Here is a 71622-nt window from a genome sequence, read left to right on the forward strand (position 1 = left end):
TGGCTCTGGCCATGGCAGCAGCCAGCTCCCCTGGTGGGTGGAGTTGGCTCCAAGTCCCTAGAAGGGGGACCTGGTTGACACAAACAAATAGAGGAGAGAGGAGAAGGCTGAGTGGTTGTGCCCTCAGGAAGTACCTGAAGCTAAAACTGAGGGAGGGTCTTCTCCAGTTCCCATTGGGGCTCCCTGTATGGTAAGTACATGACTCCGAAGTCCATGGAATGGTCTCCATGGCCTTGGTCATCTTCCTGGGCCTGTGTGGGGGTGCAAACCCATCCAAGAGCTCATACTCCCTACCTCTGATGGGTAGTGGTGCCCACTAGACCAGCGTCAGGGGAGGGAGGGGAAGGACCCGAATCCACAACAACCCGAGGAGGTTACCATTTTACCTTGGGATGGCAGGGAACACCCCTGGAATACCAATCCAATGCTCTCCTTTACAGCTGGCTCAAAACTCACTGCCTCACTGTATCTGCCCCCCGCACCCCAGACCATACTGCCTTGCAGTGATATAGGTGGACATCGTTCAGCTCCACTGGGGAAGCACAGGTCTCTCAGGGGGAAAGTCTGGAGTAGAACTGCCCCAAGGGGTTTCCAAGGCTATAATCTCTAAGGAAGCAGACTGCCACATCTTTCTCCCTTGGAGCACCTGGTGGGTTCCAACCACTGACTTTTTTGGTTAGCAGCCGAGCTCTTAACCACTGTGGCACCAGGGCTCCTTTTGCACAAGGTAAAAACAAACAAACAAACACCCAAATCCGTTGAAGTCGAGTCGATTTCAACTCAAAGTGACCCTATAGGTAAGTGTTGTAAATGTTGAATTGATCACATGGGCTTTGGAGTCACCTTTCTTCCTGCCTAGGGCTTGACTGTTTACAGAGGCCCTTTACACTCCTCTTTTTTCCTCTCTCCCTTCCTGCCCCTTTCCTTCCTTTCTCATCTTTCTTCTCTCTGTGGCCACCTGTGGGGTTTCCGCCCTTGAGGCAGGGTGTGATTCTGCTCTGCTGCTGGGCGCAGTGAGGGATTTCACCCCTCAGGGGAGACCATACCCCTGCCCCCCCCCACATGCACAGAGTGACTCAGCCCATTGCTGGCCCTGGAGTCCACGGTGCCACAGCCAGAGTGGGATGTGGGTGCTCACCAAACAGAAACGTCCATGCAGCAGTGCCATCTCCCTCCAGGTCCCAAAAGCCCCGGGGTAGAGAGCTCAGGGTCCTCAAGTCCAGCACCTCCTGCTGCTCCTGGAAGCCAGGGAGGAGCTGAAGAAGGACCATCAGGAGTGCTAGTGTATCAGGACTTGTCCTCGCCACCCACATCCCAAAGGGGTTGCCACACAGGCCCTGTGAACTGGAGTCCTGGCCCCTGGGGGCGCGTTGCTCATCAGGGCCCCATCCTTCCTGGGGAGCGGTAGCTACAGCCCTGCTGGGGCCTGGTCCTGGGCAAGTTTGCACCATTTCACTCACAGGCTCCCCTAGCTCACTGGGTTTGAAGCAAGAATATTACTCTACACATGTACAGGGCCTTGCCATTCAGAGACCCTTCTTCATCATCCCATTGATAGCGCAGGATACAGTACGAGGTAGGCTTTCATAAACTGTAATTTCACCTCTTTCCTCGTTCGTTTTTTACTCACTCTGCTGGTTTCATAATTCAGTTAATTGCCCCCACCACAAAAAGAGGGTCTTAGCAGTACAAGTGTCTCTGAAAAAAAAAAAAAAAACCACACACACACATACTCATACATATTGGTTAACAGTTTGGTTTTGATAGCACTATGCTCAGCAATTACAGGGCAGGAATGGAGTCCCTGGTGAGCAAACTGAAGAGTTTCAGGCAAAATCCCCATCAACTTCGAGTGTATTATGGGAACAGAAACTCAATTTATCAAAGAGATTCATGCGGGGGGGAGGGGAGTGATTATTCACATTTTGAAGAGACACATACTTTAAAAGAGATGCATAAAATTATTGGGTTTGATTGAGTATACAACTGTTTGGTCCATTCTTCTGGGTTTTCAGATGCAGGTTTACAGAGAGAAGGTGACTAGTTCTATCCCGCAGCTAATTAGTGGCCAAGTCTAGGGCTTGGGCTCACTCTTTCTGAGCCCCGGTCTTTTCATTTGAGCCTCCCTGGAACAGGAGGGTTTGCTTATAAGCTACTTATTAAACATTAAATAGAATCAAAGGAAAAGGATAACTTGACGCTCAAGGATGTGAAGGCATAGTCCATTGACAACCCATTAAAAACTAAGATCAAATAACTCTGAAATCATTATATGCTGCAGAGCAGTGGATGGGAGACACAGGACTTGAATTCCATAAAGAGGGTTTACACAGAAAGATCTAGATACTCTATTCAGAAGGAGTGAACAGGAGATGTAGAGGAGGGAGGCCAGAGTCCTGATCTGATTCTTCCTGGCTGTGGGACCTCGCACAAATTATTTAACTTCCTTAGCCTTGACTGTTCATCTTGAAAGGGAGAATGATGCTAAAACACTTGTTACTTACTCCCAAAGAAACAACTGAGGTCATCCAATCAGTCCCCACATCTGCTCCATTTTATCCTAAATGTCTCTTGAAACCCTCCACTTCTGTCTATCCTCTCTGTTCTTTCCTTAGTTCATCCTTCTACCTGGTCTACCCCAGGCTTGTATCTTCTTCATTCCATTCTCCACACTGCAGCCAAAGAGATGCTTCTAAAAAGCAAATCTGATTACATGACTCATCTGCTTAAAATCTCTCAACAGCTCCATGTTACTCTCAGGGTGAAAACTGCCAACTCCTTATTCTGGTCTCTGGTCTACAGGACCCTTGGCGGGCTGGTACTTGCCTACCTCTCCAGTCTCATCTCATACTGCTCCTCCCCCTTACATTTTAGGCTCCAGCCATAATAAACTAGTAGCTGTTCCCCAACAGGTCAACCTCTCTTACCTCCAGCCTTTACAATGGCTTCTTCCTCTCCTAGAACACTCAGCCCTTTCCAACTCCCCTGCAGAATTCAGTGTCCCCATTACTCATTCCCTAGTCTGGACCATCCCTCCTCTGTATTCCCCCAGCACCATATGCTTCTGTCTTCATAGCACTCATCACCTTCATTGAAACAGCCTTTTTCCTAGTTGGTTTCTCCCACTCAGTTGTGCAGGACTGTGTCTTACTCATCATTATGTCTCCACTGGAGCCTACTGAGTGAATGATGAATGTTTAAATGCTTTGTAAACTGGAACTTGCTATACAAGTGTTAAGTATTATGTAATATTCCTGTGTTCACATTGGTTATTTAGTATTGTTGGCATACTCACCCATTTGATAATAACTAATATCACATGTCAATGACATCATTCTGGTTCCTTCTTAAGCCCAATACTAATAAAGACTACCACTTATTGAGCACTTACCATGGGCTAGGCTCTGTGGTAAGATTTTCCATGTATGATCTCATTTACTCATCATCATAGCAGTCTTATGAGCTAGATTCTATTATAAGCATCACCCCCATTTTTCAGGTGAAGAAATTAAGACAGGCTCAAAGAGGTTAAGTAGCTTGTCCAAGATCACATAGTCAGATTCTGAACCAGGATTTTTCTGAGTTGAAGATCCAAGCCCTGTTTCAGATTTCTTTTCCAGTCCTGCCAAAGTCTTCAAATTATTTCCTCCTGATGAATGTTTGCTGTCTCCCTCCAGATAACCCACCCTTTATTTTTTCTTTCTCCTAAGATCAGTCTGCTCTATGCCAGGGTCTCTAGAGCCTCCATATTGGTCAATGGCCCAGATGGATCAAGAGGGCAGGGCCCAGCCTCAGGCCTCTAGCTCATTTTCCTCCTGGGAAGTAAATGCTTCTACTCGGAGGGCAGCCAGCACATATTTTACTCAAAATAGTTGGCAGATGACTGTGGCTTCCTTCTGTTCCCAGGACTCACATTGGGACTAACTGCAGTTTGCATTTTCCATCACTGGTAGCTAATCCCAACAGTGACACTGGGCATCGTTAATAACAGGTAAAGAAACAGACATAAAGAGAGAGAGGGGAAGTGGCTTGGGCTGAGTCACACAGCAAAGTTAGAACTCTTAGCTCCTTGCCCTGGACTCTGTCCCACACACCTGGCAGCCCCAGAGACTTGCTCTTCTTTGTACTCTGGGCAGCAGACTCCCTGGCTAACCAAGCGGGTCTGACTTGTCTTGCAGAGAAATGCAGCAAAATATTCCTTAGGATGGTATCTTGTGATCTTTTTGTTTTTACTGGTTGGCTAGAACCCAGAGTCTCCACTACTTGCTGAATGACCTTGAACACATCATTCAAAGGCTCTGGACCCTCAGTTTTCCCTTCAGTAAAATGGAGACAAGACTTACTGACTGCCCCCCACCCCAGGGAAACTAAGGATAGGGTAGGGAGAAGGGCTGGGGTGTACTCCTCCAATCTGTTCTGCACCATCCTTTACATGGGTGAAGCCCAAACCTGGCTAGGCATCAGAATCATGTGAGTAGTCTTTCAAAATACAAATTCCTGGGCCTTGACCAGCCCAGCTTACTTGGAATTCTCCTCCCTTCCTCAGCCCACCCAGCTCCCAATGTGAATGGTACTTCCTTGAGTTGAGCAGCCTCGTGGTCTTTCACTTCTCTGTCTAGTTAAATCCTCTCCAACCTAGTTTAAAGTGCTCCTTCTCTATGAGATGGGAAGCACTGCTGTCTGTCCCCTTGAGCTCTCCCTTGGACTCACTCTTCCCCCAATCTTGGCACTGCTCATATATCGCCTGTTATTTTTTACTGAACTGTTTTAAATCTTTGCCTTTGGCTACTGGAGGATAAGGACTGTGTCATATACATATACTTCTATTATTGCCCCCCAAATGTCAGCTCCATTATCACACAGTATATGCTCAATAAATATTTGTTGACTTGATGAAATCTTGAGAGTAAGAAATCTGAAATAATTTATTTTCTTTTTGTGGGTGGTGTTCTGTGCCCTTTGGAAGTTTTTTGACCACATGCAAAGAATTCTAAACAGAGGCAGGAGCCCTGACTTCCAATCTTGGCTGTGCCATAAACTCTTACTGTGACCTACGGCAAGTCACTTGCTTTCTCTAGTCCTAAATTTTCTCATTTGTGAAACCAGGGTTGATCTATACACTTTCTTAGCTCTGTATTTTGGCTACATAGTTAGCAAGGGGAAGTTTTTCCCATGTCAATATCATTAATGGCCATGGTGTCTTTTTTTCTTATAATTATTGCATAATTGATAGGCCCTTCCCAGTTTATAAAATGGGAGACTCAACTAGAAAGCAAGTAAGTGTTTTGGCCAAGCTTTCACGCATAGTGTGGTGTGTGTGTTTGTGTATATATACAGGCTTGCTCGCCCCTTACCCTAGGTCCCTGGCTTTGACTGGACTTTTCCATCCCAGAGCTGTTTAACAGCCCTTTCCAAGAACGAGACTGTCTAACCATTAATTATCTGCATGCCCACTCCCTCTTCTGTGGGCAAAGATATGACATTTCAGCTGGGTTTCCTCTTGCCATTTTGCACACTCCCATCCAGGGCCTGGATGTCCACTGGCATGTTCAGATCTGTTCAGGCGCTGTCCTCTAAGGAGGAGATAGAGACAATATACCAGTCCTTGCTCTCGTGGAGCTTCTAGTCTGCCTGAGAAGCCAGTACAAGAATGTGTGGGAAAAAGATATAAGGGAGGACCTAGGATCTAAGTGCTGCTTAGTACCTACAACAGTGCCTGGTACTTAGAAGATGCTCAACAAATATGTGAAGATTGTTATGGTTTCCAATCTTTTTATTTTGAAGACGGGAAAGCATTTCTTCAATGAAATCTTACCTGGAAACTCAATACTTGAAACAGATCAAGGCACTACTGCCCTAGTTGAGGAGAACTGGGGTCAATCTCTGCCTGCTGTCTCCTCTGGGTCACTGAGAGGTTCTTCAAAGCACAGTTTGAAAACTATTGCTGTGGTCAGTTAGAAAATGGACAGTTCAACTCTTGCTCTCTCTTCCAGGTTAACCACAGCCACCTGAAGATTCTAGCAAAATAGAGATTTGAGGACCTGGTCCTCCCAAGGGAATATTTGCATCTGAGAAGATAGAAATATCACCCCTCCCCTCTTTCCGCTGGTGGTGTTAGGTGATGTGGAGTAGATGTCCACTCAGAGCTACCCCATGTGACAGAGCAGAATCGCCCCACAGGGTTTTCTAGGCTGCAAAAGTTGAACTGTCCCATAGGGTTTTCTAGGCTGTAATGTTTATGGGCACAGATTGCCAGGTCTTTTCTCCCATGGAGAGGCTGGTGAGTTCCAATGGCCAACCTTAACAGCCCAGCTCTTAACCTCTGTGCCATCAGAGCTCCATCCCCTCCTTCTAGCAAGCTCCAATTCATAAGAGCAGAGTGGAGAAAGTTTTGAGTAGGTCACTTCTGAGTTTATCCATAAATGTATATTAATGCAATGTTTACTTAACTTAAATAAAGAAGGAAAGTAAACCAATGTGCTCTTGTTTTCCAGCATTCAATAGAAACCCATTTGGTATCTACAGACTTTTTCTTTACAGACAGTTCTGATTTGAAAATACTGTACAAAGCTCCCCAAGGGGTCTGCTCGGTGAGTGGGTGGTACTGCCTTTTGCACTACTGCACCCTGCCTTACCCTTTGAAAGGAACAGCTATTAACATTACTGACCAAGTTCATGGTCAGTCTTGGGCACATGTAGCTGCCCAGAGGGGCAGTCTGGTGACAGCATCCCTACTCCAGGAGTGTAGGACTATGACAGCCTGTCTGACCTGTCCTTCTCCATGTCTCCCCAGTTCCCACAGGGCAAGGGAAAGAAATCAACCCAGGGGCACTCACTGTCAAGGTGGTCCAGGGGACCAAGGCATATCCCAGATCTGCATCTGGAAAAAGACAATTTGGGGTAACAGATATCTATTTTTCAGACTTGTCAAAGGCTCGCTTGAAGTATTCTATAGATATAATGCAATCCCGATTCAAATTCCAACAGCATTCTTTAATGAGATGGAAAAACTAATCACCAACTTTATATGAAAAAGAAAGAGACCCTGGATAAGTAAAACATTACTGAAGAAGAAGAACAAAGTAGGAGGCCTCACATTACCCGATCTCAGAACCTACTACATGGCCAAAATAGTCAGAATTGAGAACCCAAAAGTAAATCCATCCACCTGTGGACGGTAGATCTTCAACAAAGGACCAAAGTCCATTAAATGGGGGAAGAGACAGACTCTTTAACAAATGGTGCTGGCAGAACTGGATGTCTATCTGTGGAAAATGAAACAGAACCCATACCTCACACCATACACAAAAACTAACTCAAAATGGATCAAAAACCTAAAACTATAAAGATCACAGAAGAAAAAAAGAGACAATGCTGGGGGCATAAACAGAATATCTGACATTACTAAAAATGCACAAACAGCAGAAGATGAACTAGGTAACTGTGAGCTCCTAAAAATTAAACACTTATGCTCATCAAAAGACTTCTCCAAAAGAGTAAAAAGAGAACCTACAGACTGGGAAAATTGCCTTTGGGTACAACATATCTGACAAGGGTCTAATTTGTAAAATTTATAGAAAGCTTCACCTCAAAACCAAAAGGCAAACAATCCAATTAAAAAATGGACAAAGGATATGAACAGACATTTTACCAAAGAAGGCATTCAGGTGGCTAACAAACACACGAAGAAATGGTCACAATCATTAGCCAATAAGAAATGCAAATAAAAACTACAATCAGATACCATCTCACCATGACCATAATGGCACTAATAAAAAAATAGAAAATAACAAATGTTGGTGAGGTTGTAGGGAGACTGGAACTCTTATACACTGCTGGTGGGAAAGTAAAATGGTACAACCACTATGGAAAATGGTATGGAGCTTCCTTAAAAAGCTAGAAATAGAAATACCATATGATCCAGCAATGCCACTCCTAGATATATACCCTAAATAAATAAGAGCTGTGACACAAATAGATGTATGCACACCTATGTTCATTACAGCATTATTCACAATAGCAAAAAGAGGGAAATAACCTAAGTAAGTGCCCATCAGTGGATGAATGGATAAACAAACTGGTATATACACCCAGCGGAATACTATGCAATGATAGGAGAATAAGGATGAATCTGCAAAACATCTCACAATGTGGGTGAATTTGGAGGACATTATGCTGAGTGAAATAAGTCAATCACAAAAGGACAAATATTGTATGAGACTGCTACTATAAAAAAAAACAAGAAAAAGTTTATGCACAGAAAAAAAATTTCTTTGATGGTTACCAGATGGGAGGGAGAGGGAGGGAAAATTACTAACTAGATAGAAGACACGTGTTAATATTGATGAAGGGAAAGGCAATACACAATATGAGGGAAGTTAGCACAACATGACCAAGGCAAATGAAGACACTGAGAGGAATGCAAGAATAAAGGGTAATTACTCTAACAGACAATCCTGCAACAACAGCATTAACAAACAATATTTATGAAAGGAAACAGGAGGATAGTTATGCTAAAGAGGTGTGGGAGAGTGCAAGGGAGTAAACCCACCTGTAGATATAGGTTTGGTTGTGGATACTTCTACATACATAACTGTAGGTGTTGTATGTATATTGATATAGACAATAGAGCACACAAGGGGCACAGTCATGGAAACTTCTTAGACATAACCAAACACCTCGCAGGATGAAGTTCTTAGGCTCAAAGGTGAAGGACCATAGACTCAGGGGACATCTACATCAACTGGCACAACATGGTTCATAAAGACTACTTTGCATCCTACTTTGGTGAGCAGCATCCGGGTTCTTAAAAGTTTGTGCATGGCCATGTAAGATACAACTATTGGTCTCTTCCTATACGGAGCAAAGGAGAGTGAAGAAAACCAAAGACTCAAGGAGGCAACTAGTCCAAAGGACTAATAGACCACATGAACCACAGCCTATAAGACCCCCAGACCAGAGGAACTAGATGGTACCTGGCTACCACTACCATATGCTCTGACTGGGATCACAACAGAGGGTCCTGGGCAGAGCAGGAGAAAAATGTAGAAGAAAAAAAATCAAATTCACAAAAAAGACCAAACTTACTAGTCTGACAGACTGGAGGAACACCCGAGACTATATGGCCCTAAGACACCCTTCTGACCTGGAACTGAAGCCATTCCTGGGGATCACCTTTCAGCCAAGCAATAAAAAAAAAGCACATAATATAAATAATAACACCTGAGAACAATCAATTATATGAGATCAAAAGGGGGAACATTTGCCCAAAAGCAAAGATGTGAAGGCACGAAGGGGTAGAAAATCTGGATGAAAGGAAGCGGGGAACCCAGGGCAGAAATGAGGAGAGTGCTGGCACATTGTCAGGAATGTAATCAATGTCATGGAACACTTTATGCACAAACTATAGAATGGGAAACTAATTTGCTCTGTAAACTTTCACCTAAAGCACAATTAAAAAAAAACAAAGGCTTGCGACCAGCCATCTAAAATACTGTTGGTCTCTACTCATCTAGAACAAAAGAGAATGAAGGAAACCAAAGACTCAAAGAAGAAACTAGTCCACAGGACTAACAGCCCATGTGAACCCTAGCCTCATGGAGCCTGATGAGTGCCCAGCTACCACAAGCAACCATTCTCACCAGGGACACAATAGAAGGTCCCAGCTAGAAACGGAGAAAAATGTAGAACAAAGGCCAAATTCTAACAAAGGCCATACTTACTGGAGACAGAGACTAGAAGAACCCTCAAGACTATCTTTACCTTGGAACTGAAGTCATTCCAGTGGTCACCTTTCATCCACATAATAGATTGTCTTATAAAACAAACAGTATCACCCATGAGTACTGTGCTCCCTTAAATAATCAATTATAGGAGACCAATTAAAACGTAGATGAGAATGTAAGGGGGCAGGAAAACTAGATTAATGGAAACAGAACAAACGGAATGGAAATGAGAATGTTGACACATTGTAAAAAATGTAACCAAATGTCAGGGAACAATTTGTAGGAAAGTTGTTAAATGGGAACCTAACTTGCTGTGTAAACTTTCACCTGAAACACACACAAAAAAAAAGGTGGGTGGGGGAATAAGGCTCTTGAATTAAGAAGTTTTCATTATTATCTATCTTGTGGCCCTTTCATGTGAACCTCTTTACCTGGCCCACAACCGGTCCCTCCTCACAAGGGGCAAGCAGATAATTAATGCTGGGGACTCCATTTAACAGCAAGGGAGACTGAGGGTGAAAAGTCAGACAGCAAGTCAGAGGGAACCCTAGCTTCTTCCCTACTGCCTGCATGATCACCTCCTCTGCCTCTTGGTCAGTCCCCTGACTTAGCTATCTCTAAAATCTAATTCAAGCTTGACCCTGAGGAAGAGGACAGCCGTTTAGCCACCCCTGTCCTTCCACTATTGCTGCCAACTTCACCGTGGGGGCGTGAGTTATTTAGATTTCCAAGCCATGGTCTGCTCTTTTGTGCCTGTGGTTCCCGTCTGAAGTGTGGGCGTGGGAGGGAGATATGACAGCATGTGCGATTGGTCACCACCCTGGCCCTAGCCATTGTGAGCCAGGCACCGTGGCTAGTGCCCAGACCAATCCATACCCGCGTAGCCCCCACTATGACGCGCCCAAACCAGTACTCCGCATTTAGTAGCGGCTCAGCTGCTAAGCGGCGCCAGGATGCTTGCACTTTCTCTGGAGTAGCGCTCCAGGCGCTCTTCAGCGCGCTGTTCTCCAACGCCCCCAAAGTACCCTTGGACCCCAACAGTCTGGGTTCTTGTGGCCGCGCTCACCCAACACATGGCCCCTGGTCCGGGCGTGGCCCTCGCGGAGCGCCAGCGGCCCGCCTGATGGCGGGTTCGGACCTTGGGCAGACTTCCCCACCCTGTGGGTGAGATAGGGTGAGGAGGGGGCCACGTGGGGCGCCGCTCCCGGGCCTAGCCGCCAGCCCATCTTCTCCAAGTGTCCTTCACCGCCCAGCGAGCGCCGCCCCAACTTCTGCCGCCGCCCTACCGCCACTTGTAGCGACACCTGGCCCCGGAGGCCAAGCGCCCTCGAAAAACCGCACTATCCACCCTCGGAGCTCCCAGGGAAAGGTGGCCATGTACCCCGAGTGCGGGGAGCCCCCAGCTGGGCTCCCAGCGCTGGAGGGCCGGGGGAGCCTCTGGGGACCCCTTCCCACCCGCTTCCTTCCCGTCGCTGGCAGCAGCCGTCGCCCTGCTGGGCGAGCCCGCAGCGTCCCAGCCGACTCCGCGGACAGCGCGCCTGCGGCCCGGGCCTCTCCCAGGAGGGGCTGGGGACGTCTGTGATCGGCTGCCAGAGGGGACCTGTTTGCTGGCGGCTTTGGAGGTGGAGTAGGTTGGCGCCAGAAAAGCCCAAGAGAAGACGTTGGGTTATGTTTTCCTCCTCTCGGAAAAGGAACCGCGTTGCGAGGGGGAAATAAGGCAGAGCGTAAACACAAACAACCTCAAAAAGAAGCCAAGAAAAGCGAAGCCAAAAGAAGCAAGCGCAACACTGTTACAAAACTGTCTGGTTTTGTAACAATTTTCTCGCTGTCGGCCAATGAGCGGCGTTCCGGCGCGTCACATGGTGCCGTTTTATATAACACTTCGCTGAGACAAGACAGTTATTAGGCGGCGCGGGGCGGCCGGCATGGAGCTCCCGGAGGCGCGGCTGAGAGCGGCGCGCAGCGGCACGGCGGCCGAGGCGGCCGCAGCAGCCACTGGAGCAGCCCCGACTCCTTTCAGCTCCCGCTGTCTCCTCCGAGTCTCCGGGCCCTAGACGCCTCTTCCCCGCGCGTGCTCCTCTCCTAATGGATTCACTGGAGACTGGACAGATGCTGAGCTTGCCCGCCGAGCTCGGCAGCAACAACTTAGTGCTGATGGACCCGGCGGCATCAGCAGCCCGCGTAAACACGGGCCCCCACCCGGAAGTGGCTACAGGGGGCGCAGCACCGCACCCGACGCAGAAGCAGACTCCACGGGCCTCGACGCCAGAGTGCAAAGTCCTGCTCTCCCAAGCTGACGCCTTGGCGTCCAGGGGGCGCCTCCGGGAAGCCCTCGAAGTGTACAGACAGCTCTCGGAGCGGCGACAGCTGGCAGTTGAGCAGCTCGAGCAGCTGGTGCGCTGCCTGGCGAAGAACGTCTCCTTGGGCGAGGGGCTGGCGCCTGCGTCCCCGGACGGCGGCGGCGTGGCGGGCTGCGCGATGGCGGCTGAAGAGCCAGGGACGGCCGCAGCCACTGAGATGTGGGACGGCTTCGAGTGCCGGAAGTGCCATGGATTTCTATCAGACCCCGTGTCCTTGTCGTGCGGCCACACCTTTTGTAAACTGTGCCTGGAACGCGGGCGGGCGGCCGACCGGCGCTGCGCACTGTGCGGGGTCAAGCTCTCCGCGTGGATGGTGGCCACAGGGCGGGCACGAGGGACCCGGTGGGCTGGGCCGCAGTCGCCACCGCCGCTGCGGGTCAACGTGGTGCTCAGCGGCCTCCTGGGCAAGTTGTTCCCGGGCCCGGCACGGGCGTCGCAACTCCGGCACGAAGGCAACCGGCTGTACCGCGAGCGCCAGGTGGAGGCGGCGCTGATCAAGTACAACGAAGCGGTTCGACTAGGTGAGGCCGAGGCGCCGCCGGGCGAGGGCGGGGGAGGGGGCGGAACAGGACCCTTGCGCGCCCAGGGGCTGGGTCGCCAAGGGCCAGACCAGGAGGTGAAAGCTGGAGAGAGATGGGGAATGGACCAGGGCAGAGGGGCGCACGGCGGACTGTGTAGGGTGCGGGCAGGGGGCTCTCTGGAGTTTGCTCCCAGACTTTGTCTCTATCGCTTTATCTCTCGCCGTGTTCTTATCTCTCTCTGCTGTTTTTGTTGTTCTGTCTCTTCTTTTAAACCCTGGTGGCGTAGTGGTTAAGTGCTATGGCTGCTAACCATAGAGGTCGGCAGTTCGAATCCGCCAGGCGCTCGTTGGAAACTCTGTGAGGGCAGTTCTACTTTGCCCTATAGGGTCGCTATGAGTCGGAATCGACTCGACAGCAGTGGGTTTGGTTTTTTTTTTGGGGGGGGGGCTCTTAGCTTTTGTGTCTCTCTGTTTTTGTCAGTCGTTGGCACCCTGTTCCCAGTCTCTTCGTCGCTGTTTCGCTCTGTTCTGGTCTTGCTGATTGTCGCCGTCTCTCTTTCTCTCTGTCGCACCTTCTCCGTCTCGGTCTCCACGCCCGCGCCCCCTCTGATACTTGCCCGCTTCCCTCCCGGCCGGGAGAGGAACTTCTTATGGTGCCCACCCTCACGCCCGGGCCTCCAGGCGCCCGTCACCTGGCGACGTCCCCTAGGCGCCCTAGCCGGACGCGGCCAGTGCGACCGGGAGTTGTCCCTTCCGGGGCCGTGGCGGCCGTGGGATGGGTCCGGCGTGGAATTAGGTCAGGAGAGCACTGGTTGCATAAGGGCTGCAAGCTGGCCGGGCGGCCCCTCCTCTGCGCGGGCAGGCGGGCGGGATTGTGTAACGCTGAGGTAACCGAAGTGGGCCATGCTCGCTTCGGAAACCATCCCGCGAGGGGATGGGGGGGCAGAGTGCTCGCGCCCCGGTGCCCTGTGACTCATTGTCACCGCTTCCTATCACACGATCCTTGGCTGAGATAGATGCCTCCCCCCCGCGTCGCCCACAGCCCGTGCCTTCGCCTCGCACCCTTGCCCTGCGAGTCCAGCGGGCGATGGGGACCAGGCAGTCGCTCGGGGATCCCCAGGGACTGCGGGCTCGCTCCGGATAAGGCATACTTCTGCTCCACTTGACCGTGCCGCCTGGGAGAGGAGTGGGTGGCTGGTGGCTTCCAGGTCAGCGCAGGCGGCCCCACGCCCCGCTGGGCTCCGGTCGCCCAGGCCGCGGTTAGGGTGCGGCCCTCCTCCCCCCGCTGGTCCGGGAAGTGGCCGCTAAGCCGCCCACTGGGATCGCCCAGCTTGGCCTCCTGCCAGGAGCTCCGCCGGCTGCGGTGTCTGGCGAAGCGTGCCGTCGGAGAGGAGGCAGCAGGGCTCGGCAGATGGGGGGCTCTAGGATCCGACCACCCCTTCCAAAGGTGTGGAGGAGGGGGCGGGCTGGAGTCTCCACGTGTTGAATCTCCACTCGAGCTTGCAACAGGTAATGGGGGAGGAAGTGAGGGCTGACTGAGCAAGACTGGTGGCTGGAGGAGAGGGTGGACTCTCCCCCTCCCACCATCTGTGCCCAGGCAGGGCAGTCTGTGAGCTGCCACCAGCCTGGGGGTGTGCCACAGGAGAAAAGGGACAGAAAATACTGACAGGTCTTTGCTAATGTCTTGTTATTGTTGGGTGCCTTCCTGTCAATTCCAACTCACAGCAATTCCCTGTGACAGAGTAGAACTGCCCCATAGGGTTTTCTTAGGCTGTAATCTCTATGGGAGCAAATCGCCAGATCTTTATCCTGCGGAGCCACTGGGTGGGTTCGAAGCACCAACCTGTGGGTTAGCAGCTGAGTGCTTAACCCTTTGCACCACTGGGGCCCTTTTGCTAATGTCTTAAGAGTAACTGACCCCCAAACAAGCCCCTGGCACCCCCCCCAAAACCAACAACAACAAAATCCATAAAAACTCTGCTGCAGCAGCAGAAGCTGGAGCCCAGCCCTTGAAGAGCAGGGCAGTATAAATGAGACAGGTGGAGGCCGCTTAAGCCCAGATAGCCAAGCGAGGTTCCATGCCTTTCAGCCATCCCTCAGGGCCAGGAAGGCCTTTTCCTCCTTCCTCTTCTTCTTCTTCTTCTGCTGCTGCTGCCACCACCACTTTTCCCTGGGGATTCTTTCTTGCATCTTTGTTAATCCATTCGGAAGAGTCAGGGTGGAAATGTCTGGACAAGCTTTACCCTTTTAAGAGGAAAGGGGCCTCCCTAGCAGATTATCTTTGTATGGGAAGGTGGCCAGTGTTTCCTCCTTGTTGTTCTAAGTACTGTACCTCTCTTTAGAAAAAGGAACCTGTTCCCCACCCCAGCTCCAAAGCTTCAAAATCTGGCCAGTGAGCAATGACTCTCACCAGCTAGCTGTGTGACCTTGAGCAGATGCCTTAGAATGGGTGGATTGAGTCAGATGATCTCTAAAGGCCTGTCTAGTCCTGGTATCCAGTGATTTGGAGTGTTCGTGAGAGCGGAAGTGAAGTGTCCTGCTTTGTTCTAGCCTGGCTCCCAGATTTCTGGTGCAGGTGCATTCATACTTGGCCATTGGTGATGAGAGGTAGGAACCTTGCAAATGCATTTCCATTTTCTTCAGGGAAACTTTGTATGTGCTGAGCTTTGTAGGCAGAGGTCCTGCTAACGTTACCAGTCATCACACCCAGAAGACTAATTTTGGCTTTGTCTTCCTGGTGGCCGGGATGGTGTCACATCTGGCCGTGTTCCTCTCCCTCCTCTCCAGCCTGTTTCCTTTTTGGTGATACTTCACTCAGAAGCCTGGCTGTCAGGTCCTAGCTATGCACAGTCATGAAGCAGGGTGCCAGAGTTTCCTCTGTGTCACGGTGTTCAATGCACCACTGGCACCCCAGGCCCTCTAAGCAACTCCTTGAGGGGGGGGAAATGACTTGTCTGAGGGAACACAACAGAGAACCCCTGAGAGGGCAGGAGAGCAGTGGGATGCAGACCCCAAATTCTCATATGACCAGACTTAATGGGCTGACTGAGACTGGAAGGACCCCGGTGGTCATGGCCCCCAGACCTTCTGTTGCCCCAGGACAGGAACCATTCCCAAAGCCAACTCTTCAGACATGGTTTGGACTGGACAATGGGTTGGAGAGGGATGCTGGTGAGGAGTGAGCTTCTTGGATCAGGTGGACACTTGAGACTGTGTTGGCATCTCCTGTCTGGAGGTGAGATGAGAGGGTGGAGGGGGTTAGAAGCTGGTGAAAATGACACAAAAAGAGGGAGCAGAGGGAGGGAGCAGGCTGTCTCATTAGGGGGGGAGTAATTGGGAGTGCGTAGCAAGGTGTATATGGGTTTTTGTGTGAGAGACTGGCTTGATTTGTAAAATTTCACTTAAAGCACAATAAAAATTATATAAAAAAATTACTTGTCTGCAGCTGGGGAAGTTCAGACCCAAAGTGGCAGGGCGTATGATAGGCAGGGCAATATTAGATCTGGAAATTGAACCTAACCCTTTGAATCCCCAGTAGAAAAAAGTCCTGGATACCTTGCCATTTGCTCAAGATCCATCCTCATACAAGACTTAACACGTGCTTTTGCTGGGGACCATTAACGAAGGATTTTTTTTTTTTTGGCAGCTCCGAATGACCACTTGCTTTATAGCAACCGGTCGCAAATTTATTTCACCTTGGAATCTCATGAGGATGCACTACATGATGCAGAAATAGCTTGTAAACTCCGCCCAACAGGTTTTAAGGTGAGTGCGGGAAAGGGTTGTGCTGTAGACAGGAGTTGGCAGGAAGGGCCTGCCTCTCTGGGCGTTGGGCGCACTAGAGGACACGCAGAGCAAGGGAAAAGGCTAGGCATCTCCCAGAATACAGAGTATCACTTTCTGCATCTCTGCCTGGTCTCAGAAGTAGCCCTCAGCCCCATGTCAGTATTTTGTTTGGAAGACTAGATTTGAGCCTGGCCTGTACTACTTGCAAGCTAAGTGACCATGGAGAAGTCGTTTCACTCTCTGAACCTTGAGTATCCTTGTTTTTAAAACGAGGCTATTGCTGTCTTCCCTGATCACCTCACAGGGATACAGTAAGGGTCATAGTGAGCGTGGCCAAGAGGACATTATTCTCCAAGCTATAAGGCTTGCTGGGTATTGATGTAGTGCTCTTTCTACACAATCCCAGGATGCCTTTCTTGGAAAACCAACTTATCCAAGTCCGGGTCCATTGTCCCTTATTTGAATTCCGTGGTGCCAGATGTGTTTCAGAATCCCAAATGTTTCAGATTTTAGAAAGACCATATATTTAGGTGGCACACCTAGTGAGCACTGGGAAGCACCCTATAATCAAATATGCTCATATTTCTGTAGCAGCCTATGTGCTTACATGCAAAGTCACACTAAGTTAAAGACTTTAAAACATGTATCAGTTTATGTCACATTTGCCATCTAATGAGTTTTGAGGTCAAGCTCATGAAAATACTGGATTATCAGAATTTTTGGATCTGCAACTTTAAATAGAGCCTTGTAGGCCTATATACTCTGCCATTAGTGCCAGGGTGAATCTCGAGAAGGTTTCTATGAGTGGTGATGGATTCGTGTGTTCTCTTTCCCAAGGAACACGTTCACCGTTCAATGAAAGTCACCAGTGTCTTAACTTGAAGGAGCTTCAGCGGGGGCATTTCGGGCCTTATAACAGTGCAAGTCAGGGAGCTGACCGGGGGTAGGAGCACTTCTCTTGCTACTTCTTCTGCTTCTACCCTATGCCTAGGGGCGAGGGCCTTATGAAAATGGGAAGCAGAGCTGAGGGCCAGTGGACCATTTTGGTGGAACGGGAAAAGTGTTGGGATAAGGGGGGCCGGTGGTCAGAGAATTCTATATTCTTTGAGGTTGGGAGAAGATTTGAGCACATACAGAATTCAGAACCACCTTATACACTGATTTACCTTTTTCCCACCATTTCTATGTGAAATGTTTCTATGGAAGGGGTTTACCTTGCAGCCCTATTTCAGCGATCCAGCCAGGGTTCAGTGGCACCCCATGTACTCTGTAGGTCACATAGCTCTCAATGGGGGTGAGCTGGTAGCCCTGGAGTTATATGAGTTGCTACCTGGTATGATTAGTGTGATCCCAGTGGCATCTCAAGTCTCCCAACACTTACCCCCTCCAGCTGTCCAGAAATGTCATTTAGGCCTTGTCTCTAGAAAGACCCTGGTAAACACTACTGGAGGAGCAGCCAGGGAAGCCATTAGCATTCATGTATCAACTAAGATTAGGCTCATAAAGAGGGCTTGGGGGCACAAGGAGAGGTTCCCAAGCAATTTGAAGTAGGGACCACTGCTCTAGATGGCAGCCCTGGGCCAGCCTCTGTAGCCAGGTCAGAGCAAGAGGGTGCTGGGGCCTGCAGAGGCATGTTACAAGGCTCAGCAGCAGCAACTTGGCCTACTTTATTCACTAAGGTAGATTTAAGGCCAGCCATAGCGGCAAGGGCAAGGGAGTGGGAGCAGGCCACTGAGGGGCAGTCTAGATAATTCAAGAGAAAAGCCCTTCAAGCCAAGTTTTAAGTGGCATGGCTCCCAAGGTATGAAGAGAGGGCAGCCCTTTCCCCTCCTCTTCTTCTGTCTTCCCAGGATGCTTCTCTACTGTCCCTAGAGTTTTTCTTCCAGGGTAGTTGGGCTTGGACCCTGAGGACCCCTAAAATGTCTTTATACTTTTTAAGATTGTTATGAGGGAGCAGAAGTGAGCTGAGCCCCCCAAGAGTGAAAGCATTTGCTCAACCCCTGGTTAGTTCTCTAGAGGGCAGTCTGCTTTGGGGGGAAGAGCATTCTGGAAGTCCTAAAACCACAGTTCTAGTTCCAGCTTTGCCACGACCTGCCTTTGAGGTCTTGAAGAGATCACATCCTTTCTCTTGGGCCTCTTCTGAAAAGTGATCAGTAAATATAGGTAGTCATTCAAGCCACAGCTATGGTCCAGGTCTCTGCTTAACAGACTAGTTGAGAGGAAGGTATATCTGGGCAGGTCCTGAAAGCTGGTTAATATGTGGTCAAATGGGGGTTCTTGCTGCATTTGGTGATACTTCCAATACAACAGGGCTGGGAGGAGTAGTATGGCACAGTGGCCAAGAATATGGGCTTTGGTATTGGCCAGTCCCAGGTTCAAATCCTGATTCTACAATTTACCAGCTGTGTTACTTTGCGCAAGTCGGTTTTTTGGGTTTCAGTTTTGTCTTCTTTAAAATGGGATTAAGGACAGTTGCCTACATCATAGGACTGTAGGTAAGATAGTCCTTTTAAAATATTTCACATAATAGTGAATGCTTACTCAGTATTTAGCTATTATTGTTAATAGTAGCAGCATTAATAAGATGAATAAGAATGGAGTTGAATGCTAACGTTTTCTTCTAGCCACACTTCCGAAAAGCACAAGCCTTAGCCACCCTAGGCAAGGTGGAGGAAGCACTAAAAGAGTTTCTATATTGTGTATCTCTCGATGGCAAGAACAAGAAAGCAAGATTTGAAGCCCAAAGGGTGAGTTGAAACAACATCAAGGTCCGGCTGCCTAATGGGTTCCCACATCTTTGTCTTCTCCAGCGGGGTAGTGAGGATACTGCCCTCCCTGCCATTTGGGGTTCTGAGTTGGTGGCTCCCTGGGTTAAGGGGACAAGCGGGAGACATGAGTGACAATTGGTTGCCCCAAAATACCCTCCTCCTGGCATGTACAATCAAATTGGGCAGTTCCTGTACTTTTGTAGGACCCTGTGAGGAATGTTCTGGATTCTGGCTGGTTTGACTCAGAGTCTGGGTCGTTAGTAGAATTAAAAATCAAACTAAACCAAACCAAACAACACGGGGAGTGAGGCTTACTGAGGAGATTCTAACTGTTGATGAGAGATCTGGGGTGTGGGGCTGCCTGTAATTGTATAACTTTTTTTTTTTTTTTTTTTGGCTGAGTCACAACTTCACCAGCCAAACAGGGAAGCCAGCTCATGGGAAGGGACAGGGGCAGATTATCGAATAGGCAAGGTAAGCACTGTGCTTACCTTGCTTACAGGATCATCTGCAGTGAACAACTTCACATTTTTTCACCACATCAAAGACTGTGCTTCTAGGTATGTCTGGCATCTGCCTCTCTCCCAACCTCACAGCACCTTCCTACAGAATCAAAGCCTGTTTTTAAATTTATAGTCCCTGACAGGGGCTGATGACTCAGTAAGCAAGGTAGGCACGGGCTTACTTGTGCTTACTTACTAATCCGTAGTGAACAGTTTCAAAGATGTGGTGAAACCCACGTTAAACTATTCATTACAAATTATCTGGTAAGCAAGGTAAGCACTTTGCTTACCTTGCTTATTGGATAATCTGCCCCTTGAAAGGGACCTTGGTCCCCATTTCTCCTGTCATACATGGAACTCCAGCCTTCAGCTCCTTTGCTAGAAATAAAACACACTGTCTCACAAATGCTAGTCGGAGACTATTACAATATAATCCAAACAGTCATTCCAACTGTTGGTCCCAGTGGAATGTGGTTGTTATAAAAAAAAAATTCCTTAAAATATTGACAGCATTAGTGAATACTAAAGCACCCTTAATTTGTGGGCTTTGTTGTTTATTGTTTTGCAATTTACTGTCATGGTGTCTGGCTAACTGGCTTGGAAGTTGGATGCTAACAGTCAGTAGTCTTGTTCTCCTTCTGCCCTCCTCTCCACCACCACCCCCCCGCCCCATTCACCACCACCCCTCAAGTGCTTTGTCCCAGTGTGGTCTGGCAGAGCAGTAGATGAAGAAACTGAGTGTAAGAGACAGGACTGGCTTCTGAAGGCTCCAGAAAGGAATCTTTGGCAAAGTCAGTGGGCTGGGGGAAGCCGGGCTCTGGATTTTCTGACTCTCACAGTGGATTTCTTTCTGGGAAGTTGCTTTGACCTGGTTTGGGTGTATGGACAAGGTGTTGTTGAGAGGAGCCCAGGTGGGGGAGAATTCAAGCTGTGGACCCTTGCCCAAATCTTAGGAATAGTTCATGGTGTGAATAACAAGAGCTAACATTTATTGAACATTTTCTGTATACCAGGTACTGTGCTAGGGGCTTTATGTGGAAGAACTAATTTAATCTCCACAATATCCCTGTGAGAGTAGGTAGGTACTGTTATTTATTCCCATGTTAACAGATGAGGAAGCTTGAGGCTTGGTGACTTCCCCAATCAACTGGTTATTGGTGGGAAAACATTCAAACTCAATTCTGTCTGCTTGCAAAGCTAGCCCTCTTAGCCCTTCCACCATCCTGCTATCCCAGGAGGACATATCAGGAGACTCAGCACTCATCGTTGGGGCTAGACTGAAAGTAGCAGTAGAACTATCCAGTTCTGAGATGGACAAAGGCAGTTTGCAGAACCTCGACTTTGGGAACAGAGTGTGTAAGGGTCAACAGAGTCAGGTCTCAGGCCCAGGGGTGAGTGTTTTCTTTAGTCCTGTTTGTCCATTTCCCCAGTTGGCCTGAGAGATTCTGGTACCATCAGTTGGGTTTACCTCTCTTCCCAGCGCACTTTTACAGGCCAGCTGGTATCATTTCCAGAACTGCTGAAGGAAGGGGGCAAGACAGTGTGCTCAGTTCTGGAGACCCAAAGAGGCATAAGGCCTCAAGGAACTTGTAATCTTGCATTTGTTTATACAAATGCCGTATAATACATGCGAGCATATGCCCATGATGCATGTTATGGGAGTTCTGAGGTTCGGATGAGAATTTGGAGAGTGGTTTCCATTGAGTGTGGTGATGTCATGGCAGCCATTTAAGAACACTGAAGGCCCTCAGCTATGCTTATTTACTGGATTGTTCTAGTTTCAGGGCTAAAGCTTTCACAGAGATGGCCTAGGTTCACTTGGCACTAATTAGCTGCCTTAGACATCCCCAGGCCTGGGTTTCTTTTTAATGTTTGTTTTTACCTTGGCTTCCCCCCGCCCCCCTCTCCCCGACCCGTTTGAACCATTTTTTAAGGCTGACACTGAGGTGGAATTGACTCATTCTTGTGGAATTATCACTGTCACTGAGGGCTCACCCTCTCTTGTTTCCCAAAGCCAGTGAGAAGGCCTAGAGAAAGATATTAGGTAGTAAAGGGAAATGCTGCTATTATTTCTGCCTTGTTTCCTTGGATTTCTCCCCTCTGCCTCCTTTTCCCTTCCACCACTCTTTCCCCTTTGATCCTTGTACCTTGGGATGCCATGTGACTGTTACTGAAAGACATGACACTCTCTGGAAGAAACCCAAGGAGACTACCTCATATGTGGGTTGGTCCTTTTGGGTCACTCAAAAGTACTTCAAAGGGCCATCTTTGGCCCCTGTAGAAGGAAGAGCCTCTGAAAAGCTGCAATTTCTGGCTTTGAGTACAGTGAGTACCTTTCCATCTTACTCCTTTGCCAACTTGTACCTGAGATGTGTGTTTCCCAGGGCTAGGGGAAACAGGGACCTTTCTAGGGACTTTGGGCCTGAATACTAGGCTTCCCCCTGGGCCCTGGGATGGATAAGAGTTTTAATTCAATTCCATCCAATGTGATAAGTATTTACTGGACATTTGTTATGTGCCCTCCAGAAGCCTGCCATCAGGTTGGAGAGAAAGACTTATATCTGTGATGCTGTTTGAAGATTACACAAGACTGGGTAGCATAAGATGCTATATTATGATTCACTAGAGAACATGAAAGGAGAGATCAGGGAGGCTGGAGTAGTAAGGGAAGGCTGCACCTGAGCTGAGCCTTGAGGGCTGAGCAGGGTTTGGCTACGTGGCAAGTGCTGGCATCTGTAGGAACATCATGAAGGAGCTACTGGGGGCCAGCAAGGGAACCAATTAAACTGGAGAGAGTTGGGTGTCCTGTTAAATTCCCTGACTGTGTACACTGAGCCAAGGGAGTGGGACATCCTTTAGTGAGCCTCCAGATACTATAGGGGGTGCTTGGTGGTAAATACTTGAGTATGTTTTAGAAGCCAAATGACCTGTCCTCCTGTGTTACATGATATATAGATACGTATTCATAATATCTGCTGGCATAGGGGAGATTTGAAGCAAGAATGTGAGGAGTTAAAGGTGCAGCCTGCACTACGAAACATATAACTCTGAGCCTCTTCTGGTTCTTCTCACTTTACCACTGGCTTATCCAATTGCAAAGGAAACCAGCAATAGCCTGGGCCCTGCCTGCCTGCCTGCCTGCCTGCCTGGCCCCTGGTACTTGAACTTACCTGACATTCTCTGGAAAGTGAAGACCAGAATTGGGGAGGAAAGGCTGGGAGGAAGGGTGGGTTCTGGTTTTCCTAACACTGTATTGCTCAGGTCTCACCTCTGAAGGGATTAATGATCCAGGGGTGATGGGGGGGCTCAGTGGTGGGGAAGCAAAATGGGTAGGTAGAGAAAAGAAACAGCGAGGAACCTAGGAGACATTTATAGACTTCTGTCCACTGGAGTGTTATGGACATGGCTCCAGGTTCTCCAACTGACGTTTCTCTCCTGATTTCTCCTCTCTGTCTCTTTCCTCCCAGATGGGTTTAAAAGTCTCACTGCAGATATTTCTAGCTCCAGAGTGGTGGTTCTTAGCTTTGGCTTGGTAAAAGAGCACCTGTGGTGCCTTTTGAAAATCCAGATTCCTGGGCCCCACCAGGGATGGGAGTGGGAACTGGGAACCTGGATTTTTCATAAGCTCCCCAGGTGAGTCTGATGCACGCTGAAGGATGAGGACCTCTGCCCTGGTGTGTCAGGGGGCTGTGGTCTAAGACTCCCTCCCTGGAGTTTTGCCCTGCAAGCTATATTCCCTGCCCTTTCCTTCCCCTCCCCGCTTTACCTGAGCACCTGTAGAAACTTAAGTAGTGAAGTCTTCTGTTTTATGTCACAGCTTTTCTTTAGTTTGTTTTCACCATCAGTCCCGGGGGATTCTCAGGAACATATTCTCGATATCCTGAAGCTGTTGGCATCTCACCCTAGATTAAAGGAACACGTAGAGTCAATGGCTACTGAAGGCACCAGCCATAATCTACCAAAGTTGTCACAGGTAAAACTCAACTCACCCAGCTCGCTTGTGGTGCTTCATTTGGCTGTTTTGTGGGCAAACATGGGGAGTGAGCTCTAGCTCTCCTACTCCAGTTCACGAAAAAGAAGAAATGAAATCACTAGTGGTTGGTGTTCTTTGCTAAGAAGGCTATTGCTTAATGAAAAAACTGACTTTCAGATATGGCCCCAGGGGTTGTTTATTTATTTATTTGTAAAAAATTCTCTGTCAGATTCAGCCAAGAAATAGATTTGCCAGAGCTAGAAAGGTATTGACCCATTTCCTCTGAAGCCATACAACTGGGGGGCGGGGGGGTGGGTTTTTCGGTTTAGGGGCAGAGCCTGGGAAGAGGGCCTGGCAGCCCCTCCTTGCCTGCTTTTGGTTTGTTTAAGCTGCTGGCCTGTTAGCATCAGCTGAGATCCTTGTGCAAAGATAACTCCATTTGATTGCCAAGTGGAGGGAATTTGATACTCCTTCACTGTGCCTTATACATGTGTAGATTTCCAATACGTATTTGTAGCAGAGAAGAGATTTGGGAATGGTGTTGAAGTTCCTGGGAGGAAGAAGGGTGTTTGTGCCTTTCTTTGAAATGAGGGAACAGAACCACAGAGAGATGGGCTCCTGGCCCTGGCTTTCCCAGCAGAGAGTAAGTGGGCCAAAACTGGGGCTCAGAAGTCCAGATTGGAAGGCAGAGTTTAGTGCTGAGTATCTGGGGGCACCCCTGGAGTAATTTCTGCTCCATTTCTTCCCTATGTTCTTCCCCTGTAATGAAGCCCTGGGCCCTCAGTGGCTTCTTGGATGCTCTGACAGGTGAAAGTCTTACATTTCCCCAGATTCCCTGACATGGAGAAGGAATAAAATGCAAGTGTGCCCAACTTAAAAAAAAAGGGGGGCAGCCCACTTAGAGTATCTCCTGGAATCAGAGAGCCCCTAGTGCATTTCAGTAATTGTTCGGGTTCATTATTATATGATTGGGAGCTCTAATACTGAACTGAAGTGCCTGGAGTGACTTCTAATTGTAGCTCAATCTGAAACGAAGAAAAATGGTACCCCTGGCATTCCAATAGGTGTCCCTGGGTGGTGCAAACAGTTAACCTTCTTGGCTGCTAACCAAAAGGTTAGAGGCTCGAGTCCACCCAGAGGCACCTTGAAAGAAAGGCCTGGTGATCTACTTCCAAAAAATCTGCCATCAAAAACCCTAATGGTGGGCACAGTTCTACTCTGACACATACAGGTTTGCCATGATTCAGAATCGACTTGATGGCAACTTTTTTTTTACATTCCAATGTGAGTTAGCTGGGGAACAGGGATTAGATTTCCCTCCACATTTTGCTTTGCAAAGCAGTATACTCCTGTATGAACAATTCCTTGGGCTCAGGGAAAGTTGTGGCTGTAGTTCTGCTATTGTTATTAGGTGCCGTCAAGTCTATTCCAACTCGTGTGTCAGAGCAGAGCTGTTTTATAGGGTTTTCTTGGCTGTAATGTTTACAGGAGCAGATCATGAGGTCTTTTTGCTACAGTGCCACTGTGTGGGTTCGAACAACCAGCCTTTTGGTTAGCAGCTGAGCGCTTAACCATTGCACCACCAGGGCTCCTAGTATTGCTATAATGCTGAACAAAACCTGAACTTCCCAGTGACTGAGAAAACCCACATCCCTTTTCTCCTCACCTCATTATTTTCTCCCAGCTCTGTGCTCCCCATTTTCATCTATCTAGCAGGTGTTTTTTTTTTTTTTGGTGAAAGCTGGGGGAGAAACAACAACATGAACATTTTGACCTGTGGACTGTGGGTTTAGGTTAGAGGAGGGGTTTCACTAGCTAAATCTACATAAACACATTGTCATTGGATTTCTTTCTAGATCTGTTTTCAAATCCCCACCCCCCCGCCTTTCCTGGGCAAAAATTCTTTAAAAGGCTTGAGACATTATTGATGGTTTTGCCAAAGGATTTTGTCCCTCTTTCTGTCTTTTCACTGAAAATCTAATGAATAGTTTTTCCCTAGTTCGTTTGACAAGTAGAACATATAGCTCTGGGGCATGAGATGACTTTGCAGGCCTGTGAACAAACCTGTGCCAAAGACTCAACAAAAGTCCCTTTGGGAGCTGGGGGTTGGAAATTACAGATGGCCTGGAATGGCAGTGAGGGTGGGAGGAAGTATTGAGTAACAGGATCTACCCTCATTGCCTGCCCTGGTTTCTCTGAAATGGTACTGGGGAATGATTTGGACAGGGGGGTGGCTGGTGCCATACCTTGCATTTCTCCCCTTCACCACTCCCTAAGGATTTCCTCCCCCTCTCCCACACCCACACCCACCCCTTTATATCCTTGACCAGGGAAGTTCCCCACCTCCACCCAAGCTGGGCGTGCCTTTGCTGCAGATGCTGCGTGGACAGGAAATGGGAAGTATGCCTTACGACTGCCCTGGTTTAGCGATGTGTCTACTAAATGATCAGGGGTGGGGATCGGAGCTACGCAGTTGTTTGTTCCCTGTGGGTAGGAATATCACAGAACAATATTGGTCCTAAGTAGATTCTGATGTTTGGCTCTTCCTTCCTCCAGGAAAATCCGGCACTCCCTCATTGTTTTAGTCAGGAGGAAGCAGCCGCTAGGCCAGCTCAAGTAAAGGTGAATGGTCCACAAGACCAAGAAGAAGGAGAGGAGGAGAAGAGGGACGCTGCTTCTGCAGAGGGTGACTCCACCAAGACTGGAAAGTGCCAGAAAAAGAAAAGGAAACATTGTCAAATTGAACCCCAAAGCCTGGACATGCCTAATAAAGCTTCCAAGCAAGGTACTGACTCTCCCCAGAGAGAAAGGAGTTTGAAGGAGATGCCTGGACTCATCAGTATGTGCAAACTACTTGATCTCCATCTGAGGGCTTCTCAGACTCTGAGTGTGGCCCAGCTCTGGCACTTATCAGCTGGCGACCTCAGATGGTTGCTGGAGGTTTCCATGTGATAATGCATAGTGCCTAGAACACTGTAAGTGTTCAGTAATAATCCTAATAGCTAGCCAAGGCAGACAGTCAAACACAGTATCAAGTAATGACAGCCTATGCCCTTGACAGTGTCACTTCCTTCCAGGCTAACCTACCCCATAACCTCCATCCAGAAATGTAGGGCCAGGGAAGTGCGCCCAGGCCTTACCCTGCTCACTCCCAGTTGTACTCCCATAGGTAAGCATCTGAGAAGCAGCAGGTCTTTCCAAGAGAGGCTGGCAGTGCCAAGATTCGGTCTCAGCTTTGAAGGCCTGGCTCACTTCATGGAATTGTGTTGCTGCTGCTTGGTTGAGTGGGTGCTTGTTGCATTGGAATGAAGTCCCAGGGGTTCTTGGACATTCTCTGACTTGCATCTCTCTAAGGGGGAATGCCCCAGGCTGCTAGAACCGTGTTAGTGCCTACTTCAGGGATCCCATTCTCAATGGCTCAGGTGACCACTAAATCAACTCTCTGGGAGGTGGCTAGAGTGACACAGAAAAAATAATTGGGCCCTCTTTGCCTCAGAAGTACAGTCTGCGAAACCGAGGTTGCTCCAGCTCTGACTCACTGCTTTCTAAATCACAGGTCCTCCCACTGATGAGGGGGCCAAACCTGCCCTCAATATTCCATTTGCATCTTTTGACGCATCTGACCTTGAATGCTCAGTGTGTATGAGGTACGTGCTGTGTGCCATCACTTACTGCCTGATATTTTCTCCCCTCTGATGTCTGAACCTTTCTGCTAGTGACCTGCCTGTGCGGTCAGTTAGCATGTGAAAGCATGGTTTGAATGAAACAAATCACAACGTTGATTGTCACATGGGCTAGCTTGTGTCCTCTGCTTATGGACTACATTCCTGACTCCTGACTTAAAAATACTTGGAGAGTGGGACGGGAACAGTCTACTCAGAGATTGCAAACTGATAACCCACAGGCCGAATATGTTCTTTGTTTGACCCTCGTGGGTTTTTCTAGTTAAATATACTCCCCAGTCGGCCATAGTCCCCATCACCTCCCACTGCCTTATACCAGCCCATGTCTCACATTTGTAGCACTTCCCTGGTTCCTGTAGGTATTTAAGCTTGTGATTGTGGAACTAATCTCAACTATTGGATTAAGAACTCAGAGCTCAAGGGCTAATACCAGTGCTATAGGCCTATTATTTGGAAGCCAAATAGAGGGTCTGACTAGCTTTTGTTCTGTGTCATGAACAATAGTTAGTAGTGGATGTGAGCTGCTTGGCCAACCATCTCTTGGCCAACCATCTCTCCTCCACCCAGTGCCACACTGTCTATGTTCTCAGATTTCTGGCAAGGCAAATTATCCCCCTCCCTCAAAAAGAAAGTGGCTGTGTTCATCCCCCCTCCCTCAAAAAGAAAGTAGCTGTGCTCATGGTCTGTGTAACCACGTAAAATACAAAAGTTTTACATTTTCACCTGTTACATTTCACATCTGTGACTTGGTAGCTAAAAGAAGGGGCTTCTGAGCTAGACAGCCTGAGTTTCAATCATGGCTGTGCCACTTACTGGCTGTTTGACCTGGAGAAAGTTATAGTCTCTACCACTGTTTTCTCATAAGGAAAACAGAACAATAGTACCTACCCTGATACATTCGTTATGATGATTGAGAAAATCTATTTTAAAACACAGAATAGTGCCTGTCATATAGTAAATTTTTACTTAGTAAATGTTAACTATTGTCCCCTCTGGACCAGAGGTTTTAAACTTCAGGTCCATGGGCCCTTGAGGAAGTTCTATGTGTGGATTCTAAAAGATCTATGAATTCCCTGAAGTTCTATGTAAAAGCGTGTGTATGTGTGTGTGTATGTGTGTTTCCAGGATAAGATCCGTAACTTTCAGTAGATCTCAAACAGTTCTGCTTTTCAAAAGAGCGTTAAAAGGAGGCTGAGATATTTGTACAAAGGTTGTGAGGAAGATATGGGAGAAAAGGTGCCAAGAAAGGTCTTTTGGTCCACCACGTAGTGGAATCCTGCCAACAGAGAATGCTCAGATGTTTTCTTGCCCTTTACAAGCACACATGCTTGCCCTATCAATCACATGTATTTCTATTCTGAAGGACTTCTCTTGTTGTGTGGACCACAATGAATATGGAAGCAGTTAGTTGGAATGTGTACTTTTTCTTTCTTAAAAAAATTATAGTTTTCAGATTTGCTCGTGAGTTTGGTCAGACCTGATAAGGAACAGTTCAACAGAAGGAATGTAGAAGCCCTCAAACAAGAAAGCCTTCCATTATACTGTCAGGAGTTTGTTTAGGTGGAGTTGGGTAGAGTGGGATGGGCTATGTAACCAGTTCCCTTTTTCCACCTGCCTCTGCTCCTTACCCCTCCTAAAGACCTCACAATGAAGTGGCAGGGGGTCGTGCCAGAGGGAATGTATGAGATAGAGAAGCTCTGCTTTTAAGCAGAGAAATGGGCTTCTGCCTTAAGCAGATGTGATATGAGCCATGGACTTTCAGCTGTCAGACTTTGGGTAGACGTGATTGAGCTTACTCAGAAAGAGCAGGTCTTTGTTGTTCTTATCCTTCTGAACACTCCTCCCAACATCCAGGGGACATGGACTCAAACATACAGACTCACCCTGTTTGTGTTTTTTTGAGGACTGAGACTCCTGAGCTTTAAGTTCTTTTTTTCCTGCCCTTCTTCTCCTTTCTCCTTTTTATCTGTTTGTCCCTGATCTCAGCAGGAAGCTTTGGAAAAGGATTGCAAATTTGGTCCAAGAAATAAACACTAACAGAATAAGACCCCCTTCTAGCTTGCTCACTCTCTGAGTTTAAAAGCCATCATTTCCCTTATCCTCTCCCCCTGTTCCAAGTGAGACTTCAGAACAAAAGCCCATCTTTGCCTAGAGCAGCTGTTGCTATAGATCTAGTCGGACTCTAGCTGCTTATGGTGAAAAGAAAGCTGCCAAGTCTAGACAGCATTTCTGATCTTGAGGCTCTTAAAACCATAACTTTTGGTCAGAAGCATGCAGTTCTTCGTCCAATAGGGTTTGTCTCTAAGTTAGAGATCAGATGTTGACAGTCTTTTTCACATCCTGCTTTGGCTTGCGTTATTGCAGATTTGAAAAAGTTCTTGTTTCTACCTCTCTTTAATGCTAATTTTTTTCTTTTCTATTATTGTTAGGATTATTATTAGATTCTATTATTACCCTCGTGTGACCTTGAAAGAGGGTGTCTAGGGTAGAAATATTCTCAGTCTGCCTGGTTATGAAACTAGAAATTTGTACTGCCTGTACAACTTTCTAGAATGACATCTAGTCCTATGGTGCTGATTGGTAGAAAGGCAAGTTAGAGTGTGAATTTATCTATTCTGATTCTGGAGAGACAATAAGGAGCAAGTTGTAAAGCCCACAGGGAAAAGGGTGGAAAGAGTGAATGGGACAAGAATTGGAGGTTGCATTAATGAGGAACTTTCCAATCTTCTAGTCTCCATTGCTGGATTAGGAGAGCTCTGAGCTCAGCTGAGGGAAACCAGTTGCCTTTGCATTGACCTTGACTCATGGCAACCCAATGTATGTCAGAGTAGAACTGTGCACCGTGGGGTTAATGGCTGTGACCTTTCAGAAGCAGATCACCAGGCCTTTCTTCCAAGTCACCTCTGGGTGGACTCAGAACTCCAACCTTTCAGTTAACAGTCAAGCATGTTAACCATTTGCACCACCCAGGGACTCACTGCTCAGGAAAGACATCCTCTAATTTCAACACGTCAGAACTCTGCCCCTCCATCTTTAATGACTGAAAATCCTCCTTTGAGATTCAGCTAGTACCCTAGCCATTGGGGGGCACCTCTGGTGCTGCCTTGGGTTGCAAGGATATTTTGAGATGCAAAATGGGAATGTTTGATGTTTGAACCAGTTACCTAATGGCCCAGTGACCTCTTTGTCAATTGAAAAGAGCAGCTTCATATTTAACCTAATTTCATGCACTCAAGTAGCTGGGTGTTAGGAGTTCATTCTTCTTTGTTCCTCCTTTCCTGTCTCCTTCCCTTCCTTCTCCTCCCTTCCTCCCTCCTTCCTTCTCTTTCTCTCTTTGCTCTCATTTGACAACAACAAAAGAATACAATTCAAGGATGTAACTGGTGGGAAACGATAGCTATTTCCAGATAAGCCAAACATTTTATCCGAGCTGACATCTAACTGAAAGCATTTATTATTACTATTGTTTACTCCGTCACTGTGGCAATGTAAAAAGCTTTCTTGTGAGAAAATCTGGCACTGCTGTGATTTAGAAATGTTTCCCTGAAGTGTTTTCCGAATCACTACCTAAAGTGGTAAATAAAAGGGAGAGGAATTAGAATATCTGTATCTATACCTATCTTTAGAGAGAGAGAGAGGGAGGGAGAAGAGTATGTGTATGAGTGTGTGCAGCTACCTGTAGATGGATGATATCTGTTTTAGATCTAGATATACACATAGTCAAAAGGAGCCCTGGTGGTGCAATGGTTAAGCGCCCAGCTGTTTACTGAAAGGTTGGTGGTTCGAACTCATCCAGCGGCTCTGTGGGAGAAAAGACCTAGCGATCTCCTCCCATAAAGATTACAGCCTAAGAAACCTTATGGGGCAGTTCTACTGTGTCACATGGGCACGCTAGGAGTTGAAAATCAACTCGACAGCACACAGCAACAACATACGCGTAGTCATGGCTGGGTCATATAGTGGAGAAAAAAGGTGGGCTTGGGAGTCAGATCCCAAGCCTTGCTGCTTACTAGCTAGCTGTGTGACCTTGGGCACGTTATTTAACTTGTTTGAGTCTTGATTTCTTTAATAGTAAGATGGAGCCAATCATAATTCCCACCTATTAATATATAAAATTAATTTATATGAAAAATAGTATTGCACACACACCCAAGATAGCAAGTGAAGTATATTCCATCTGTTGCCAGTCGATTTATCCAGTCAGCCTTTGCAGAGTAACAGAGTTGTTGTTGTCAGGAGCCTTCGAGTCAGTTCTGACTCACAGCGACCCTATGTGCAAGAGAAGGAAACATTACTTGGTCCTGCGCCATCCTCACAATATTTCCTATGCTCGAGCCCATTGTTGTAGCCACTGTGTCAATCCATCTCATCGAAGGTCTTCCTCTTTTTTTCTGACCCTCTACTTTACCAATTATGATGTCCTTCTCCAGGGACTGGACTTTCCTGATAACATGTCCAAAGTATGTGAGCTGAAGTCTTGCCATCCTCACTTCCAAGGAGCACTTCTTCCAAGACAGACTTATTCATTCTTCTGGAAGTCCATGGTATATTCAGTATTCTTCACCAACACCGTAATTCAAAGACATCAGTTCTTCTCCGGTCTTCCTTATTCATTGTCCAGCATACGAGGAGATTGAAAATACCATGGAGTAACAGAGTAGCCCTGAATATACAAGTGGATTGAGTTTTGAAAGATGCTATCTTTAAGCATCTGCGCCTTGAATTATTACTAAGCAATAATTATGCAGCATCTGTGGCAGCATTCTTGGTTGTTCACTCAGATTGGAGACATTTTAATCGTAGCTATTGCGAAGAGATTGCCGTGTCGCTATTCTGTATGTTTCATTCATCTGCTCACTTAATGTCAGTATTTATTGCAATGAATTAGCCAGTTTATAGCTTTGTGCTATTATGTGGATTACATTCTTAAATGAACAGTAGATCCAATTGTGAAATTCTCAGGAAAAGTAGTTTTGAATATTGGTTGCAGGTGCAGGTTCATCAGTCATCTTCATCATTAGCATCATCAAATAATATATAAAACGCAGATTCACAGGGCTCAAGCTACTGAGGATAAGCCCGTGTTGAAGTGAAATATTCTGGTTTGGCTGCTCCAGTAGTTAGATTACAGCAGTGGCTCCCAAATCAGGCTGCAAATTACACTTTTTAAAAACATTTTAAATTTGAAATAGACTGCACAGTGGAAAAGTGCATAAAATATGAGTGTATTCTTTTAACAAAATATTGTAAAGAGAATGCTCACGTCACCCCGCTCAGTTCAAGAAATAGAATACTGCTGGGACCCTAGAAGCTGCCTGTTTGCTCCTTCTCAGTCACAAGCTCCCCTCCTCAAAACCACTGTCTTGACTGTTAGCTCTTTGTTTTTCTTCATAGTTTCACCGCCCCTGTGTGCAGCTCTAAACCGTATAATGTAGCTTTGCCTGTTCTTCTTTTTTTTTTTTAACATTGTGTAAATTGAATCATCCGGTGTATATTCTTTTGGTCTCGATTCTTTCACTCAATATGAACATTTATCCATGTTATTGCATCTGGATGAAGTTTGTTCATGTTTATTGTTATATAGTATCCCACAGTATGGATCTATAGCTGTTTACCACTTCTGTTATAGACGGATATTTGGGTTGTTTCTGGTTTTGAGATATCATAAACAACATTAGGATGAATAATTTTTACGTATTGTGGCGCATGTAAGTCTTTTCCCATTTTTCCTATTGAGTTGTCTGTCTTACTGACTTGCAGGAGCTCTGTGTATAGTCTAGATACAAGTCCTTTGCTAGTCATGTGTGTTGCAGATACCGTCCCCCACTCTTTTTTTTAATAATTTTTTATTGTGCTTTAAGTGAAAGTTTACAAATCAAGTCAGTCCCTCACACAAAAACCCATATACACCTTGCTACACACTCCTAATTACTCTCCTCCTAATGAGACAGCCCGCTCTCTTCCTCCACTCTCTCTTTTCGTGTCCATTTCACCAGCTTCTAACTCCCTCCACCCTCTCATCTCCCCTCCAGACAGGAGATGCCAACATAGTCTCGAGTGTCCACCTGACCCAAGAAGCTCACTCCTCACCAGCATCCCTCTCCAACCCACTGTCCAGTCCAACCCATGTCTGAAGAGTTGGCTTCGGGAATGGTTCCTGTCCTGGGCCAACAGAAGGTCTGGGGGCCATGACCACCAGGGTCCTTCTAGTCTCAGTCAGACCATTAAGTCTGGTCTTATGAGAATTTGGGGTCTGCATCCCACTGCTCTCTTGCTCCCTCAGGGGTTCTCTGTTGTGTTCCCTGTCAGGGCAGTCATCGGTTGTGGCTGGGCACCATCTAGTTCTTCTGGTCTCAGGATGATGTAGTCTCTGGTTCATGTGGCCCTTTCTGTCTCTTGCCTTCCCCCACTCTTAATGGCATCTTTTGATGAACTGAGATGTTCTTAATTTTAATATAGTCAAAATTATCAAACTTTTTATTTATAGTTTTTTTGTGTATGTCTCGTTTAAGAAATCACTTTTTTTTACCTTGAAGTCATGATGATATTCCCCTATTTTATCTTTTAAAAGCTTTACTGTTTTGCCTTGCCCATCCATTTTTATAACCCAGATGGAATTGATTTTTGTGTATGGCATGAGGGAGGGCCCAATGTCACTTTTCCCTCTGTGGATATCCAGTTTTCCCAATAGCAACTATCGAAAAGACTGTACTTTTTCCCACTGCTTTGCAGTACCATATTTATCACAAATCAAGAATCCGGGTCTTGGTTTATTTCTAGGCTTTCTGTTCTATTCCATAGGTCTGTTCATGTGTCCTCGTGCTAGTCTTACACCTGTTTTAATCACTGCTCCTTCATCGTTAGTTCTGATGTCTGATAGAACAAGTCCTTCCAATTGCTGCTCTTCAGAAGTGTCTTGGCTGTTCTTGGCCCTTTGCTTTTCCATATGAAGTTTAGAATCAACGTGTCAAGTTCCACAAAAACAAACAAACAAATGAAATAGCCTGTGGGGGTTTTTATTGGGACATTTTAGGTCTTTTTTTTTTTTTACTTTTCTTCAATGAGGTGTTTGTAGTTGTTTTCAACAGAGGCCTTGGACAACTTTTGTTAGTTTTATTCCTGGGCTCTTCATTGTTAAAAGCAATTGTAAATGTAATCTTTTAAAATTTATTTTCTAAAGTGTGTTGCTGTAATATACAACTATAATTGTGTATGTATGTGTATATGCATATTTGTCTAGCAACTCCGCCAGTTCTATTAGTTGTTATTCTAAAAATCATTTTGTAGATTCTTTTATATTTTCTAAGTTCACCATCATATCATTTATGAATAATGCAAGATTTGGTTTCTTTCTAATTCTCATACTTTTAATTTTTCTTCTTGTCTTTGTGCACTGGTTAGGACCTCCATCACAGTTTTTTTGAAAATTATTTTTACTTTTTTTGAAATTTAACAATGAAAATTTATTAATTTTGTTGAATACATGAACTACTTTTAAAACAGGATAAAAATCAAAAAGTACAGAGAAGTGAATATATTAAAAGCCTGTCTCCTATGCCAGACCTTCACTGGTTCATTAAAAATATAAGATCTCTGCCCCTTGCCTTGACCTACTGAATCACAGACGTTAGCCAGTGGGACTCAGCTATGTGTATCGTTGGGAAAGCTCCACAAGTGATTGTGATAATCAGATTTGGAAACAATTCAGAAGGTTCACCTGTGCAGACATTAGTACAATTGCATAATACGGTGATTCTCAATCGTGGCTGCACATTAAAATCACAGGAAAAACCAAAACCCAAACCTGTTGCCGTTGAGTCTATTCCGATTCACAGCAACCCTATAGGACTGAGTAGAGCTGCCCCAGAGGGTTTCCAAGGAGTGGCTGGTAGATCCCAACTACAGACCTTTTGGTTAGCAGCCACGCTTAACCAGTGGGCCACCAGGGCTCCAGAATCACAGGAAGGGCCTTAGAAAAAAACCCCTGCTGCCTGGGCCTTACCCTAGAGCCGCCAGCCTGAATCTCTGCAGGTGAGGCCCCAAGCATCTGTATTGTTTAAAACCTCGCTAGGTAATGGGGGCGGAGTGGTGGTGATGGGTGGGGAGGGGCAGGAGGGAGGGTTTACAAAGAGGTGTGAGGAAATTTAGGGGACGATGGGTATGTTCACCATCTTAATTGTGATGTTTCCATAGATGTGTGCCTGTGTAAAAACTTACCAAATTGTTCACTTTAAGTATGTGCAGTTAGTGCACGTCAATTGTATGCCAGTAAAGCAGTTTAAAGAAAAGACTCCCCAGGTGATCCTGATGCACTGCAGTGATTGAGAATCACTGTTCTAATAGAAGAGGCACAGGACTGGAAGTGGAAGTCGGATAGACTGCCATCTGCCAACATTTGGCTGTGTCCACTTAGACAAGCAACTTCTCCCCCGCTGGACCTCGGTTTCATTCTGAGTTGGTGAATTCAGTTTCTTGTCAAGTGCTTCTCCGCTCTGACGTTTGGATTCTTCTGCTCAGCCTGGCGGTGCCGGCTGGGCTGCAGGTGCACCGCCAGGTCACACGAGGGAGCTGTGCAGCTGGCTGCCTCTTGCTTTCGACTGAACACACTTGTGAGGTCAAAGTGGGCTGGTCAGGCGTCTTTCCCTTCTTTCTGTACTCGTCCATTTGGTGAGTGCAAGCCCCACTTCTGAGCTATCATCTTCATCTGCCCCCACCCACTGATCCTGCTGCGGGTGAGCCTTTCTTTAACTGATGTCAGTCCACGAATCTCCGAACGTACAGAACAGCTTTATAAAAGGATCCCCAGATTGCTTTGAAAATATCCAGCTTCCCCAAAGCAGTTAAAATAGGTTCTCGTTGGAGTGTGTGTGTGTGTGTGTGTGTATTTCAGTAGCACATTAATGATATTACTCAACTGTCTCTAGGAAAATTATCCATCCATGTAAAAGGCAGTTATGTATTTGTTAGAGGTGTAATTTCAAGATCCTTTAGGCAGTAAATGTTGCTTAGGTGAAAAAAAGGAATCAAGGCTAGCAAATAAGTAAAATCATTTTTCCTTGGTAATATGTGAAGTGCTTAAATGAATAAGTGTGTGTGTGGTGGGGGAGAGGGCATCAGTGCATGTGCGTGTGTGTGTGTGTATCTGTCTGTTTACATATACTCAGGTGAACAGGTTGCCAAAATAATTTTAGAATGGGGTCTATTCAGACAAGCCGGACATGAGTCTCTCTTTTTCTGGGATCAGACGATGGGGCGGGGGGGGGGGCACTCTGGATGCCCCAGAAGAGACTGACTGGAACTAATGTTACAGAAATCATCCAGCTATACCCTAAACGGTAAAAAAAGGCATTATTTCAAATCCAGCTCTGAAATGGAAAGCAGATGCTTTCCTGAAGCCTAATAACAGCAGCAATAAAAAGAAGAAAGACCCCTCTGGATTTTCCAAACAATGCTATAAGAGCTTTAACATTGAGTAGCCTTCTCTCTCTCTCTCTCTCTCTTTTTTTTAAATCTTAATGCCGTTTTCTTCCCTTTGGATTCCTAAATTTCAGATTATTCTATGAGCCAGTTACAACACCTTGTGGGCATACCTTTTGCTTAAAATGCCTTGAAAGATGCCTAGATCACAACACAAAGTGTCCACTGTGCAAAGATGGTCTTTTACAGGTAAAAAAAAAATTTTTTTTATTTCTTTCTTCATTGAGTTAATTTATTTGAAGTTAGGTACTAAGAGAGTGTCCAGCAGGATCCCAGAAGCTACTACATTGTGCTAGGGAAAAATACCCTCCTCAGACCATCTGTTTTTCCTGTCTTACAGCCACCCTCTCCCTTCTCCACAAAGTTCTTCGGGAAAATGAGGCAACATCTACCTTTTTTATAAACTGCCAGTAGTGAAATTAATGTGTGTTGGAATCAAAAGTAATTAGCTAGTCAGATGATAAACATAAATCCTGATTCTAATCCCAGCATACCAGCACCTGATTCACTGTAATCTTGGGTGAATCTTTTGTCCTCTCTGGGCTTGGGCTAGATAAGCTCTGAAATCCCCTTATCATTGATGTTTACTCCATAGTTTAAAGAAATCAGCTTTCAGGACCCAAGAAAAACCTCACAGACTCTCAGTGTGATCCTGGTCTTACCCTTGGAGAGCCACTGCACCTACTTGCAGATACTTGGCGACTTCAAAAGCTCTGAAATGTTCAGGTCCTCTAAAATTCATCACACAGCCCCCCACCTTTGTTTTTCAAGTGGCCCTGAAAGAAAAAAAAAAAAAAAGATCCTGGGAATTCTACCTTGTTTTCCCTCCTTCAGGGGCTTGTGTGCCACATTTTACAACCAGTATTGTTCCTTGAAGCCCTGGTGGCACAGTGGTTAAGAGCTCTGGCTGCTAACCAAAAGGTTGGCAGTTTGAATCCACCAGCTGCTCCTTGGAAACACTATGGGGCAGTTCTATTCTGTCCTGTAAGGTTGCAATGAGTTGGAATCGACTCAATGGCAGTGGGTTTGGTTTTTTTTATTATTGTTTCTTGACCCCTTCATCCCTGAGGAGAGGCTGGGGACTCAAGACTCTTTCTAGGTAAATGAACATAGGTCCAGAGAAGTCACATATTGAGCTTGCCAATACCCCGACATTTAAACTCAGGGAATGAAATGAAAATAAACATCAAGAGTAGCTTCGAGGGTGTGTACTGGGATTGGGGAGAGGGTCATTGCCATGCCTTTCCCTAGGCAAAGGGGTGGGATTTGCTGGGCTGATTATAAGTGAGAAGCTCATGGTCTTTGTAACTACTTAAATCATATGTTTGCATAGTGGTAACGCTGCCAAATTAAGGGAAGCAGAAAGCAGAAAAATCGACCCGTATGCTCATTGTCTAGAGAAAACCACTGTTAACATTTCAGTACGCGTCTTTCCTAGGTTTTTTGTTTTAGCATCAGTTGAGAGGTCACCTCCTTCTCAGATTGGCCAGTTTCTGAGTCACTACTTTTCTTCAAAGATTGGGACCCTAGTCAAAGCAGTTAATTGTCCTATAGGCAGGGGATGGTAGTGACTGATACGGCATCTTGGAGGCAGATACTGTGGGGTCCTGAGCTCAGGGGCTAGAAGATAGGCTTATTTATCTCTGTGTATTCACACAGGATCACACACCATTTTACAGACAGATAAATATCTTATTCCAGTCACGTTCACTACAGAATTGACAGACACAGCCCACACTGGGAAAGGAAAAACATGATCTGAAGCAAGCAGTTTTGTACTCAGGAGCTCCCCCTGCTGGGTCTGTAGAGATCATTTTCATTAGCGAGCAAGCGGGTGCCTCTGCTGTTGAAACTCCCCTTGTCTGGTGGTTCACACCGTTAAATACCCACAACTTACAGATCCCTGTGTATAACACCATTTCAGTGATAACTAGATGGTATATTTAAAAAGCAAATAGACAAAACAAGCAAACAAAATCAGCAGTTTTTGGCTTTTTTTTAGAGGAGAACAAAATGTGTAGACTTAAAATATTCAGAAGCCAGACATCGGTGTGGGGTGAGGGTAGGGGCATAGCAGGAAAGGATCAGTGATCAAAATTGCTTTTTAGTTTCCTGAACCTTGTAATCACTGACTTTCAGCACATCCCAGAGACCATTTCTGTGAGCTGGTAAACACACAAATCAGAAAGAAGGAAAACCAAAAAAAAAAAAAAAAACCAAACCTATTGCCGTTGAGTCAATTCTGACTCACAGTAACCCTATAGGACAGAGTAGATCTGCCCCATAGGGTTCCCAAGGAGCACCTGGTAGATTTGAACTGCCAACCTTTTGGTTAGCAGCCATAGTTCTTAACCACTCACCACCAGGGTTTCCAGAAAGAAATAAGGAAAGGATATATATATATGTGTATGTATATATAATTTTTTTCTTTTTTGACAAGAACATTGATCTCAATTTCATTGTTTCAGGACAGCTATGAGACTTTTAAACCTTCAATGCGTTTTTTTTCCTTGTTAAAGTATTTTTTCTAATTCTAAAAATAATTCATAGCATGTGTTTTTTAAACTGAACTCTAACATTCAGAGAATTTATACATTATGATCTTATCAGCTGCTAATTTGTGGCTCCAAGTTACTCTAATATGTGGATCATTTGACTATTCTGATTACATCAGAAGCGCTTTGTGTCTTTCCAATGACCGCATGTATCTAATTGCTTGTTCTTTCCTGTACAGTGCTTGGCATCAAGAAAATACAGCAAAACTGTAATAATGGAAGAGCTAATAGCTAAATTCCTTCCTGAAGAACTCAATGAACGAAGGAGGCTCTATGAAGAAGAAATGGAAGAACTTTCTAAGTATATATAAATATATATATGCATGTTTCTATTCCATACCAGCTCATGAGAGCTGAATATATGCTTCTCTTCCACCCTCCTCATTCAGTAATATCATGTTAATAGAGTGAAATTGACCTTGGTGGGAGTATTTACACCATAGAAATTGGCAGATGCTACAAACCCGGGCTTATTTCTTTCAGAGAGCTAGTTGTTTCCCATTTACCGGCACACCACTGAAGAAGCATGAGCTGAACCATTGACCAGGGCACAGCTTGGCGCTAATGACAGTGTGTCACTGGCATCAGTAAATTCGAGTAGCTTTTTTTTTTAATCAGGAGAACCTAAGGATCAGAGGTGTCCAGAGACTGTCTTAAATACCTGAGGGGGTGCTACAGGTAGATTAAGACCTTTGGTATCAGCCAGGCCTAGGTTTAAGACCCAGTTTTGCCACAAAGTGAGTAGACTTCATGACCCTTGGCAGGTCACTTAACTTCTCTGAGCCTCAGTTTTCTCATGTGTAGCTTGGGGATAATAATAGTTCTTACCTCATGTCCTTGTTATGAAGATCAAACGAGGTAGTACATAGTAAGCCATGTACAGGTAGTGTGAGAGGTGAAGGATAGGGACGGAGACGTAAGTGGGGCTCCAGGATCTCTGCCTGGCTGGAAGAGGAGCTCACTTAGCGGAAAAGGCAGGAGGCAATCACTAATCTCTGCCTCTCATACTGCTTCCCTTCGTTCCCCCCATCCTCAGTGGAACAGAACTCCTCACAGGATTCTGGAGGCGAGGCTTCTGATGGCAGAAGCTGTTCTGGTTTTATGCTCAAGCTGTAGAGAACATTTCTAAACTCTTCCACCATTTTGGATGTACCTTTTACTCTGAATGACATGTTTTCCTGAAAATTTACAAATGAAGTCCTTTTTTCTCTTTGACTTACAGTAGAACCACTCAGGGCATCTTTATCTTTATTTCTGATTCATTAGCCTTGTGTCTATGCAAAAACTCTTCTCAATATTATTTAATGTCTTATTAACAAACACTAGAATATACTAGGGACTTTCTACTTAAAGGAATCCTAAGCTTAATCCTTTTGAGAGTTGACCAGATGGTCTCATATCTATCATTATTTTTAGGTTCAGATGTTCCTGAATTGGATTTGCTAGGCAAATAAGAGGACAGTGACACAGGAGACGCTGGCCTGGTTGGTGGCTCCCCAGTGGGTTGCATGTCTGAATCTCCTGGGGTGCTCGTTGAAATGCAGACTCCTGGGTACCAGCGCCAGAGCTACTGGATCAGCATCTCTGGAATTTCAGTAGCCCAGGCATCTGTATTTAAGTATCCCCAGTGACTCTGATGGCGCAGGAATGTTTGAGCATCACTGGGGCAGACTACTTTTGCCTCTTGTTCCTCCTCCCCCCAGCCTTCTATGCAGAGTCCGTGGGGGCTTTGAAAATTTGAGTTGCCCGTGGGTACCTTGCAGAGAATTTCCCATAATCCCTTTGGAGAGCTGGGTCTAGTTATACCATCACTACCCTTCCCCATACTGCCAGCAAAACACCTGACGAGATCATTTTGAGTGGAGAGCATGAAAGAAAGAAAAATTGTGAGGAATTAATATCATCCACAGTGATAAGATATTAGAGAACTACTTGAGCCAAATTAGAACGTGTAGGAATTGCATGCCAATTTTAATGTCTTAGCCGTTAGGCTAACCTCTGCACCAGGTAATGGGACTCAGCCCACAGTATCAGTTGCATTTCAGTATTTCTCTATTAGGCATCAAAACTTGATGTGTCATTGCTTCTTTCCTGGGGTACCACAGGTGATGTTTATCCAGCCTTTCTGTGTTCCACCTCATTGCTCTGAGACCCTGTGATTTACTTTTTTCTGACAGCTTAAATAAGAATGTGCCTATTTTCGTGTGTACTATGGCCTATCCCACCGTTCCTTGTCCCCTGCACATCTTTGAGCCTTGTTACCGTCTGATGATTCGTAGATGCATTGAGACAGGCACAAGACAGTTCGGCATGTGCCTTGGAGATCCTGTTAAAGGGTAAGTGAGGAGCTAAGCAAGTAAAAGGAAGTTGGGTGAAGAGGGTTTGTTTTTACCTTGGGATGTTCCCAGGAGACAGAGAAGCACTGCCCATGAAACTTAGCCAGCTCAAGACATGAGCATTTGTAAAGGTCAGGGTTCCTCCAGCCCCTAGGTTACCATCTGAGAGGCTGCCTATTTAAAAGAACCCCAGGATTAGTCTTTTTGTTAAACAGGTGGTATATATTATAAAACTTGTTTTATAAGAGTGTGAGCCTGTGAGCCAAACAGCCTGGCTTTGTATTCTGGCTTCAGCCTTGGAGTAAGTTTGACCTTGAGCAAGTTACTTAACTTTTCTGTGACTCAGTTTTCTTATCTGTAAAGTGGGTAGGATAATAGCACATACGTCGTTGGGTTTGTTGAGAGGATTAATGAGTTAACGCACATAAAACACTAAGCATAGTATCTGGCATGTAGTATGTGCTCAGTAAATGGTAGCTGTTTTTCATGCAGGCAGCACTGCCTGCTGTGTAACTGTAGTTTTAAACCCTGGGATGGGCAAATTGTCAGAAGTCCTTTGACGGTACATCATGGGTTTACAGAAATGGCTAGGGGCAAGGCTAAGGAAACAGAACTTATCGAGGATCTACTTTCTTAACTCCACTCTCAATAAACAGATTTGCAGAATATGGCTGCATCCTAGAGATTAGAAATGTTCAATTCTTTGCTGATGGCCGCTCAGTGGTTGACAGCATAGGCAAGAGGCGCTTCAAGGTGCTCCATCAGGGTCAGCGGGATGGTTACAACACGGCTGACATTGAATACATTGAAGACCAAAAGGTAAGGGTGGCCATCCGATCCAAATCCCAAAGCCAGGATATCCCTGTAACTTGGTATACAAAGATGGTGTAAGAATATCTTAGAACTGTTGGGGGCCTTGGGATGCCTTGCTAAATTACTGCGGCAACATTAAATGCTGCCGGGTTGGTGTTCAGTTGTAAACTGGTGGTGGGCACCGTTGTCCTGGTTCTCCCTGTTTATCTGTTGAGTTGCTTTCATGTGTAAGAAATGCTACCCTAGGCCAACCCTAGGGCTCGTTTAGCCCAGGATTTAGGTCCCTGCCAGAGGTACCAAGGGACAGATCTGGAGTGGGGTCTACATATGTGTATTTATTTATTTGACTTTTTATTTTGAGACAATTATAGATGCACAGATGCATGTGTTTTCAAATATGTCACCTGGCTAAGAGCCCTTCCCTATAATCCATCATCCCATGAGGTAGAAAGATTGCACGTCCAGTTAATCCTTGGTTTTCTGAGCTAATGAATGGAAGGAGACGTAGATGATCCCATGTTTGTTTATATTTGCATTCACTGCAGAGTACAAGATTTATAAATATTGAATCAATGGATAAATGTATTGGGCTTGAGAGATAGTTACACACTGAGGCACAGACATATTCCTGTCTCTTTTCCTAGTGAGTGGTGGGAAAACAGATGTAAAAAATGAAAAGGGCAGTGGTGTACATCAGCATAATATAGTTTAACAGCACCCTTCCCCTCAGGCCAGTTAGAATCTCTGGTTTTCTATAGGTCTTGCTGTTTTAGCTAACTTACCCAGCTGAACCTTTTCCCTCCCTCCACCCCCAGCAGTATTTACACATCTGGCCGAGGAGCCTTCCCCATACTATGTAAGACAAAGCTGGATGAGTGACCCTTCCCTAGGGAGACAGGATGGATGCTCAGAGTCAAGTGCCAAAAGTGGTTCTGGGAGTGATGGAGAAGATACACAATGCTTTACTTCAACTTTGATAATTCTAGGTTCAGGGAGAAGATTATGCTGAGCTGATGACATTACATAACTGTGTATATGAGCAAGCATCATTGTGGTTTCATTCACTCAAGTCATCTCTGAAGAATCGGATACTCCATCACTTTGGTCCAATGCCAGAGAAAGATACTGATCCCCAGGTATATAAAAATTTCTATTTACAATGGATTGCCCCACCAGGGTTTGTGGTTAGATGGCTGTGTGATTGCTGTCTGCAAGTGCAGAGAAGAAGATGGATCCAACTTGGTATTGTTTGACTGGGCGGTGGACATCATGGGTGAAATCAAAAGGATCCCAGTCAGAACTGGGATAAGTAAAGTAAAGCATTAGGAATTTGAATTCAAGTCAGGTTTTGAGAGAGAAGGCATGTGAGAGAACAGGCGCATAGGCACCACCAGTAGAAGACCCTTCAGTGAGAGTCCAGACTTACACCATGGTAAAGTGTTAGGATGACAAGATACATGCCGAGGCCAGGGCTTGAGAGAAGGTTATCCTGGGAGCTGGGACCAAAGCTTCCAGAAAGCTTCATAACTGTTTCCCCTATTGCTGCAGGAGCTCGGAGGTAGGGCAGCTACCTTACAAGATTCCAACTGTGAAACCACAGAAACTTTTCATGCCCGGACCCATTCACCTTAGCCCTACAGGTCTAGAATCTTTTTAGTGACCTCATTTGGGGTGACCAAGTCCAGAGAAAGCTGACTCAGTCTCTAAATTGCCCTTGGCTGAGTTACAAAGCAGTTCCTCAGGCTCTACTGGATCAGTCTATTTCCTGGGAGAATAGGTCCATTTTGGAGATCAGGCTACAGAAGAGGAGCTCTCCAGGAAAATGGAGATAGTTAAGTTTCACCAATCTTTGCTTGCTTGGTATAAACCACCAAATACTTTGAGGGAATTCCACTTTACGGAATACTTTCTTTCTAGGACACAGCTGGAGATAGCCTAAGTATTTCCCCACCATCACCTTTCCGCATATTCTAAGCTGGCTGTCCTATACGATTTACCTGTATAACTTCCTTAATTCATTATTTACCCTCATTCCCAACTCTTTCACAATAGAACAGTCTGAATGTGCATATTCTGTCTTCTCTGCCAGAAGACTGGTCCTGCTTGCCTCTCTAGCTGTGTGAACTTGGGTGAGTCCCTTCTGTTTCTCAGCTTTTCCCTCATCTCTGAAATGAGAGAGGTGGATGAGGAGGTCTCTCATGTCCCCTCTGCTTCTTTCATGCTGAGGCTCGAAAACACCCATTTGTTCCCTAATGATCTGAAGTGTCTTGCTTTCTCCAAAGCGAAAAAGCTGACTCCTTTTCCCCACACAAAGGCATCGTGAGTGTTGAAGGGAGAAAGGCCAGTTAGTGCCTCCCAGTGACCCAGCTCCTGGCTGTGGGCTGCTGTGACTCAGGCCTACAACATAGCTCTGAGAAAGCTCCTGATCAAGCTTAATGTCCCCCTTCACCTGGGAAGCATTCTCCCCGAGTCAGGCAAAAGATAGAGATTAACAATGGTTTCAGCATTTTTCGGAGAAAACACAGATGCCACAGTGTGAGTCATAAGGGCTCAGTGACACAAAAATCTGAAATCTTAGGTTTCATTTCATTTCTTATTAAAAACTGTCATTATGTTGCTTTGGCAGGAGCAGCAGCAGCAGCAAAAAAAAAAAAAAGTACCACCCAGTTTGCTCCAGTCAGTGCTGCAGCCCCAGTGGTCCCACTAATAAGAATGCTGTAAGCCTCAGGAGAAGGTTTATTAGAAATACCCTCAAATACTAACAGCAGCTTAAATATCTTTGTTAATGATCTTAGAAAAGAAAGTTCTAATATTCAGAGCTGATAATAGGAGGGAGAACATGGTACAGGCTACAGTGAGGAACAAAAAGAATCTAAGTGAAGCTAACGATTCAGAGAGGCAAAAAGGTCATGGATTTGGGGAGGATCTAATGAACCAATTTGAGACCAAAGAATCCCAGGTATTGATGGCTTGACCAGAATGTGGTTCTCTGTTATTCTAAAACCAACCTTCCAAAAATTATGGACAGAGAGACCTAAACAGTCTTAGAAACGGAAGAGATTGAGTAGTGGATATTCCAGCTCATAAAATTACACTGGCTAGGAGACATGGTGTATTGTTAGGATATTGATTTGTCTGCTTTAGTAAATACCAAAAATAACTGTAGCTTAAAGACACATAGAGGGCATAAGTCCTAGAGGGGTGGTGGTGGTGGCTGTGTGCCATCAAGTTGATTCTGACTCATAGTGACCCTATATGATGGTAGGACTTCCCCAGAGAATTTCCTAGGCTGGAAGCAGATTGCCAGGTCCTTCTCCCACAGAGCGGCTGATGGGTTCGAACTGCAGAGCTTTCAGTTGGCAGCCAAGTGCTTAACCACTGCGCCGCCAGTGTTCCTCCTAACCCACTGCTATTGAGTCAATTCCAACTCATAGCGACCCTACAGGACAGAGTAGAATTGCCCCATAGGGTTTCCAAGAAGTCGCTGGTGGATTTAAACTGCAGACCTTTTGGTTAGCAGCCAAATGCTTAACCACTGTGCCACCGAGGCAGCTCTCTCCCATGAGCTCATTCAGGGACCCAGGCTCCTTCATCACAAAGCTGTATCATCCCTAGAAGGTTGCTCTCATCTTGATTGAAGAAGGCTGATCATCACCATGTTCATGTTCTAGCTAGGAGAAAGAAAGGGAAAGGGGAAGGCAGACAGCACATGCTCCTTTCCTAGAGCATGACCCAGAAGTTACACATATCACTTCCTTATACATCTCATTAGTACTTTGTCTTATGGCCTCACCTAGCTGCAAGGGAGTCTGGGAAATGTAGTCTTTATTCTGGGTGGCTACATGCCCAGCTAAAATAAGGAGAAAGTAGATATGGGGGCAATTAGTCTCTGCCACACACAGAAGCAGTTCCACCTGGGATGTTTACCTAGAGGCTTTGGAAATCTGCAGACTGATGTCACTTTCACGAAAATAGGGTGAACTCATTGTGTTTCTGTGTTGCAGATTAATCCAAATGGTCCAGCTTGGTGCTGGTGGATATTAGCGGTTCTCCCATTGGAAAGCCGAGCGCAGCTCCCATTCCTAGCGATGAGATCCTTAAAGGATAGACTGAATGGTATTCGGCGAGTCCTGGCTTTTATATCCCGAACTCAAAACTAGTAAAAGTGGATTGTGGAAGAGGAGCACCCACCCTCCCCACTACCCCAGGGGAGTTGTCTTGTAAATGTATATAATTGCAATAACATCTTTCCAGAAGGGAATATCAAACAGAGGTATTACCCCGCTGTTGTTCACAGGGATAAATTGAGCAGAAAGACCAAAAGTATGTGATCTGTTTGACAGTTGATGACTCAAGATGTTTTTGACATGCCACACTACTACATGGACAGCTGAGGTGTTTAAGAGCCTGGGAAAATTTTTTTTCCGTAAAATTTTCTGAAAGTTTGAAGTGATTTAGCTTGAATTTTCTTTCTTTCATAGATGAATGACTGTGTGGTTGAAATGTGAAGAAAAGATACTAATAATGTTGCTGCATTATTTCACTGACTTGAGGTCTCATTCCAAATGGGTCAGGTTTTATACAGCATTGTATCAAATAATTTTCAGCCTTCGGTTTTAGTAATTTATTTTTTGCACTACTGTATCCTTTTTTCTATACATGTATGTTTGTAACTATTTAAGTGTCCATTACTGAAAAGTCAGTTGCTTTATTTATTGGTGTGGTTTACTGTGGACAAATGACTGGGGGGTGGGGGAGAAGTAACAATACTAGAAATGTGCAGTTCTTGTTTTAACCATTTTTTACTGCATTTGATCCCAGTTCTGGGACCATGTTTCTGTCTGTCCAATTGAATGTTTAAAGGAAGTTCAGAATTCTGCTGAGATTATCATCTATCCTCACAGATTCCTTTTCTTTTTTTTTTCCAGTTTGAGTTCAACAATATAAGCTACTTATAGGATTTTGGCGTATAGATTGTGGAATGGGCCAAAGTAAAGTAAGATACTTGATTTTTCTGTGTGTTATACAGAACGAGACTGAAGGAATTAGTTTTCTGGACTGAAGAGCTGAATCAAAGGAGTATCTTTTATTGTAATATATTTATAAGCATCTATTTCAGCGACCTAATTATAAGTGTATTTCCTTTTTCCTAATGCAGTTAAGAATGGAGTTTTAGGCAGGATAATACTTAACCCTTCAGAGGGCATGGCGTCCGGTTTGGTACATCACAGCCTTGCCCAAGTAGCCTCCATACCCTACCTCTTCTCAGGGTTCTGAGTATGAAGACCTGGGCTACCATGAGGGGAAACACTTTTTATGAAGGACTGTTTGGATTTAAAACTCTAAAGCCAGATAGGATAGAACCCTTTACAAATCTTTTTAAAGGAACCAGGCAGTTAATAACATTATTTTGTCTAAACGCTGCCTTTTCTCCTGGTTGCAAGGAGCCAAAGATTTCAGTATAGGGAAAAAATAGAGGGTAAGGAGGTAAGAGTAAGCACTTATTTAACTTTCTTATTGCAAGTTTGATTCCTTAAGTGTTAGGAGAACCGGAAAAATACTAGGAGTGTGGGAATGTTATCTTGACAGAGTGAAAAGACCAGGGCAGAGAAGAAGTGAATTGTGCCGTTTGTTATGTTGGTACAATTATCCTCCCCCTATGTGATGTTGGACATCTGCAATGATATTAGTCACTCACAGCCCATTTGCTGTGTTAAGGTGAGAGGTTAATGCCTCAAGTAATCAGTCTGATTTATACCATCACCACCTGGGGCCAGAAACAAAAGTAAGAGTGAGGTAATTCAGACGATATAAAAGAGATTACATAAGTAAAAACAAATGATCTTTTTCTGAACCCCAAGTTCTTCATCTATAAAATGGTAGTGAGAAATTCGGCATATGGAGTTGCTATGAACATTAAATGAGATACTATATGTAAATCGCTTAGGACAGTGCCTAGCACATAGGAAACACTCAACAAATAATAGCTGTTATTATTCATAGTTGCAGAATATGACCAGGCTCCTGCATTTCCATAAAACATTCCCTTTACATGCAGTATCCACTGCTAGCCCCTTTATACGTGGTTGGGCAAATGCAGACTACTGATTTGATGATTGATATAACTTGATGATTGACAGATAATTTTTTTTTGGTGGGGGAGGGTCATGACTGCTTGGGAAAGTGAACATGCCAGCAAACTTTTCCCATCTCAGTAAGTCTAAAAAATAATTTTATTTGGAGGTCTAGAATTTCTGATAGAGTGGAATCCTTAAGCTCTAGGTCAATTAAAATAGCCAGCTCATTACTCCCTCCTCTCCAAAATGTATAGGTTGACATTCATGGCCATGCCATGATGAACGGATTTTACAACCTATGACTTTTGTGCCTAGTTCATGGTATTTGCTCAATGCTGTCCAAAAGTAACAGATTCACCAAAAATGTATTGAGAACCTACTGCCTACTAGGTACTAAGCCAAGTGATTTCACACACATAACCAAAAAACCAAACCCAGTGCCGTCGAGTCGATTCCGACTCATAGCGACCCTATAGGACAGAGTAGAACTGGCCCATAGGGTTTCCAAGGAACACCTGGCGGATTCGAACTGCAGACCTTTTGGTTAGCAGCCGTAGCACTTAACCACTATGCCACCAGGGTTTCCTTCACACACGTGGGCTCCTTAAATCATTTATTTTTCACACCAACCCTGTGAGAGCAGTTTTTATTCCCATATTATAGATGAAAAAACTGAGGCTCCACAAAGTTCAATACTTCTTGGCCCAGGTAATATAGTCAATCAGTAAGAGGCTAGGCTTGATCTTGAACCCATTACTTTGCAGATTTTTAGTATTTCTAAATAGTTTGCATTACACAGAATTTTGTTAAACATGCCATGGTAATCAGATCACCAAGGAATCCTGGAAGGTCACAATGAGAAATTTCAAGTTCAGGAAAATTCGACGACTCAACACATCTCTACTAATCTAAGTAGAAAGGGAGGTTTGATTTCTTAATAAAATTCCACATCAGAGAATGCTTCACCTTGGTAAGTGAGTACCCAACTGCAGCCAATGTAGGTCTTGGCTAGCCGGAATTGCACTTTACTCTCTCAGTAGCCTAGATACATGTTTGGGTTGTTGTAGAGCAAGACTTTGTTTCGGTAGCAGTGTGAGGCAGTATGCAAGGCTAAGCCTTGGCTTTCTTTGGGATGTACTTGAATTGGACATGAACATTCTGAACACTTGTAAATGAGTTCTGCTGCACAGCTTGAAAAGACACAAAGCTAAATATAGACCAGAAGGACAAGACTCTCCCCTTGTTAGATTGTGCTGTTTATTTGGTTAGTTTTCCTGTTTATCATGACTGACCCAGTCTTTTCCTAGTAGGTTATTTTATGTATATAAAAACCCAGTGCCGTCGAATCGATTCTGATATGTATATATATATGTGTGTATATATAAACCAGGTACCGGGCAGATAGCATGCCTTTCTGCTTTGTACCATACTACTGCTGCTAGCTAATAACCAGCAAAATGTAGAAAATGAAAAACCTAATTTTCTGTAGGCAACTTGGAGAAAACAGTTTTCCTTTTCCAGAGGCCGACTGCTTCTAGCCCGGTGTTGCCTTAGCAGCAAGGGGCTAGTCAAGTCACCACACTTGCAGCACTTCCAGCTCTGCCTGTGGATCTGGCCTGAGCTCAGATAATCCCCTGTGACTGGCCACTGGAGTGGTGGAGCTCCAAGGCTAGTTCACAGCACCCAGAGGTCTCTTACTGTCAACAGATAGAGTGCTGTTGATGGACTGGAATCCATTGTGGAGTGCTACCCCACCTCACCTCCATTTTCAAGATGGGAGTTTTATTCAGGGGCTCATTCCTAGAGTTCCCAACATGTTGACTTCGCATCTGTTTCCGTTTACAAAGGCAGAATCATGGTAGAGGTGTGTAACGATGATGCAAATGGAAGGTAGCCCAAATAATGGCAAAGGGCAGGTTTTCAGCCCATTCTTTGGCCTGTGGAAGGAGGTTTTGATGTATGGTGGAGACAGTTCTGAAATGCAGCCAACTGTATAGGTTCCAATTTATGCCCCTTCCTGAGTTTAGCAAAAAGGAAGGAAAAAGAGCCATGTAACATATACACATTCAATTCATCATGTACACATTCAATTCATCTTACAATGATAGCTCCAACATATCACACTGTTCAACTGTTAAAATAGTCTGGGTTACACACATCCAGAGCTTAAATGAAGAAATATTTGCTTACAAATGAGTGTTTCCAAACACGCTCACTAAGTTAACTTTCAGAGAGAAGTGCCTGTAATCTCTGTTCCTGGTTGTCATTTTAAAGCTTTCGCTCCATGACTCTGTAGCCATTTAAAGATTTTTTGCAGCAAATGTGATTAACTGAAGTTTACAAAGCAACGCTGTAGCTTATGCATCATTTTACAAGTTGATTAGCAGTTATTGTCAGCGCAACAACAGTAAACAACAAAAAGAGAAAATAGGTCGATGTGGCATCATAGGCTTATCTTAGGTAAACTAGTTTCATCATTTTATGCAGGTTCTCAGTAATGCCAGGATTAAAATATCAAGTAAGCCATTTAAACAGCGGCAAATGTGTATGTGTTTGTTATTGTATTTGTTTGTTAAGCAGCCATTTTACTCTTGCACTGTAATGAATTGAAGGGGAATTAAGAAAATGCTCCCCCCATATTGCTCTTCAACTACCTCTATATGCTTGATTTCTTTTTAGAATTTCCCTTCATCAAAATCTGTACAAAAAAAGTTTCAGCTCATCTATGTTGTAATAACAACGTGATATAGACAGTCTCTGTGAAAAGTCATTTGTCCATTAAAAGAGTTTCCTGTTGTCTGATTTTGTATCTAACAAAACTGTGCTTATACCTTAGGGCAACCCAGATAGCTTCGATGTCATTTTTTTAAGAAGCTGAATAGAAAGAAAAGCTATTGGAATGTCTGCTTTGTTTTTGTGTCCTATTGGTTGTAACACATTTGATCAGACAATTCCTTGCAAGGAAATAGACCTGTGCTCGGACAGCAAGCTCTTCTGTATGCAAGCACTGAGGCAGGTGTGAACTGATTAATGTGACTGGTGTGTTTTGAAAAGCTGACCATGAACTGAGTGTTTAAAAAAAAACTGAGAAAAGCTTGTGAAAGAATTATGTTGAAGGATTTTTTTTCAAGTAAATAATGAGCCCCTAGTTTATTTGTAAATCCAAGCATTCATATATTGAGTTTGCTTAAAGCAAAGCACACTGCCTACTCTGTTTTCTTTGGCATTATAAAGTGTTCATGAAAGCAAATTACATGGTTTGTATTGGTTGTTTTTGGTTTCTGTTAAATGGTTTCTCAACAATATGCTAAAGCTAAGGCCTGAAGCATGAACCTTCTGATAGGAAAATTGGTAAAAGTTGATTGGGAAAATGAGTGATATGTTAACCAAGCTGACTTCAGCAAGAGAGCTTCAGAAATACCCCATCTTCCCTACACTACTGTTTTTCATCTCATGACATTGACGACTTTCTACAAGTTCTGTTTTACCACCGAGGGGGGAAAAAGACAGAAATGGGGCAATTAAAAAAAACGGTAGCAAATTCTACTTGGGCCTGACCTTGTTTTGCGTAACAGGATCTTTGGGGTAATTGAGAAAAATCAGAACTCCTGCCCAACTAGGCCCCAGAGGGAATTGTTGGCTTTGTTGGATTTGCCATTCTGTGCCCAGTCTGCCACTGTCCAGTTCTCACAAGATAGAGTATACTTCAGCCAAAGGCACAATCTTCCAAGAAGTCATTCTGTCCAGAATGCCTGTCTCACTTTCTCTGTGGAGAACTGGATTGGACTGTCTAGAAAGAAACAAGAGGGTCCTATTTGCAGTTGTTCCCCAGGCCTTGAGCAAAGCCAAAGCCAACACTTTCTGCTTGCTCTCCTCTGAGATCCATCCTGGCTCCTTTGATTTTTGCAGGGCCAAAGATGCCTCCCTAAAAGGTGCTCTCAGTCACAAAATGAGATTTGAGCAGAAGAAGGGAAGAAAAATGCCCTAAACCCACAGGCTTCCAGAAGTCTAAACTTTTCCCTTCCTCTCTTGTTTTATGATTTCTTCACTCCCAGAAGGGGCTGATTTGAGATGGGGAGGGTCTGGTGTCAATCCTCCCTGTATTGCGTTCTTTCAAATAATGCAAAAACTTCCCAGCCAGGCCTGTCTGTGATCAGCTCGATGTGGAGCTATGCCTCGTCAAAATAGACAAGTGCAGGCTCCAAGGAGCCATGCCTGTGTATCTGTGAGCCCATTTCTCCCACCCTTTTCAGTTTTCTGTTTCTAATCTCCCTATTTCAACCTATGTATGCCTTGACAGGCCATCCATGTTTAGTCTCCGCTTTTTTTTACACGTATTAGCAAATGCCATTGTTGTATTAGAAAGCCCTGGGCGGGGGTGGGACCCTTTCCTCCATTTATGGACGTGCAGACCACCCCCCCCCAAATTGCACCCCTTCCAGTAAGTCAATGTCAACAATTTCTGGATACACAAGTGCAGCAAAAGTAAGTCTCAGGATAGCCCACTTGCCCTAAACCCAGTTTTGCTATAAAAATCTCTCCAGTTTTAGAGGTACATTACGGGACTATTCAATACAGTCATGGGAACAGGGGAGATGACTTCACCTTTGGCCCATCAGGATGTCCATTGTAACTCCTAGCATGCAACTCTACATTCTCAGGACCACGTGTTCCTCCCACAAGTCCAAATGAGCTCTTTCAGAAGAGAAACAGTGGATAGGGTTGGAGGAGTCTTAGGTCTACAAGTGGAGTTAAGCTTTTCTTCTTAGGGTGGTCTACAGTGATGAGTTTCTCTTGTAGGGAAGGAAGGAGGGAGGGGGTTATGGAAATGGCTAATCATGACAACTGAAAACAAAACAAAACAAAACAAAAAAACCCATTGCCTTCGAGTCAATTCGGACTCATAGCAACCCTCTAGGACAGAGTAGAACTTCCCCATAGGGTTTCCAAGGCTGTAATCTTTTGGTTAGCAGCTGAGTGCTTAACCACTGCACCACCAGAGTTCCTTAAGGCAACCAAAGTGGTTTCCTTTTCATCTCTTTGTGGACAGAACATACATTCTCTTCCCATATTGACTGTGGACTTGATAACTCATCCTGAATGGGGATGTCACTTATGCCCAAACCAAGACTCCAGCCCTGGCTTTAGGAAATACGGGTCATATTCTAGATGACTAAACAATGGCACAGGGTGGTTATGTTATTTGTCTACGGCCATATTCCAGTGTGATTCCAGAGCCCACACTCTTACCCACTATTACAGGCTGCCCGACATGAGGTGCCACAAAACAACTGAGGTCCTAGATACCTTGGGGGAAACTTTCAATATTAACGCAGCAAAACCACAGCAACAGCAGCCACCATTTGCTGATTGTTAATTATGTGCTGGGCACTGTGCTAAGCATTATCCAGTCCTGAGGTAGGTGCTGTTATTACCCATCTTTACAGATAAGGATATTGTGGATCAGAAAAATAAAGTGACCTGTTCAAGGTCAGAAAGGTAGGAAGCAGGGAGACTGGGAATGGAATCCAGGATGTCTGATGAGTTAGACTCATGAAGTCTGCCATTCTCCTCACTTCTTGGGCCTTGATTCCTGTGTCCTAACATACTGTTTCTAATTCTAGTCTCCTAAGTACTTCCTCTTCTGTCTTTGGAGCCCTCCTCCATGAGGGACTGTCTTTTAATGACTACAAACTCAGGGGCCCCACAATTGCCAACACAGTTTGTCCAGCTCACTCTACCCTCTGCCTGCCACTACTTTGAATATTCTTGTGTCACTGGAAAAAAAAGAGTGTAGATTTGGAGACTAAAAAGATAAAGGAGAAAGTTAGAATGCTGAAACCCATAGTCCTAGAGTCATATCTAGAGCAGGATGAAACTTTAGGAGATCATTTATCCCAGCGTCCAGCTTTCAGCTAGGTAAGTGTTATGGTCCCCATTTTGCAGATAAGAGAACTGGTTGAGCAAGTGTTCAAAGTCATTCCATGAGTTAGTGACCAAAATGGGGCAACAGCCTAATATTTGATGCACATTCTACATTCTAAAGGGTCGCTGTGAGTCGGAATCAACTCGACGGCAGTAGTGGGTTGGGTCTACATTCTAGGGGAAACTCATGACTGCTCCCTCCTCAGTCCATGAATGTTCTGATGGGGGGCTTCTTGGAGATGGCGCTTTCATGGGGAAGAACAAAGAATTTTTTTAAAGCAGCTGTGGCCTGTTTGGAAAGGCCCCTTTGGGGGACCCGATTTTCCTCTTTAGGTTGATTCTCTGTTCTAGGAGCTTTTCTCTTACACAACCTGCTGCTTGGGAAAAACCTCCGCCCCCACACCATCTACAGAAGCTTGTGTTTGATGGATTTGAGGAGTGTTACTTTAGGCTGTGCAAGAGGAATCCTTGGGAATCATGCCTTCTAGCTCAGATACCCCTCACCCCCAATCATTCAGGCAATTCATGGAGAGATTTGGGACCAGTATCCCAGTAGGAATAAAGAATAGCACATGAATCAGGTTTTTGGGATCATGATCCAGCAGAGAGAGCTCTGCAACCTACGATGCTTCCCACTCCATCCGTCCGTCCGTCCATCCGCCCACCCGTCCATCCATCCATCCATCCACATCCATGTCATCAATCAAAAATTAATAAAGTATAGTGGTTGCGAGCATGGATTCTCTGTTTAGGATAGAATCTTGCTCCCACCACTTACTACCTATGTGACTATAATGATATCACAATGTCTCTATACCTCAGTTTCCACATCTGTAAAATGGGAGTAATAATAGTAATGACCTCATGGACCTGTTGTGTGATGGTTAAATGAGATGATGTTTATCAATCTTCGGCTCATAGCACTCAATAAGTTCTAGCTATAATTATTAATCGTATTTTAGATGCCAGGCTTCCCCTCATCATTTGGATTTGAGTAAATATGGCCCTTTGTGGCAGGCCATCAAAACATATTCAGCCTTGTTTTTCAAAGGGCAGATAGATCATCAAAAGCTTTCCTATAATTAAAAAAAAGACATTTATTATCTTGTTTACTAGGAAGACCAGAAGCAAGAGATTTCGCGGCTAGTTCAATGATCCCATCAAATGCCTGGTCTCTATCTTTCCTGAATGTTTTTTAAACTCCTTAATGAAACAGCTTCATAAGGAAAAGAAGGCAGTCAACTCAGTTCCACTTGGAACCAGATGTCTGAGAAGGAGGCTGTTTGTTGGCTACCATCTCTACAGGGCCATAAATTCACAGATGAAGGAATTTTTTAAGTGGGAAATGGGCCTTCTAGTGCTCATGCCTATCTCAAAATTCAGATGCGAGGATGTTCACCAGGCCTGTAGGAACTGCAGGAAATGAAGGCTCAGCTACAGTGATAATTCCTAGTCCAGGCATTAACAGCTCCAATTAATTCACTTATTAATGGAACATACATTTACAGGACACATTGGATACTAGACATCGGGCTACAGAAAGGAATACAACACTGCCTTTAAGAGGCTCAGCCTAGGGAAGAAAACACATTGCACAGCAAATGATGGTAGCTCAGAGGAAAGACACCTAATCTTGTTGTGGCGGGGGGGACGGATGTTCAGAAAAGATTTCCTGGATAAGGTGACGTAGGAACTGAATCCTGAAGGATGAGAAGTCTTTGAGCACAAAGAGTGGGGTGTGGTTGAAGAACATGCCAGGCGGTGAGAGCAACATGTGAGAAACTCTGATGGTCCGTAGAGAGAGCATTGACTAGTCACGTGGGACACTGTGAGCAGAGTACAGGACCCAAGGCATGGTAGTTCCTGACAGGGAAGCAGGGTCCAGTTTCTCACAATATTTTTTTTAATCCTGATTGAAACTGCCAGCTAGTCTCAGATGAGGCCTTAGAGCAGGTTTCTGGGTGATGGGGAGGGGGCTGGCGTACAAGAGCCCAGCTTGCTGGCCAAGTCAGAGTTCATTGGGTAGCCACCATGGGTGTCTTCAACACTGCCCAGTGGAGGACTGAAGTTTGATGTTGGATCCAGGAGGTCCCTTAATGTTTGGACCAGAGGAAGAGAAGTGGGAATTGATGGGATGGGCATTTCTCTTTCTTCCTTCCTTTCTTTTTTCTCAATTGTGGTGAAAATATACACAACAACATTCACCAATTCAACAATTTCTACATGTACAATTCATGGACGTTAATTATATTCTTCAAGTTGTACAACCATTCTCGCTATCCTTTTCTAAATCATTCCACCACCATTAACATAAATTCAATGCTTCCTAAGCAAAAACTCCCCCCTTCAGGATGGGCATTTTTTGAGCTGTGATTGGAGTGCTCAGAAACAGGGAGGCCAGATGTGGAAGGGAGAAAGGAAGGAGTTGACATGACTGGAGTAAAGGGTTATGATTTATAAGACCTGGAGGCTTTGGGAAAATAGACCCAGATAAATCTCTTCACCCTGATCAACCACACACGAACTAGTGTACTGGATCGTGGCGTGCTGGAGCTGGCTCATACTGGTTTGTGAAAGCCAATTGTTAAAATTTCAGGAAATTTGCAAGCCTGTTGTTAAATACAACCATTATTGAAAAAAGAAATTATATAAACTTATGATTAAATAATACATGTAAAACAAAGCTAATAAATATTCAGAACTTATCACTTTCTAACTATTGTACTACATTCTGCTGTTTTCTATACACTTGAAATGATTTGTGTCTATTGTATCTATATGGTGAAAATACTATAGAATGGCATACTGCTGAATATCTCTTTCCAACTCCCTGTTCAGTGACGTAAGGTTGGTAGCTTCAAATCAGCCATGATGGAAGTATTTACACCACACTAGAAATTAGCTCCCAATCTCCAGAGAACTGTTTGTTACACTTTACCAGCACATCTCTTGCCTTTTCCCTTTCTCTCTGTAAGCTCTACCTCCGATGTCAATTGCTGTTTCCAGGAAAAAGCAACCCTGAAAACGAATTCATGTGGACATTTAATGTGCTAGGAGCCCAGCTTTCTGGATCTGGCTTTTAGATAATTAATTTACATTTTAGCAGGGTTTTTCTGGAGATGTTATGATGGTGTGATTAAAAGATCTTTTTGGACCAGCCTTTTAAGAGGCTGTCGAAATGTATATAATAGGCAACAATGTCCTATGCTTTAGTTTAAGGTCATCCCTACACACCCAGCTCCTTCAAACCACAAGAATGAAACTATTCTCCCTTCTAGGATTTTGGTGGAATTAAGCAGTTAAATCCCTTATGTTCATCCCACTAAGGTCAGGACAAAATGGAGTTATAGAGCCCCAGCTTAGAGTCTCCACACTAAAGAGGTTTCCTTCACTGCCACTGTTGTTGTTAGCTGCTGCCAAGCTGGCCCCTGACTCTTGGCGACTCCATGCACAACAGAACAAGATGCTGCCTGGCCCTGCATCATCCCCATGATTGGCTGGGGATTGGATCGTTGTGATCCATGGGGTTTTACTGGCTGATCACTAGGTCTTTCTTCCTTTCTTCCGAGCCCATTTTATCCTAGAAGCTCTGTTGAAACCTGTTCAGCATCACAACACACAAACCTCCGCTGACAGATGGGTGTTGGCTGCACATGAGGTGCATTGGCAGGGAATCGAACCAGGGACTCCCACATGGAAGGTGAGAATTCTACCACTGAACTACCACTGCCTCATTGCACTACCACTACACAAGTGTTGGTGTTAGTTGTTAGCTGCCATGCAGCCGATTCTGACTCATGGTGACCCCATGTGTGCAGAGGAGAACTGCTCCATAGGATTTTCAAGTCTGTGACCTTTTGGAAGCAGATCGCCAGGCCTTTCTCCCAAGGTGCCTCTGGATGGGTTTGAACTGCCAACCTTTCGGTTAGTACTCCAGTGCTTAACTATTTGCACTACCCAGGGGTAAGTAATAATAATAATTAATACTATAATTATAGTTAGCAGCAGCTGATATATATTGAGTGGTTACTATGTGCCAAGCAAAGTGCTCTTTAACACAACAGTCCTCTAAGGCAAGTGCGATTTATTGTCCCCATTTGTAGAAGACAAAACTGAAGCTCAGAGATGTGATGGAACTTCCAAAGGGATAGAGCAATCAAGCAGTGGAGGGGGATAAGAACTTAGGGAGTCTTTTTCCAGAGTGCTCATTCCTCACCAAGGAGGAGATTTCCTCCCACTGAAGCTGGACTCATAGCTCTTCCCACGGCTAGACTCAGGTTCATCCTCTGCTCTCTCTGGCCAGCCTTTTTCCTCTCACTGTCTGTTGCAGACCAGCACACCTGGTGGCTTTGATGCATGGCTGAACTTGACTGTTAAGTGAGAACATCTTAGAAGCTGAGAAAGTTTCATACCATTTCCATTGTATGATCCTCCCACTATACTAAAACAAACAAAAACAAAATAACAAGGAAGTGTCAAGATAAGCTTACAAAATTTATGGTAACACGTTCACGCATTTGATATAGAGTGGTTTGATACAACCTAATTCTGCTATTCACAGAATAAATACTGGATGTACTACACTATATGCGACACTACTATCCACCTGTCAGTTTATCATACTGTGGTGGCTTGCATGTTGATATGATACTGGGAGCTATGCCACCAGTATTTCAAATATCAGTGGGGTCACCCATGGTGGACAGGTTTCAGTGGAGCTTACAGGCTAAGACAGACTAGGAAGACAGGCCTGGTGATCTACTTCCAAAAATTAGCCAATGAAAACCCTACGGATCACAATAGAATATTGCCCGATATAGTGCTGGAAGATGAATCCCCTAGGTTGGAAGACACTCAAAATACACAGTGGCTGCAACAACAAACTTGAGCATATTAACAATTGTGAGGATGGCACAGGATCGGGCAACATTTCATTCTGTAGTACATGGGGTTGCCATGAGTCAGCGCCAGCTTAATGACAACTAACAATAACAACATATGCAGTGTGGTCCTGAAAATGGTACACAAATTTAAAAAGTTGTATGATGAATGTTGTCTTTGTCCAATCCTGTCTATGAATCTCTTGGAATGTATGAAAGATAGCCTCATTGTGAGAGAACCTCAAACATCGAGGCCCATCATGAATGTAAGGCCTTGGTCAAATGGCTATTCCAGCTTTCCCTCTCCTTGTTTTGTCCTGACATGGTTTCCTACAGCAGAGGGCCCCCTCCAAGTACAGTTAGCTCTACTTGGTTTCACAGCACTGACTCTAGCAGTAACTATCAAAGGGGCATACAAGCTTGAAAGTCTTTTTTAGCAAAGACAGCCATGACCCTTTTAGTCTCTTCCTATGTCCTGGTTTTTTGGTAGTCTTGGCAGACGGCTTAATCTACTTTCGTTGTTCTTTGTTGTCACTACATTTCACTGGTTATCACAAATATTGTGTCGCACACAGACTAAAGAAAACTATGTATCTGCTCTCCACAAAAAGGCACAGATACACACACAGATACATACACATACTATTTTGCACACACTTTGCATACAGTTCACAGACCTCCTGAATCAACTGAAGCCCGTCCATGTACTTTCAGTATAAGAATTCTCAACACACTGAAGTCCACAGTCCTTAGTAGGAGGTTCTGAGCCATAACTGTTTGAGGCCACTAAGACTGTAGAGTGAAGCCTGTGATGACCGGAACTTGATGGAACTGCCTTGTTTCTTCCATGTCTCACAAGTTTTCCGTATTTGACAGTGTGCAGTCTTACCACTTTTCTATCACTCGTTTTAGCAGAAAATATTTGAGTTTTCCTTCTCTGACAGGCTTCCACCTAACACAGGTCCCAACTTTCATAGGTTTTACTGTATCAACACGAGAACCCCATAATATTTCAGTGATTTGGTGGTGGTTCAGCATATCCAGACAGTGTGGTAAATTCTGACTTGACCAAAATCCCCAACTTCCCAATCTGACAAGCCTGGGGACTGCCCTTCCCCGTACCTCTCTGACGTAGCCTTCTGGGCAGGCCGGCTCTTTTGCTATAGCCTAGAATCGACCCATGAAAACACTCAGCAAATTTCTGAGGCCATTCTGTGTAAACAGAAAATGTACATAAATTATTCTGTCTTTGAGAAAGTGCTAAAAGCCACATGTATGGACATATATACTTGGGGGCTTTTGGCTCAGTGGTAGAATTCTCTCCTTCCACGTGGGAGACCCGGGTTTGATTTCCGGTCGAGGCACTCTTGCCCAGCCACCACCCATCTGTCAGTGGTGGCTTGCGGTGTTGCTATGATGCTGAACAGGTTTCAGCGGAGCTTCCAGACTAAGACAAATTAGGAAGAAAGGCCTGGGTGATCTACTTCCAAAAATCAGCCAGTGAAAACCCTGTGGATCACAACAGTTCGATCTACAACCGATCATGGGGATGGTGCAGGAACAGGCAGCCATTTAGTTCCGTTGTGCATGGGGTTGCTGTGAGTCTGGGATGGGGGTCAACTCGACGGCAGCTAACAACGACAGACCCCCTGACATACATTCATGGAACATCCTGCTCTATTTGCTCTCTGGCTTCTGACCTGGGCCCTTCCATCTTGGGAATAGCGTTTTCCTGACTATAGAGTGTAGAGGAAAGCCAATTGGATTTTCACTTCTTGTCTTTTTTTTCTCGTTTTAGTCCAGTCTGGTAACCTGTGTCCTTGCCTCACCGCACTTGGGCTTTCCCAGCTTGGTTCCATAATCATATTTCCACCCTATTTTCCTCCCTTACTCCTTTAGCTCTTATTTTCTTGAACTTTGCGTTACCGTTCTGTTCTTTTGGGCTCAGCTCCTTTCCGCCCCCAGTAGCCTCTGACCATCACGTGCCTGACCATCCTCTGCCTGGCCCAGCTGATGACTCCCAGCATCTCCCCCAAGTAGGCTTTGTTTTAGTCTCTTAAATAGTTTCATTATGGTTTCACAATAGAAATTTGCATTTTGATTATGATTTTCATAGTTTTCTGCTTTGCAAAGCAAACAAAAAACTAAGGAAGCCACACTGATATGTGTATATATATATAGTACTTTAGATAAAGGTTTACAGAACTAGGTTCTCATTAAACAGTTAGTACACGTATTGTTTTATGACACTGGCTGCCAACCCCATGACATGTCAACATTCTCTCCTTCTCGAACTTGGGTTCCCCATCACCAGCTTTCTTGTCCCCTCTTGCCTTCTCGTCCTTGCCCCTGGGCTGGTGTGCCCCTTTAGTCTCATTTTGTTTTATGGGCCTGTCTAATCTTTGGCTGAAGGGTGAACCTCAGGAGTGAATTCAGTACTGAGCTAAAAGGGTGTTCAGAGGCCATACTCTCGGGGTTTCTCCAGTCTTTGTCAGATCAGTAAGTCTAGTCTTTCTTTTTTGACTTAGAATTTTGTTCTACATTTTTCTCCAGCCCTGTCCGGGACCCTCTATTGTGATCCCTGTCAGAGCAGTCAGTGGTGGTAGCCAGGCACCATCTCGTTGTACTGCGCTCAGTCTGGTGCAGGCTGTGTTAGATGCGGTACATTAGTCACATTGATACATTTTTTAAAAGTCCAGTTCTGACTATCAGCTTCCACCATTCAAATCCCCTCTCCCCACCTTACCCACCCCTTAGCTGTGGGGCTAAGGAAGAACATTCTGTACTTATGAGTAAAGAAGAGAGGTCATCAGATTGAGCCCGGGCTGTATATGTGGGGGCTCATAAACAAAACAATTTCATTTCACTCTTTTCAAACAGAATTTCGGCTGGATCACTTCTACTAACAACCATCCATTGGGAGAAAATTAATGACTATCAATTTACAAAACAGGATTATGGAAATATGCAAAATGAGAGCTAGATAAACTCATGAGTTAAAACTCCTCAGTGACCTAAAAGTACATTGAAAAAACAGTATAATGTATTTCAGATAATGAAAACATGGAATCTGTACCTAGCCTTTTAAGATCAACAATAGTGCATTTACACTGTGATCTTTTCAAAAGCAGTGAATCATTTTCCTCACGGCATATCTTGAGGAACATGATAGGCAAATATACCTAGGTATCTCTGTCCATCTGATCCTTGAGTCACTTATATAGGAGATATGTGCCATTAGGCAGGCAATTTGAAGCCAAATATGTCATCTAGAAGAACATCAGGAAGTTTAGGAACACCGAATGTTTTAATTTGAGTAAATGCACCAAAGACCTCTTTAAAGTGTTCGAAAGCAAGGATGTCAATTTCAGGACTAAGGTGCTCCTAAAAGTTGGGCAATGAATAAGGAAGACTGAAGAAAAATTGACACCTTTGAACTATGACGTTGGCAAAGAATATTGAATATACCATGAGCTGCCAGAAGAACGAGCAAATCTGTCTTGGAGGCAGTACAGCCGGAATGCTTCTCAAAAGTGACCATTGGCAACCCTGAAGCCATCACCCAACCAACTTTGAATGCCCCTGATACCTAGTAAAGTTTTCAGTTGAGTCACACCCACCAAGTTACCTCCTCTTCTGGGATATAGATGTAGACCTAAATCATAGAAGCCAGGGTTCTTAATTATAAGCCACAGAAACAACCTCTGACTGATGAAGGGAGAAAATAAATTTACTTAAAAGTTCTTGATACCTCACAGAGCCCCTGGGAGAGCTCAGAAGCAAGGATGGTGAGACTTCGTCTCATATACTTTGGACATGTTATCAGGAGGGTCCAGTCCCTGACGGAGGACATCATGTTTGGTAGAGGGTCAGAGGAAAAGAGGAAGACCCTCAATGAGATGGATTGACACAGTGGCTATAACAAAGGGCTCAAATGTAGCAACGACTGTGCGGATGGCACAGGACTGGTAAGTGTTACGTTCTGTTGTGTGTGGGGTCACTGTGAGTTGGAACCAACGGGACAGCACCTAACAACAACAACAACAACAAATGCAACCAAAAGACATGCTGGGACATCAATAGAGGGCTGGTAGAAATGAAAAAGTAGCCAGCATTAGATAAGATTGTGGGAGAGAGAATGGCCTGGTCTGACCTTGAGGGTAGAGGGAATGGAGTAGTGAGCTATCTCAAGCCAACAGTGCCCAGGCAGGGTGGTAAACTCAGGGAAATAAGCATTTGTCTCTCTTTTTGGCTTCCCAAATTTTAAACCCTCTTCCAATATTTGGGGAAGGCCCCGATGATGAGTGTTGGTGGGAGGCAGAGCCTCATGAGCAGCGCCAGCTGTTGTGTCAAGATAGAGTTCCTCGTTCAATGTTGGGAGTGTTAATGGTGCAGGCTGCCACACATAGTGCCCATTATTGGCAATAACAGTAGCGTCCCGAACAGGCTGGCTCTGCAGTGCGATGGTTCTTTTGTGTGTGTGTGGGGGGGGGGGGGCGTAAATATGTATGTAGCAAAATATTTACTATTTCAACATTTTTCACAGGTACAGTTCAGTGACATTAACTCATGTTCGGCATGTTGATCAACCACCACCCTTATTCATTTCCAAATTGTTCCAACACCCTTAACAAAAGTTCAGTGTCCCCTAAGGGTTGAGTCCTCCTTTCCCTCTCCTCCTACTCACCACTGGTAATCACTATGTAGTGTGATGGTTCTTGTTTGCATAGACCTGGGCTTGGCTCCTCAGCTCTCCCAGAGACCCTGTGAGATACCAAGAACTTTTAAATAAATTTATTTTCTCCCTAAATCAGTCAGAGGTGGTTTCTGAGGCTTATAATTAAGAACACTGGCTTCCATGATTTAGGTCTACATCTATATTCCAGGACAGGAGGTAATTTGGTGGGTGTGACTTAATTGCAAACTTTACTAGGTATCAGGGGCATTCAAAGTTGGATAGGTGATGGCCTCAGGGTTGCCAATGGTCAGGCAGTTTTGAGCAGTGCTCCAGCCATCAGAAATACTGGAAAGAGAAATACCTGACCCAGTCTGAGGTGTTTTCTTCTTTTTCCTTCCCTACTCCCTTTTGTCCTCTTCTTTTGTCCCCTCCCCTACTCTGGCCAATGCTTTGGCTAGGCCAGTAGGCTCTACAGATATTAGTAGCTTAGGGGCCATCAAGTTGATTTTGACTCTTATCAACCTCGTGGGACAGAGTATAACAGCCCCACAGGGTTTTCTAGACTGTAATCTTTTTTTATATATAATTTTTATTGTGCTTTAAGTGAAATTTTACAAATCAAGCCAGTCTCTCACACAAAAACCCATATACACCTTGCTACACACTCCCAATTACTCTCCCCCCAATGAGACAGCCCGCTCTCTCCCTCCATTCTCTCTTTTCGTGTCCATTTCGCCAGCTTCTAACCCCCTCCACCCTCTCATCTCCCCTCCAAGTGGGAGATGCCAACATAGTCTCAAGTGTCCATCTGATCCAAGAAGCTCACTCCTCACCAGCATCCCTCTCCAACCCATTGTCCACTCCAATCCATGTCTGAAGAGTTGGCTTCGGGAATGGTTCCTATCCTGGGCCAACAGAAGGTTTGGGGACCATGACCGCCAGGATTCCTCTAGTCTCAGTCAGACCATTAAGTCTGATCTTTTTATGAAAATCTGGGGCCTGCATCCCACTGCTCTCTTGCTCCCTCAGGCATTCTCTGTTGTGTTCCCTGTCAGGGCAGTCATCAGTTGTAGCCGGGCACCATCTTGTTCTTCTGGTCTCAGGATGATGTAGTCTCTGGTTCATGTGGCCCTTTCTGTCTCTTGGGCTCATAATCGCCTTGTGTCCTTGGTATTTTTCATTCTCCTTTGATCCAGGTGGGTTGAGACCAATTCATGCATCTCAGATGGCTGCTTCCTAGCGATTAAGACCCCAGACGCCACTCTTCAAAGTGGGATACAGAATGTTTCCTTAATAGATTTTATTATCCCAATTGACTTAGATGTCCCCTGAAACCATGTTTCCCAAACCCCTGCCCGTACTATGCTGGCCTTTGAAGCATTCAGTTTATTCAGGAAACTTCTTTGCTTTTCGTTTAGTCCAGTTATGCTGATCTCCCCTGTATTATGTGCTATCTTTCCCTTCACCTAAAGTAGTTCCTATCTACTAATTAGTGAATGCCCCTCTCTCACCCTCCCTCCCTCCCTCCCCGCCTCGTAACCACAAAAGAATGTTTTCTTCTCAGTTTAAAGTATTTCTCAAGCTCTTATAATAGTGGACTTATACAATATTTGTCCTTTTGCAACTGACTGATTTCCCTCAGCATAATGCCTTCCAGGTACCTCCATGTTATGAAATGTTTCACAGATTCCTCACTGTTCTTTATGGATGCGTAGTATTCCATTGTGTGAATATACCATAATTTATTTATCCATTCATCCATCGATGGGCACCTTGGTTGCTTCCGTCTTTTTGCTATTGTAAACAGTGCTGCAGTGAACATGGGTGTGCATATATCTGTTCGTGTAAAGGCTCTTATTTCTCTAGGATATATTCCGAGGAGTGGGATTGCTGGATCGTATGGTAGTTCTATTTCTTGCTTTTTAAGGAAGCGGCAAATTGATTTCCAAAGTGGTTGTAAAATTTTACATTCCCACCAGCAGTGTATAAGTGTTCCAATCTCTCCACAGCCTCTCCAACATTTATTCTTTTGTGTTTTTTGGATTAATGCCAGCCTTGTTGGAGTGAGATGAAATCTCATTGTAGTTTTGATCTGCATTTCTCTAATGGCTAATGACAGTGAACATTTCCTCATGTATCTGTTAGCTACCTGAATGTCTTCTTTAGTGAAGTGTCTATTCGTATCTTTTGCCCATTTTTTAATTGGGTTATTAGTCTTTTTGCAGTTGAGTTTTTGCAGTATCATGTAGATTTTAGAGATTAGGTGCTGATCAGAAATGTCATAGCTAAAAACTTTTTCCCAGTCTGTAGGTAGTCTTTTTACTCTTTTGGTGAAGTCTTTGGATGAGCAAAGGTGTTTGATTTTTAGGAGCTCCCAGTTATCTAGTTTTTCTTCTGCATTCTTAATAGTGTTTTGTATACTGTTCATGCCATGTATTAGGGCTCCTAACATTGTCCCTGTTTTTCTTCCATGATCTTTATCGTTTTAGATTTTATATTTAGGTCTTTGATCCATTTGGAGTTAGTTTTTGTGCATGGAGTGAGGTATGGGTCTTGTTTCATTGTTTTGCAGATGGATATCCAGTTATGCCAGCACCATTTGTTAAAAAGACTGTCTTTTCCCCATTTAACAGTTTTGGGGCCTTTGTCAAATATCAACTGCTCATATGTGGATGGATTTATGTCTGGATTTTCCATTCTGTTCCATTGGTCCATGTATCTGTTGTTGTACCAGTACCAGGCTGTTTTGACTACTGTGACGGTATACTAGGTTCTAAAATCAGGTAAAGTGAGGCCTCTCACTTTGTTCTTCTTTATCAGTAATGCGTTATTTATCCGGGGCCTTTTTCCATTCCATATGAAATTGGTGATTTGTTTCTCCATCTCTTTAAAGAATGTCGTTGGGATTTGGGTCAGACATTTTTATAATGTTAAGTCTTCCAATCCAGGAGCAAGGTATATTTTTCCGCTTATATAAGTCTCTTTTTGGGTTTTTAGTGGGGTAAGTCTCTTTTGGTTTCTTGCAGAAGTGTACTGTAGTTTTCTTTGTATAAGTCTTTTACATCACTGGTAAGATTTATTCCTAAGTATTTTATCTTCTTGGGGGCTACTGTAAATAGTATTAATTTGGTGATTTCCTCTTCGATGTTCTTTTTGTTGGTGTAGAGGAATCCAACTGATTTTTGTATGTTTATCTTGTATCCCAATACTCTGCTGAACTCTTCTATTAGTTTCAGTAGTTTTCTGGAGGATTCCTTAGGGTTTTCTGTGTATAAGATCATGTCATGTGCAAATAGAGATACTTTTACTTCTTCCTTGCCAATCTGGATGCCCTTTATTTCTTTATCTAGATTAATTGCTCTGGCTAGGACCTCCAATACAATGTTGAATAAAAGTGGTGATAAAGGACATCCTTGTCTGGTTCCCGATTTCAATGGGAATGCTTTCAGGCTCTCTCCATTTAGGGTGATGTTGGCTTTGTATAAATGCCCTTTATTATGTTGAGGAATTTTCCTTCTATTCCTATTTTGCTGAGAGTTTTTATCATGAATGAGTTTTGAACTTTGTCAAATGCCTTTTCTGCATCAATTGAGAAAATCATGTGATTCTTGTCTTTTGTTTTATTTATGTGGTGGATTACAGAAATTGTTTTTCTAATGTTGAACCATCCCTGCATACCTGGTATGAATCCCACTTGGTCATGGTGAATTATTTTTTTGATATGTTGTTGAATTCTATTGGCTAGAATTTTGTTGAGGATTTTTGCATCTACGTTCATGAGGGATATAGGCCTACAATTTTCTTTTCTTGTGGTGTCTTTACCTGGTTTTGGTATCAGGGATATGGTGGCTTCATAGAATGAGTTTGGTAGTATTCCATCCTTTTCTATGCTCTGAAATACCTTTAGTAGTAATGGTGTTAACTCTTCTCTGCAAGTTTGGTAGAACTCTGCAGTGAAGCCGTCCAGACCAGGGCTTTTTTTTGCTGGGAGTTTTTTGATTACCTTTTCAATCTCTTCTTTTGTTATGGGTCTATTTAGTTGTTCTACCTCTGTTTGTGTTAGTTTAGGTAGGTAGTGTGTTTCTAGGAATTCATCCATTTCTTCTAGGTTTTCAAATTTGTGGGAGTAGTTTTTCATAGTAATCTGATATGATTCTTTCCATTTCAGTTGGGTCTGTTGTAATATTGCCCATCTCATTTCTTATTTGGATTATTTGCTTCCTCTCCTGTTTTTCTTTTGTCAGTTTGGCCAGTGGCTTATCAATTTTGTTCATTTTTTCAAAAAAACCAGCTTTTGGTCTTGTTAATTCTTTCTATTGTTAGTTCAGCTCTAATTTTTATTATTTGTTTTCTTCTGGTGCCTGTGGGTTTCTTTTGTTGCTCTCTTTCTATTTGTTCAAGTTGTAGGGATAATTCTTTGATTTTGCCCCTCTCTTCTTTTTAGATGTGTGCATTTATTGATATAAATTGGCCTCTAAGCACCACTTTTGCTGTGTCCCAAGGGTTCTGATAGGAAGTGTTTTCATTCTCATTGGATTCTCTGAATTCCTTTATTCCATCCTTAACGTCTTCTATAATCCCGTCTTTTATGAGCAGAGCATTGTTCAGTTTCCAAGTGTTTGATGTCTTTTCCCTGCTTTTCCTGTTATGGATTTCCACTTCTATGGCCTTATGGTCAGAGAAGATGCTTTATAATATTTCAATGTTTTGGATTCTGCTAAGGCTTGCTTTATGACCTAATATGTGGTCTATTCTAGAGAGTGTTCCATGTGCACTAGAAAAGAAAGTATAGTTCGTTGCTGTTGGGTGGAGTGTTCTGTATATGTCTACGAGGTCAAGTTGGTTGATTGTGGCATTTAGAGCTTCTGTGTCTTTATTGAGCTTCTTTCTGGATGTCCTGTCCTTCACCGAATGTGGTGTGTTGAAGTCTCCTCCTACTATAATTGTGGAGCTGTCTATCTCACTTTTCAATGCTGATAGAGTTTGTTTTATGTATCTTGTAGCCCTGCATAAATATTTAATATGGTTATATCTTCTTGATGTATTGTCCCTTTAATCATTATATAGTGTCCGTCCTTATCCTTTCTGATGGATTTAACTTTAAAGTCTATTTTATCAGAAATTAATATTGCCACTCCTGCTCTTTTTAGATTGTTGTTTGCTTGATATATTTTTTTCCATCTTTTGAGTTTTAGTTTGTGTCTCTAAGTCTAAGGTGTGTCTCTTGTAGGCAGCATACAGACGGATCTTGTTTTTTAATCCGTTCTGCCACTCTCTGTCTCTTTATTGGTGCATTTAGTCCATTTACATTCAGGGTAATTATGGATAGGTATGAATTTAGTGCTATCATTTTGATGTCTTTTTTTGTGTGTTGTTGACAGTTTTTTTCCCACTTAATTTTATGTGCTGAGTAGATTTTTTTTATATATATTCTCCTTTCCTCATATTTGTTGTTGTTGATTTTGTTTCTGCTGAGTCTATATTTTTCCCTTGTATTTTATTTTGATGAGTAGGATAGTTTGTCTCCTTTGCGGCTACCTTATTATATTTACTCCTATTTTTCTAAATTTAAAACTAACTTCTATTTCTTTGTATCGCCGTATCTTCCTCTCCATGTGGAAGGTGTATGATTACATTTCTTAGCCCCTCTTTATTATTTTAATGGTGTCGTCTTTTACATAATAACATCGCTGTTACCCTGTTTTGTTTTTTGTTTTTAATAATCTTGCTTTGTTTTTTTGGATTTCCCTGTCTGGGCTGACTTCTGGTTGCTCTGCCCAGTGTTCTAGTCTTGGGTCGATACCTGATATTACTGATTTTCTAACCAAAGAACTCCCTTTAGTATTTCTTGTAGTTTTGGTTTGGTTTTAACGAATTCCGTAAACTTGTGTTTATCTGGCAATGTCTTAATTTCACCTTCATATTTAGGAGACAGTTTTGCTGGATATATGATTCTTGCAGGCAATTTTTTTCGTTCAATTTTTTAAATATGTCATCCCATTGCCTTCTTGCCTGCATGGTTTCTGCCGAGTAGTCCGAGTTTATTCTTATTGGCTCTCCTTTGTAGGTGACTTTTCGTTTATCCCTCACTGCTCTTAAAATTATCTCTTATCTTTGGTTTTGGCAAGCTTGATTATAATATGTCTTTGTGACTTTCTTTTCAGATCTACCTTATGTGGAGTTTGATGAGCATCTTGGATAGATATCTTCTCATCTTTCACAATACCAGGGAAGTTTTCTGCCAGCAAATCTTCAACAATTTTCTCTGTATTTTCTGTTATCCCTCCCTGTTCTGGTACTCCAATCACTCGTAGGTTATTTCTCTTGATGGAGTCCCGCATGATTCTTAAGGTTTCTTCATTTTTTTAAATTCTTGTATCTGATTTTTCTTCAAATATATTAGTGCCAAGTGATTTATTTTCGAGTTCAGAAATTCTAGCTTCTACTTGCTCAATTGTGTTCCTCTGACTTTCTATTGAGTTGTCTAATTCTGTAATTTTATTGTTAATCTTCTGAATTTCTGATTGCTGTCTATGGATTTTTCCAACTTATTAAACTTTTCATTATGTTCCTGAATAATCTTTCTAATTTCTTCAATTGCTTTATCTGTGTGTTCCTTGGCTTGTTCTGCATATTGCCTCATTTCCTCCCAGATGTCTTGAAGGGTTCTGTGTATTAAACTTTTGTATTCTGCATCTGGTAATTCCAGGAATGCACTTTCATCTAGAAGATCCCCGGATTCTTTCTTTTGAGAGCCTGTTGAGGTGATCATGGTCTGTTTCTTTATGTGACTTGATATTGACTGTTTTCTCCGAGCCATATATAAGTTATTGTTTTAGTTTATGCTTGCTTACTGTGTTGTAGCTGCTTGCTTTGTTTTGTTTTGGTATACCCCTATGGGTTGCTTGAGTGAGCTAGCTTGATTATTTTTGCCTTTGGAGCTCTGATGTCCTGTCCCCAGCTGGCTAGAGCTGTTATCAGGTATATCAGTCTAGGAGTCCATTCAGTTTTCTTGTATGAACTCAGCTCAGGTTTCCAGGCGGCTGATCATCAATTGTGTGGTACAGGCCCTGTCCTACAGTCTTAGAGGTGCAGGGGTGATTGGCGTATATACCGGTATCTGATTGCAGCAGGGGGTCACGCTCTGAACAAGGCAGGGGGCTGAGAACTGACCCCCGAGTGTCTCTTAGGAAAACACATCCCTGTTCCCTAGAGCATTCTGGTGGGTTGGCTCTGCAGAGGGACCATGGGCACCCAAAGTTTTTGGTTGTAAGGACTGGGAGGTACCAGCTATCTTTGGACTCCTATCGCGGGTGGCTGGGTGACCTGAGTGGAGCTACCAGTCCTTAGGTCCCTGATGTGGGTAGCTGAGGACCTTGTTTAATAGGCAAAGCAATGTCAAACGTCAAACATCTACCTCTTCACCGCACAGCTGAAAGGGTTAGAGTTTGCCAACAAGGACCTATTCTCCTGAAATAGGCCCACACAGGTCAATGCAGAAGGGAAAGGTGGCCAAGATCCACGGACGGTTTATGCCTGGACAGGAGCCCCAGGTAATGGAGC

At 44.4% G+C, this 71622-nt stretch overlaps 1 protein-coding gene across 2 annotated transcripts; it reads left to right on the forward strand.

Annotated features, from left to right (window-relative positions):
• The first annotated feature begins 11622 nt into the window (after positions 1-11622).
• Positions 11623-58436, forward strand: LONRF3 (LON peptidase N-terminal domain and ring finger 3). 2 transcript variants are annotated; one of them, XM_064278716.1, is made up of 12 exons: positions 11623-12606; positions 16252-16370; positions 19016-19138; positions 23480-23635; positions 26192-26420; positions 27192-27282; positions 36870-36984; positions 39530-39651; positions 41528-41686; positions 42343-42505; positions 43486-43635; positions 46504-58436. In XM_064278716.1, the coding sequence occupies exons 1-12, from the start codon at positions 11811-11813 to the stop codon at positions 46657-46659; spliced, it is 2379 nt and encodes a 792-aa protein (XP_064134786.1). In that variant the 5' UTR covers positions 11623-11810; the 3' UTR covers positions 46660-58436. The 2 variants fall into 2 exon arrangements, with proteins under 2 accessions (XP_064134786.1, XP_023409635.2); XM_023553867.2 differs by lacking the exon at positions 23480-23635 and having other exon boundaries at positions 11625-12606; positions 46504-58435.
• Positions 58437-71622: the final 13186 nt, after the last annotated feature.

Source organism: Loxodonta africana, chromosome X, assembly GCF_030014295.1.
Source record: "Loxodonta africana isolate mLoxAfr1 chromosome X, mLoxAfr1.hap2, whole genome shotgun sequence".
NCBI lineage: Eukaryota > Metazoa > Chordata > Mammalia > Proboscidea > Elephantidae > Loxodonta > Loxodonta africana.

What these genes read in the sequence shown, in the direction of transcription:
- LONRF3 (XM_064278716.1), top strand. Translation starts at nt 11,811, where the DNA reads ATGGATTCACTGGAGACTGGACAGATGCTGAGCTTGCCCGCCGAGCTC. An exon ending in TAATAAAGCTTCCAAGCAAG is followed by an intron (nt 26,421 to 27,191) that starts GTACTGACTCTC and finishes TCTAAATCACAG; the next exon opens with GTCCTCCCACTGATGAGGGG. An exon ending in AATACATTGAAGACCAAAAG is followed by an intron (nt 42,506 to 43,485) that starts GTAAGGGTGGCC and finishes TGATAATTCTAG; the next exon opens with GTTCAGGGAGAAGATTATGC.